Source organism: Meriones unguiculatus, chromosome 10 (assembly GCF_030254825.1).
Source record: "Meriones unguiculatus strain TT.TT164.6M chromosome 10, Bangor_MerUng_6.1, whole genome shotgun sequence".
Lineage (NCBI taxonomy): Eukaryota > Metazoa > Chordata > Mammalia > Rodentia > Muridae > Meriones > Meriones unguiculatus.
In genome coordinates this window covers 42,347,385-42,419,473 of record NC_083358.1, presented here as the reverse complement: position 1 = coordinate 42,419,473, position 72,089 = coordinate 42,347,385, and the positions used below count along the sequence as shown (strand labels likewise).

Below are 72,089 nucleotides of genomic sequence, written 5' to 3'. Positions count from 1 at the left end.
TCTGCTCTCTTGCTTCCTTCCTCTCTCCCCCAACCCCAGACCAGGATGTCCCACCCAATTCTCCCCATTGCATTGCAGTGGCTGGTTATTTTATTGACAATACAGAGAACAAATGGTGGCATGTTTACGAAAACTTGAGACATTGTGATTCTAAGCATCACAATGAAATGTGTAGATTGAAACCGGATAGTAGGGTAGAGAAATCAGCATTCAAATGAACAAGGGTATATTCCATAAGACTATCATACCAACAGTTGACCATGGGGCCATTGACATCAGGGGCTAGGAAGGCTGAAATGCCAGCCAAAGGCTGGGCAATGGGGCAGTCCTCAGAAGCATCTGGTTAGTCGATCTACCTGAAGAGGCAGGGAGCAATCATGTCAGCTTCCAACAAGTCCAGATTTCAGCTTGCAGTCCATCGCTGATTCCCAAATAGATTCTATCAACCAGGTGAAAATCTGCTGAGACAAATTCAGGCTAGAGACAGAAGTTAAAATTTGTCTAGTAATTAGGGAAAGTGAGGAATCCCAAGATCAAGGGAAAAACTCATGTGGGGTCTGTTTGAGCTACACCAGATCCATGTCTTATGTCTTTTTGGTTTCCTGAAACTCATATGAATTTTTGTTGACAAAAGGAAGTATATTAGTATCACTATTGTATTGAGATCCATACTTTAGAAAAAGCAGTCAACAGGTGTCTACAAGACAGAAGAAGTAGACTCATGCTATTAAGACCTACTAAAAGCTATGGCTTTTGGGTCAGATATTCACATTAGACAGATGTTTTTAGCATGACGAGATGCACCTTTAAGTCTATCTCTAGAAGACAAACAAAAAGGAAATTAAAAGCTCATTTGTGACTGGATAATAAGCAGTCAGTGCTCCATCAACTTGTCAAAACTCTACTGATCAATGTTATAACTCTGAACTTCTGAAATCTTATAACAACATAAGCACACCAATAGCAGAGAGGGGGAGAAATCTGAAATGTCTCTCATTTTCAATATGCCTTAAATTATTTTCTTATATCATTATGACTTACATTCATATAACTTAAAATACCTACTTAGACTCTCCAATCTTTTACCAACTTTGAAACATTTCCCTAGACCCTCAATTTTTTAGATCCTCATAATTTAAACTTTCATACCCTCAGACATTACATAAACTTTACATCTTTCTATTCAGTTATTCACCGTAAGACACAGGCAATTAACATGAAGCCGGTGAGCAAGGCAAACCTGTTTACTTTTCTAAATAAAAGATCTAGTACCTAGTACTTTTAACTAGCTAATGAATTGACCAATGAACTAACAGTGGATCTAATTGTCTGCTCTTTAACTGCAAAGCTACCATTAGCTTAGCTTAGCCGTCAATGTGATCAGAGACCTGGAAAGGATAAATTATGAGCTAAATAAATGTACCAATCAAAATGACAGAGATGACTAGTCAGTCGACCACCTAGGCAGTTGTCCCTGGTTCCTGTGGTCTCATGGCATCATGAGCAGAGGCAGTCTGGCCATCAGGCACAGAAGATGAGAGACTTGTTTCTGTGGAAAAAAGAACATGAGAGAATGGCATTACCTTGCCTTCAGCAATGTGAAACAATGACTCTCCCAGTGTCCACAGCTTTGTCCACAGTTTAGGCTGGGCCCTAGTGGTGTGCCCGTTGCAGCAGTCTTTCCCAGTGGATACAACAATCCAGAGTCGAAGTCATCTGTCGTTGTGCCCAATCTTTGAGACCTTGGGGAGCTACTACCAGGATTTTGGGACTGTCTGTCATAATAAGCTTATGCATGCTAAAATGCCATATTCCACAGACCTCTGACAAGCTTGAGGGCCAACATATGAGTTACTCTTTGTCTATCTTCAGTCATCTGCTCTAAACTGTATCCTGTAAAAGAGAATGCTATAATTTCTAATTCTGGCATATTCCTTAGATAAGTGTTTTAGGACCATATATATTTCAAGTAGATCTACATAGGCAAACTTTGTAGTTACCCATCGTAGGCTTACCCTTGAAAACATAAACAAGAGACTAGGTAAAGCTCAATCTTGTAACCAACTGGAGACATTAGCATAACTTTAAATATCTTTCTGAAATAAAGTCAAAGCAAAATTTTCAATCAGATACAGTTCATAGAGGGGCCAGCAAATCTTGCTGTTCCTACCACATTGCATTAAAACTGAACAGCAAAAAGCTTAAATGACAAAAGTTGCACTTTGTACTTAACAGAGAACTGAACACAGCTGGCAGCCCTCAACAAAGATGGCAGTAAAACCATAGTTCCACTCTCTTTATCCCTGAACCAACATGGCGGTTAGCAATATGTTGCTACTGGCTGTGCCAGTAATCTAAAACATAGCCATTAGGTGTCACTGATGATGTTGCTGCCTTCCACGGTATAGCAAGCACTGTGGAACATTTACAGTTTCCCATAACCAAAAATTCTAACATTGTAATCAAATAAGTTTTAGAACCAGCTGCATAACAGAACAGCATAGAGCAATTTTAAACTGTACCTGAACTATTCTGGCCATACCAAACCTATCAGCCAGAAAGAAATAGCATTAATCCATTCATTCAGAAACTGGCAGTCAGGTATATATATTGGTATAATGTTCTTTTAAAATGTATACACCTTACCCTTGTTCATTCAAATGCTGATTTCTCCACACACACACCCCCGCCCCACTCTCTGGTTTCAATCCGGATATTGCATTGTGATATTCATTCTAAGCATCCTGTCTCAACTCTTGTGTAAACAGGCCAAAATAAAGCAACTAGACACAATGTTGAGCTGGGAGGAGCCAGAGGACAGGAAAGAGGGGAGGAGCTAGAGGGCAGGAAATGAGTGGGGAGAGAAAGGGTGAGAGGAGAGCTAGGAGCAGAGCTGGAGGAGAGATCTTGGAACTACGTGGAGATGGACTGGACATAATATTTCACAAAAAGCAAGTATAATGTGGTAAATCTAAATGTTAGGAAACTATGAGGGCTTGGAGGTTTAGGAGGGAGTAAATATTGCCCAGCATTGTGTTCTAGGTTAACTAAATAAATCATGGTCTCTGTGTGGTGATTTGGTTATACAGCTGTTTAGAATTAACAGCAAGTGTTACCAGAAGATAAATCAATAGCAAATTTTAATAGTCACCTACAACATATATATTTTATATAATAGTTAACAATAACTTGAATACAACCCTGGGGCTAACATGGAGCTGCAGTCTTCTTCCCCCTTTAAAGAGCATAAACAAACATTTTGCATTGAAGAAACACCAGCCTTTTAAATGAAGAACAACATATTTTACAGTCCTTTCTCAAATCATATTTGCAGGTATGAGAAACCAAAGCAAATACAGTTCAGATGCCCTCTGGTTTTCTATACATACTGTGGCCTTCCATAACATTTTGTATACCTTCAGGTTCCGGTTTAACCTGACATTTTACTTTAGACAAGCTATTCTTTTCATTCTTTTTTTTTCTTTCTGTTCCAGTCTCGCTTTCTCTTGTTTTTCAGACAACATAAAAACTTCCATCAAAATCCTTCTCATAATTTCTTTTATTTTTTATTTTATTTTATTTTATTTATTTATTATTTATACAGTATTCTGCCTGCCTGTATGCCTGCAGGCCAGAAGAGAGCACCAAATCTCATTATAGATGGTTATGAGCTACCATGTGGTTGCTGGGAGTTGAACTCAGGACCTTTGGATGTATAGCCAATACTCTTAACCTCTGAGCCATCTCTCCAGCCCTCATCATTTCTTTTATACTAAGTCATTCTATGAGTTTTTACCATCCTGACATGATACACTGTAAAAACTGCAATTTTCTTAATTGGCTCAAACAGTATGGCTTGGTTTCATTTGGTTAAATTAATAAAATAAATACCAAGATATTTTGTCTTCCCCCAAAGGATTGAGAAACTGTTCCAAGTGTTATTAATTAAAAAGAAGCAAGAGGCAACCAATATTCTCTGCAAGAGATTTATTAGGAGGGTAAGGAGGGAGTGGGAAGCAGGGCATGATGGGGAGAGAGAGAGGGACAGGAAAGGGGGGTGCCCTGAAAGAGAGAGAGAGAGAGAGAAAGAAAGAGTGCAAGAGAGAAAATAAGAGAGGGACCACGTGTCGGTATCGGCCCTTTTAAGGGGCAAGGTAACCATGCCTTCCAGGTGTGGCCACTATGATGACATCATAGGTTGCTGGGTAACACAGGAGCAGGTTGTGTTCCAAAATACTAACACCAAGTTCTTTGTTAGACTGCCCACGGTCATTATTTTAGAATGCCTGATAAACTTTAAAATGTTTTATAGCCTTAAACACATTTTTAGTAGAAATCTGTTTTTGCAATATCAAAATAAAGTACCCTTTTTAGGAGTGAAGTCACAAAGCATAACCATAATTTTAAAAGTTAAAACCAAATTTCACCAGTGCAAACAATCCAATCTCTAAAATCAATACCAATTTAAAATGAGTCTTGTCTTCTTAGTCTAAAAGGAAATAGGATGATAAAAATGCATCACAACTAAGAGGTTGTGTAATGTTTTCTTTTTCTTTGCTCTGCCACATACCACGTGACAATTTCAAGATGGCAGAGTCACATCACATTTAAATAGCCACATGGTTGCTATTTAAAAATATCTGTGCTTCTATAGATCTTACAAACATGTGTTCTAAACAAGAGTTTGAATTTAACCTTTAAACATATTCAATAGCTGTTAATCTATAACCAAGACATATAGAGCATATTAACCATTTAAGATCAGTCAGACGTACGTACACTTAGACAGACAAAACTTCTTTTACCCGATCCAGCCATACTTTCAAGTACTTTGTCCCATCAGCCTGGGCAAGCTCTCGCTGCCCACCCTGCACTTGAGAGTTCTCCATCTGTCCCAACCCAAGGCATGCTCCCAACCAGTGACCAGAGGTGCCCCAGCTTATAGCGCCAGGAGCATGGGGCAGGCAAAGTCACCATGGTGCAGAGCTGTTTGGTTACCTGCCTACTGAGACCATCATAAACAAACAAACAAACTCATAAAAGAACAACACAAGAAACAATGTACTGTACAATGAGCGCAAGAAAGAACAGAATGGATGGTCCAGGACTGCCACCATGATAAAGGTGCCCTCAGTGGCAGCCTCTAGCTGCTGGGAGTTGTCCAGGACAATTTCATTCTTGGCCCCACCCTCGCATTCCCACCCCTCCCATGCATGTCAATGGAGCACGCTCCCTCTGATTGTAGTGGGGACATGGGGGGGAATGTTGTGCATGTGGAGGGGTAAGGAGGAATGGGGAGGGGTTAGAGGAAGTCTGTCCCATTGCATCCATCACAGTCCTATACAAATAAGGATTCACAAACACAAGGAAAAAAAAAAAACAGAAAGACAAACACGAACAAAGTAGCTGTGTAGCCATTCCACGATTGGAAACAGAAGTGGATCCAAAAGTTCAGACTCTCAGACTCATAGACTCCAGCCATGGCTTTCCTGCCACGGAAACCAAAAGCAGAGAGGAGCATAGACAGTGGGATTCCATGTCCACCAAAAATCTCTCCAACTGGCAAGTAAGAACCCAAAACCAGTAAGTTGGCGGCACTTTCTGTCTCTGTGGGGGCTACCCACTTTCTAGGTTTATCAAACAGACTTGGGACCCAGTGTCCCTCACAGTGCTATTGGGGAGTCCTGCCCTGGCCAGGATCTGGGACGTCTCCCAGATTCCCCTTGGTCTGCCAGCTGGTCAACTGGTGCTCTATCCACATGACCGCTTCCTGGCCACCTACTGTGTACCACCTTGAGATCTCAAAAATACACAGAATGACAGAACAGAGACACAGAACTTGGCCAAGACAAAAGTACTTACCCAGGGTTCTGGTCCTCAGGCTCTGGGGTCCTGGGAGGTCCTGGGGGTCCCTGCAAGCCCCAAGTATGTTGTGCCAGATTCACAAGACCCCAAAAGCCCACCAGAAGTCACGTCCATTGCAAAACACATGAGGATCTTTTGATTACAAGCTATAGCTCGGGCTCACACCCTCACTGCCATAGTGGTTGAGAGCAGAGAACCTCGTGCTCAGGTTAGGTAGTTGATTTAAAGATTCCAGTCCTTCCCAGGGTGCCCAAAGCAGGGGAATTCCTGCCTGGCAAGTGTCTATTGGTTGAAAATGTTATACCCAGTTCTTGAGCCCCCAAAAGATCTACAGGAATCAACTCTGTTGCAAAACACACAAGGGTCTTTTTATTACAAGCCCGAGCCGGGTGGCCGCCCTTTACAAAGACATAGGAAACAGTGACCCCCAGCTCCGGGAGATCAAGGTTTTTAAAGGAACAAAAATGCAAGAGGGGTAGTACAAGCCTTGGCATTAGAGGATTGGGTAAGAGGAACAAAACACAAGTGGGGTGGTCTCTAGGAGAGCTGACCTTTAAAATGATTGCTCTGTTTTTAGGCGCCAAGACTGCAAACGGTCAGGCCTGGCTACCTGGGGGATGTCTGACCTCTGGTACTGCCCTCTTATGTTCAGGTTTTCTTAGGGCCTCTGTGACTCCAGTCACACCCTGAGGTTTATATGGTGGACTGCTGTAGGCCCTCTGCTCTGAAAGGAATGCGGTCTGGTGATTCTGCCCAGCCGCAGGAATTAACTGATTGGCTATAGGAAGGACCCAAATGGTCTGGCTACCCTTGTTTGGCTGTCCTAGTGGAGAGGGGACAATTTTCTAGCAACTGTATCTCTAGTGGGCAGGAAAAGAATGCAGTAAGGCTGGTTCCTCCCACAGGTGGCTAGATATGTCTCCACCTATCTGGCCTTTGTTTAGGCTTGTACTTTAAACTTTAAACCAATACTACCACCAAAAAAAAAAAACAAAAACTAATTCTTAATTCTTTGGTCTCTCAGCATTTCATACAAAAGCAGAATTTAGCAGCTAGCCTGTTTAACCTTGTGACCTTGTAGGAATAGCTGGAGCAGTGGGACATTTAGCAACAATCAGCAGTTTTGAAGAATAGCCCAGCCACACCAGGAAGTCATCTGCTGAGGCACACCACCATTGAGACATGTCTAGACCTATGTAGGCCTTACCGCCTAGTATAACCACAGCCATTTTGTTTCTAAGTCTCCATTTTGATCACAAGGTGAAGTTAAGTTCAGGTTCTCAGGCTATTGTCTAATTTCTCTTTCCTTGAACTGCTGGTTATAGATGTGCCCTGCCCCCCCACTGCCCAGTGTATTAGCAGAGGGAATCAGACCCGAGACCTCTGGCATGCTGGGTGAATCTCTGTGAACAGAGCAAATCCCTCAGTGCTGTCACAGCGTTAAATCTTTAATACACCCAATGACTGAAAATATGAAGTAAGCATCCAATGATGTTTTATGAGGAACATTATTTATTTATTTATTTATTTTCGAGACAGCATTTCTCTGGGTATCTCTTGCTGTCCTAGACTTGTTTTGACCAGTCTGGCCTCAGATGCACATGGATCTACGTGCTTCTGCCTCCTTGAGTGCTGGGACTAAAGGTGTGTGCCACCACGCTCAGTTGAGAAACAATTATTTTAACACATGGACATTAAAGTTCCAGAATTTTAACTCATTTGCATATAATATGAACTTAAGTTTTTAAGCCTCCCATAAGTAGGCTTATTATTCTTTTTTTACTTTTAATTTTTATGTCATGTGCATTGATGCTTTGCAAAATAGTAGGTATAGTAGTTTAAGAGTTTGAATTCTTTGTTAAAGGAATGAAACTAAAAAATAGGAACTTAAAAAAAGTTTTCTTTTCATAATGAAACAAGGAACTAGAAATACAGTTATAAAGCATGCAAAGAACCCTGGGTGCCAGGGTACCCATGAGTCAAACCCAAACCAAAAGGGCAGGCCACATGTGCATATAGTAAACAATGCTAAAAGCATCTGGGTAGAAAGTACAAAAACAAGATTTCTATGACCTGTCGGGATATGGACAAATACTGTTACTGGCTGCCAGTGCAGGGACTTTCTCCAGGACTCAAAGGAAGGAGGCCTGTGCTCTTTTAAAGGGCTCATCACACGAAGGGACATCCCATTAATGTCTGGTCTCTTTGCAATCTTTCACCTTAGTGTGTGGCCGCTGTAATGATTCCTGCTCTGTTGGTACAAGGAGACACCACAGGTCAGATAGCTCCTTCAGAAGGAAATAAGGTGTAAAGGAGCCCTAAGCCTTTGTCTCCCCTTGATCCCAGGCTTCTGACTCTGATGACTCAGAAGATGAAAAGTTCTCTGCTAATCGTCCCTCTGAATCCCTGTGAGCTGGTGGCCTTCACTATCCCTGCAATTTGATTAGCTCAAAAGTGAGAGGATATTGAGGCATACCTAACTGTTAGGGTCCAGGAACAGTCACGCAAACCACCACTCAGACACCAATCTCAGACATGGATGGTTTATTGAACGCACACCCAAAGCTGATCCATCAGGGTGGGAGCTGAGATTGTGACCCTGAATGCTTTCCAGAGTCAGTTTATAAAGGCAAAATCACAATTGGCTCATACGTGGGGCTGGAAAGTGTTACAGGGTGGTTGACACTGGCTCAAGTTATTTTTTTGCTCACTAGACAAAGCAGTTCTCTGTGACCTCTAATTTGGTTGGCTCTTAGTGGGCCAGTGGTTAGGGCCAGTTGTTTATAATTGGGGCCTCTCCAGGAATAACAAGGTTGTAGAGTATTCCTAGAATAACAAACCCATTGAACATAAACACAGTTTGTGGTCAGCCTGACCTTATATAGAGAGATTTTTCTACATCAGCAGCTATACCTGGTGATCCTGAAACAAAAATGGCCATAGCTATGTGTTGTTGAACATTAGTATTTATTATTGATTTATCTTTTAGTTAAACAGTGGTTATTCCTAAACCAGCTGTATACCCAAATCACCACACAGAGACTAGGATTTATTTAATTAACCTAGAGCACAATGCTGGGCAATAGTTACTTCATCCTAAACCTCCAAGCCCGCATAGTTTCCTCCCATTCAGATTTCCCACATTATAATTGCTTTTAGTCATGTCTTAGGTCTGGTTTGTTTCTCCTGGTGATTCCAAGTCCTCTCCTGCTGATCTTGGCTCTCTCACCCCTCCCACTTGCTTCCTTCTCCTCCCCCTCTGGACCAGGATGTCCCACCCTATTCTCTCCATTGCTCAGCACTGGCTGGTTGTTAATTGACAATCTAGAGAACAAATAGTGGCATGTTTACACAAATTTGAGACAGGTGATAAGAATGCTTAGATTAAGCATTGCAATGCAATGTCTGGATTGAAACCAGATAGTGGGGTAGAGAAATCAGTATTAGAATGAACAAGGGTAAATTGTATACATTCCACAAGAACATACCAACAGCTATGCTAATGAAGAAGGGAGGTACAGTGGGTCTTACCATTCTGCCCCATTCCTGTAAGTCAAATCATTGACTCAGATTCTCTTTTGGTTAGGGGGTCATACTGCATCTGAAGGACCATGAGTCGAACAGCTGAAGCGCATTGCCTAAGGAAGTTAAGGCTTTGAAAATGCAAGGTCCACAAGAGAATTAGTAGGAGTAGGCCTAAGGCATCAATTACAGCTCTCAGCAAAGTGAGCCAAGGTGACTAGTTGAACAGGTTTTCATACCAATTCATTGATTGTGGTCTTTATTGTTATCTAGTGAGAAGATTTTTTTTTTTTTACATCTACCAAAGTGTTTCCTATAACCCTGGAATGACTGGCATAAAAACAACATTGTTGCCCCAAAGCCATGCATCAACCTCCTTTCTTGAAGAATAATGCTCATCAGTAAGATGACCTCAACTAGGGAGTCTACTTAGTTTTCTAAAAATGCAGTGGCAGAATGTAATTTGGCCAGGTGTCTGTCAACTTGTTCAATTAAGTATTTGAAATTTTGTTGCCCTGTCACTAAGGCCACCATGCTAATAGTGACTCACCCAGCTTTCTCCAACCCTACTAACACAGGCACTAGGATTGGAGCCACTTGTCTCTTCCTTGGAGTTGATTGAAGGCCCATATTTATCTGGCCTGCTACCCCTTCATAGAGACTTGGGGAACTACATGCACAAGAACACATAATTCCAGTTTTTGTTTATTAGTGAAATGGCTAATAGAAACACAAGGGGTAGCCCCATTTTGAGACTTGATTAAGATGTTAACATTCTGGGGTCACATTGCTCCTGGTGTGTATGGATTTGAAGGGGCTTCACCTAACTCTGGTTGTAGTTTACAGAAGTCTGTAATTAAGTTTGGAGGCTGGTAGAGCTCTGTGATGACCCCACCAGTTCTAGTGTCAGATAGCCTCTGTATCCAGGTTCTTGGCTTGTATACCACTGGCTTGTGTACCATTGTTCTTCATCGGGGCATGGTCAGGCAAGCAAGACAAATCATGGTGGTACATGCCTATAATCCTAACACTCAGGGAGGCAGAGGCAGGTGGATCTCTGTGGGTTCAAGGCCAGGCTGCTCTACAAAGTGAGTCCAGGACAGCCAAGGCTACATAGAGAAACCCTGTCTCCAGAGAGAAATGAAAGAAAGAAAGAAGGAAAATGAGAAAGAAAGAAAGAAGGAAGGAAGGAAGGAAGGAAGGAAGGAAGGAAGGAAGAAAAAAAGAAAGGAAGGAAGGAAGAAAGAAAGGAAGGAAGGAAGGAAGGAAGGAAGAAAGAAAGAAAGAAAGAAAGAAAGAAAGAAAGAAAGAAAGAAAGAAAGAAAGAAAGAAAAGGGGTGAGGCCCAAAGTGCAAGCAAACCAATTTCTTTAGGGGCAGCTAGATTATCTCCCTCCATGCCCAGGGCATAGGGAGACTGAATTACATGGGTATTGGGATTTGAACAAGCTCCTGTGTATGGGGAGGCAAACAATGGGTATCCATATGCTCTAAGACAGGTCCCGTTTCCTTGTAAGTCTCCTAAAGTTAAAAGTGAATCCCCTGGCGAGAGGCTGAATCTTCAAGTGGAACTAGCTTTAGGCTCTGGAAAGGTTTGGGTCTGCAGTAACCCCCGTAGGAGGGTGGTTTGGGATGTCGACGGAGCCAGCACTCCTTAGTCACGTTAGTTTTGGTGCCATTAACAAACTTGAAAGTTGCCCGCATGGCATCTGTTAAAAGGATTCCCATGCAACAGTGGAGGGTCAGGCATCCCCCAAAGAGCTCTACTTGGCTATCAAGCAGCAGGACTTTTAAGTCAGGGAGGAAGGTGGGAACGAGATGGGTAGCTGGTTGGATTTCTAGGTCCTTTGCCAAGGGACCTGTTGGGAGGAGGGCTTCAGGCTTAGCTAATCTCTGGATAGTTAATAGTTCCAGGGTCCAGACTGGTAAGGTATGCCCTGAATCCCCACGTGTGGCTTGCATCCCAACTGGCATAAGGTAGGATGGGGTCCCAAGACTTAAGGGTGATGGTCATTGGATTACAAATCCGGGAAGTTTTACAGTCTGGGGTACAGGTAAGTTCAGTTTTGATATGGGGATCCCGATCCATTTTCCATCTCCAGTGATGATGATGGTAATCATTAGGGGACTGTGTCCATGTGCACCCTGCTTCTGCTGGGCATGCACAGTCTTAGTCCTTAGGGGGCTTCCTCATCTACATTATTGGCTCGACACCTGGTACCCCCATTTTGAGACTTGATTAAGATGTTAACATTCTGGGGTCACATTGCTCCTGGTGTGTATGGATTTGAAGGGGCTTCACCTAACTCTGGTTGTAGTTTACAGAAGTCTGTAATTAAGTTTGGAGGCTGGTAGAGCTCTGTGATGACCCCACCAGTTCTAGTGTCAGATAGCCTCTGTATCCAGGTTCTTGGCTTGTATACCACTGGCTTGTGTACCAGTGTTCTTCATCGGGGCATGGTCAGGCAAGCAAGACAAATCATGGTAAGCCATCTGCAACCAGTGTTATCGTTAGCGGGTCCTGATGACCCATTGTAGGTCTGGATCTTTGTTTTGAAGAGGAGGCAAATTTCAGATGTGATGAATCCAGGCCTGGATCCTATCCATTTTCATGGCCATTGGAGTGGTCAGGATCACAATGTATGGTTCCTTCCAACATAGGCCCAGGGATTTTCTTTGGTGTCTTTTGATCAGGACCAAATAACCAGGCTGGAATTGATGAGAGTCAATAGATGTCCAACATAAGATAGATGTCCAACATAAGTGTGGAGGACAGTCTGGATCCTCTGGGGTGCCTGGATGGACTCAAGGATAGTATGATTAGAAATGTCAGCTAACAAGTCTGCTTTTACATTCAGGTGTATTGGAGGAGGCCTCCCAAACATTATTTTATAGCAGGTAATTCCATCTATGTAGGGGGTATGCCTAACCCTCAAGAGGGTGAAGGGAAGGAGAGTTACCCAGTCATCGCCGGTTTCCAGGGTTAATTTAGTTAAGGTTTCTTTTAGGGTCTGATTCATCCTTTCTATGTGATCTGAACTCTAGGTGTTATAAGCACAGTGAAGCTTCCAATTTACCCCCATGCTTTAGCTACAGCCTGACTGACCTGAGAGGTGAAGGCTGGGCTCTAGTCTGATCCTAAAGCTGTTGGAGTTCCAAACCAAGGAATTATTTCTTCTATAAGTTTTTTGTTGTTGTTGTTACTTACTGTTTGAGCTGTTTCCTTCTTATTTGGGAATGCCTCAGTTCATCCTGCAAAGGCATCTATAAATACTAGAAAATATTTATAATCGCATTTTCCTGCTATTACCTTTGTAAAGTCTGTCTCCCAGTGGACTCTTGGTGAAGTTCCTCTTTCTCTTTTGGCACGCACCATTTTGGGAGCCAGACTTGTTAGTTGGCAAGAATATGGCATCTAGTAATAATGTTCTGGTCTGGAACGTAAAACTTGGGAGATATCATTTTCTTCATTTTGTTTATCCCAGATGGGTGCTAGCATGAAGTTGCCCAATCAAGTTTTGTTCAACATTTTTGGTAGAATATTTCTTCCATCTGTTGTATGTCACCATCTATCTTTAGTGTGAGCTTAGACCAGAGTTGGTAGGTATGATCATCATCTCCAGAATAAGTTGGCTATTCAGGTTGGACTGGGTCTGGGAGGGTTACTGGTAAATGTGGTAAATGTTTGGCTGCCTCTCAACCATCATGTCTGCTTTATGATTGCTGATGGCCTCTGGAGTTTATCCCTTTTGGTTCCCTGAGCAGTGTATGATGGCCAGTTTCTTGGGTGGCCATAGCGATACCAAGAGAAAGATTTCTTGTTTGTTCTTAATAGTCTTTCCTTCTGCTGTTAACAGTCCCCTTTCACCATGTTGCCCCATGGACATGTGCAGTGACAAATGCATATGGTCCAACTGTATAAATACTGACCACTTTGTCCTTGCCCAGCTGAGAGCTTTTGTGAGAGCTCTTAGCTCTGCCTTTGGGGCAGTGTCCCCCGCAGAAAGGGAGATGCCCATAACGCTTGTTTTAAGTCAAGCACTGCCACTCCTACATACCTCGTGCCAATTTCCACAAAGCTGCCCAGGTGGATGTATGCCAAGGTCAGCAGTGGGCCAGGGATGGTCAGCCAGGTCTGGCTGGACCCCATGTACATGTTGCAGGATCTGCAAACAGTCATGGATTGGTAGATTTTTCAAATTAGGGTTCAATAGCAGGATGGCAGCGTTTAGAGATGAACTAGAGGCAACGGACACTCTGGGATAGTTCAATGGCATTGATTGATGGCGTGTATACCAAGCATTTGAAGTCCATTGATCAGGTGGGCTTTTGATACCCCCTCCTATGGCATGGGGCATGGTGATGGTCAGGGGTGGCCCCAAAGTCAACTTGTTGTCATGTGGTGGCCACTATGGTTCTCAAAAGTTCAGCCAACCTGCCACTTATGGACTCCACGTTCTTAGAAAACAGGCTACTGGCCATCACCAGAGGCCTCAAATTTTGTGTCAGTATCTCTTTGGTGATTCCTTGATTTTTATCCACAAACAAATGGAAGGGTTTTGTCATATCAGGTTGGGTCAGGGCTGGGGTGGATAATAATGCCAACTTTAAGTCACTGAAGGCTTTTTTAGCCTCCTCAGCCTATCTAAAGGTTCCCTCCTGTCCCCTGGTGACTTCATAGAGTGGCTTATTTCAGCAAAACTGTGGATCCAAAGTCTGCAGAAGCCAGCTGGTCTCAGGAACTCCCATATTTGGCATCTGGTCTTAGGTGATGGCATATCTAAGATGGTCTCTTTATGGGCCTGAGATAGGCCTCGTTGGCCTGTCTTGAGTTGAAAAACCAAGTAAGTCACCTCAGGTAAACAGACCTGACCCTTTTTGGCTGAATCTCTACACCCCAGTTCTTGCAAGGTGTTGGTTGCCTTCATACAAGAGTTAGCATCAGTGGCAGCCAGGAGTAAATCATCCACATACTGGAGGAGTGTAACATGTGGCCCAGTTTGTCTGTACTCATGTAGATCCCGATGGAGGGCCTCATCAAATGTGCTGGGTGAATTCCTGAATCCTTGTGGCAGTCTTGTCCAAGTCAGCTGTCCACTGAACCCATTCTCCAGATCTTGCCATTTGAAGGCAAAGAGTGGTTGAATGTTTTTGTCTAGGGCAATGCAAAATAAATAAATAAATAAATAAATAAATAAATAAATAAATAAATAAATAAATAAAGCAAGCATCCTTCAGGTCCAGGACTGTTTAAATATGTCTGTAAGGTGGTGAGGAACTTAGGTGTGTATGGGTTTGGGACTGTCAGGTGGATATCCTCCACCACTTTGTTCTCTTCCCTATATCTTGCACCTCTGGGCTTCTTAACCAGGAGCAAAGGTGAGTTCCAGGGAGAGTGACATGTCCCTAAATGGTTGAAGTTGGCTATTTACAGCAGGGAAAGCCTTCCCTGACAGACTCCCTTTGTTTACTTTGCACTTTGTAAACTTTGAATACTTCGCAGGAAAGAGTCCGGCCCTTGCTGAGGAGCTCCAGCAGCCAGGCTGGGCTGCTTCAAGTTTTGCCCCTGGGCTCCTCCTATATCTTTCCCGGGGTACCTTCTCTTCAGCTCTTCAGCTCCCCTGGGTGCCACCCCCTGTGGTCCCTGAGAGAGGTGCAGGGCTCTTCAGGCTGTGCTGCTGGCTTCCCTAGACCTCCCCCACACCTTTCTGTCCAACTTGCAGTTCCAGCCTCTGTCACACAGCCACCTCCAGCCCCTCAGTGGGGCCAATCCCAGATTTATGCTAATTTACTTGAAAGGCTGAACAAAATCCACCAATCCCTAAGCTTCCCCCAAACTCAGGACTTGAAAATCCTATACAAAGGCTGTGTTTGCCCAGTCTGCTATCTTCTCCTGGGAGCAGAGCAGCACTTCTGGATTCATCCTTCCTGTCCTGGACTCATCCCTCCTGTCCTGGATTCATCCCTCCAATAATCTCTTTTAAGAGATTTCTACCTGATGTGCCTTTCTCATCAAAAGAAGCTCAGAAGAGAAGAAGCAAAGAAGGTGTGGAGTTTAGGCTCCCAAGCTCCTCAGAGACTGGGGGAAACCCTACCCTAGGAGCTGCAATTGCTGGAGAAGGAGCAGGGCTCAGACTCCTAAGCTTCTCATCTCATCAGCGGCTGGGAAAACCCTCGTCTCAGAGCTGTGTGGTTCCGGGGCTCCCGTGTCTCAGGATCCCCTTCCTTTGGGATGCTCCCCACCCCAGAGCCGGGACACCTTCCCACCGGATCAGGAAGGCCAGCGGTTGAGGGGTCTGAGACCTGGAGAGCGTCTGGCAGCAGAGGGCATCGTGGCACCTTGGGCCAGGGTGGTCTGGCTCATCGTCTTGTCTGCAGCAGAATGATGGAGCCTGTTTTTGCATCCACTCTGTCACTCTGTGTCTTTTCAATGGGGAATTGAGTCCATTGATGTTGAGAGATCTTAGTGAGCAATGATGCTTGTTGATTCCTGTAATGTTGATGTTGGTGATGGCAGTGTGTGTGTGTCTGTATGTGTGTGTGAGAGAGTGATTTCATTCTTTTAGTTTTGCCTGTGTGAAATTATTTTCTGTTTTCTCTTGGGTGTGGTTTGTTTTTTCCTCATGTTGGAGTTTTCCTTCTAGTATCCTCTGTAAGGTTGGATTTGTGGAAAGATTTGTTTAAGTTTGGTTTTGTCATGGAATATCATGTTTTCTTCATCTATGGTGACTGAAAGCTTTGTTGGATATAGTAGTCTGGGCTGGCATCTGTGGTCTCTTAGGGTCTGCATGACATCTGCCCAGGCCCTTATGATTTTTAAAGTTTCTGTTGAGAAGTCTGGTGTAATTCTTTCATGTCTGCCTTCATATGTTACTTGGCCATTATCCCTTGTGGCTTTTAATATTCTTTCTTTATTCTGTACATTTGTTTTGATTGTTATGTAGTAGGAACATTTTCTTTTCTTTTCTTTTCTTTCTTTCTTTCTTTCTTTCTTTTTTTTTTTTTTGTCTATTTGGTGTTCTGTCAGCTTTTTGTATGTTTATAGGTATCTTCTTTCTTTAGGTTAGGGACATTTTCTTCTATGATTTATTGAAGATATTTTCTGGGCCTTTGAGCTAGGAATCTCCTCCTCCTCCTCCTCCTCCTCCTCCTCCTCCTCCTCCTCCTCCTCCTCCTCTTCCTCTTCCTCGACTTCTTCTTCCAAGACAGGGTTTCTCTGTGTAGCCCTGGCTACCCTGGACTCACTTTGTAGACCAGGCTGGCTTCAAACTCACAAAAATCTTTTTGCCTCTGCCTCCCTGAGCACTAGGTTTAAAGGTGTGCGCCACCATGGCTGGCCATTCATATTATTCTTAGGTTTGGTTTTTTTATAGTGTCCCAAATTTCCTGGACATTTTGTTAGAAACTTTTTATATTTAGCATTTTCTTTGAATGATGTTATCAATGTCTTTTATAATATCTTCTATGCCTGAGTTCTCTCTTCCATCTCTTGTATTCTGTTGGTTATGCTGGTGTTTGTAGTTCCTGTTCTCTTTCCTAAGTTTTCTGTCTCTAGGATTGCCTCAGTTTGTGTTTTCTTTATTGCTTCTATTTCCATTTTCAGGTCTTGAGCAGTTTTATTCACTTTCTTTTCTTGTTTGCTTATATTTTCTTGTATTTCTTTAAGGGATTTTTCATTTCTTTCACCTGTTTGATTGTGTTTTCCTGTATTTCTTTGAGGGATTTATTAATTTCCTCTTTAAAGATCTCTATCATCGTAAGATTAGATTTAAGGTCATTTTCTTGCTCTTCAGCTGTGTTAGGATATCCAGGGCTTGTTTTAGTAAAATAACTGGGTTCCGGTGGTGCTGTATTGTCTTGAGTTTGATTGAGTGTATTTTTATGCTGGCCTTTAGCCACCTGGTTGTCCTGGTGTTGGCAGTCCTAGTGGTCCCTGATGGCAGTAAGTCTCTGGGACTGCGGGTAGAGCTGGTAGGTCCTGATGGCTGCAGGCCTCTGGGTATCCCTGTTAGCAGCTGGCCTCCGGTATTCTCTAATGGATGCTGCCTCTGTAGTCCCTGATGGCTGTCGGTCTCTGGGATTTCGGGTAGAGCTGGGGCCTGGGAAATGGAGTGCGCATGAAGGGCGTGGAGTTGACCTCATTGCTCGATGTGCTGCTTTCAATAAAGAATCTGGAGTCCTGGTCATCTGCAGCTGAAGAAACAGCTGAGATTAACAAGACCCAAGCCCCCCAAAGCAGTGGTTCTAACATGCCTAATGCTGTGACACTTTAAAACAGTTCCTCATGTTGTGGTGACCTCCAGCTATCTTTTTCATTGCTACTTTATAACTTCAATTTTGCTATTGTTATGCATCATAATGTATAAATATCTGATATGCAACCCCTGAAAGGGTTGTGACCCACAGGTTGAGAACTACTGTCATAAACCAACATCTTTGCTTTGCCGATTCAATTGGAAGAATCAGCTGTGAAGAAGAGACCTGCATCACTGAAGCAAAATTTCCTGGGGCATGTTTCCTCAGGGTGAATACACAGAGGCCATGCTCCAGAGAGGGTAAGGTTGCACCTCATGGGGTCTTCCAAACTTGGCAATGTGCAAGTTTTCCAGGAGGTACTGGTTTTGAAGACATGTAGGGGCCGTGAAGCACAGCTGAGGCTCGGCACTGTGCGGAAACAGGAGAGGCCATTGCTGCAGGCGCAGCCCAGGCACAGTGGAGGCCCCAGTATTTTGGAGATCCTTGTACTGTGGATCCACTACTGAGGACAGCAGCAACCATGAGGTAGAGCCCTGAGTCTGGGAGACAGTGTTAAGTGCTGTGGAGGGCAGAAGCTGAGAAACTGAGCTGCCTTTGAGGCAGAAAAGTGTGCATCTTAGACCTCTGATGGTTTTACACGGCTGGACTCCCATTTAGTTTTCTTTTTATTGTGACTGTGCCCTGCCTCTCCCCCCTTGGAGTAAGAAATAATAATTATAATTATTATTTTTGGTTTCACAGGAGCCACAGTTGATATTATTTTGGACACTTTACAGAGGCTTTGAACTCTGAAAAAGACTTAAAATAGGTTTTGGTTTTGCTTTTGACATAGGATCTTACTATGTAGCTTTGACTGTCCCAGAACTCACTTTGCAGACTAGGCTGGCCTTGAACTCATAGAGATCATCTGCCTCTGAGTGCTGGGAGTAAAGTTTTGGCATTACACCCAGCTGAGATGTCCGATGTTTTGAAGAGTCAGAATGTTTAGTATGTTTGCATTTTTAAAGACTGTGGGACTTTTAATGTTGTTTTATATTGTGAAATTAATATTAACCTGAGATCTTGGTGTTGAACAAAGTAAGAGTAGTAGTATGTATATGTGTATCAAGTTGACAGGGGTCAATTGTTCTGATTGTATCATCATCATCATCATGTGTGACACAAGGTAAGATTATCAGAGAACCTCGTTTGAGCAAGTTTGTAGGGAACTGTTTTGACTGGTAATCTGTGTAAGAGAGCCTAGTCCCCTGTGGACAGTGAAACCCATAGTGCCATTTTCCTGAAATAAGAAAGCAGGCTGAAAAACCCCAAGGAGCAAGCCTCTAAGTTGCCTTCTGTAAAAGTAACTTCATTCACCTGATGTAACTAACTGTCATCTCCGAGGCTTCCTGCCTCTGCCTGCTAACCTAGGCCTAGTCCTGGTTAGGCCTAGAATTTTTCCACCTCTGAGACTTCCTGAATAAGCTCACCCTTTCTAGCTCTTTCTGATCTAGAGCTAGGGTGTTTCAACTCAGCTCTTCCGGCTCAAGCTCCTCTGCAAACTGATTCAAATTGGCTTCTTTCACTTTCTCACCGGATTGCTCTGCTTGGCCTCAAACTAACTCTTATAATCTGTTCTAATCTTCTGACGCCTTGTCATTCTGTGGCTCAGTCTTCACCTGTGTCTAGCTTGTTCTCTCTGCAACCTGTCTCTGTAAAACTGTCTCAGTAAAACTGCCTCTGAATTCATGAACTCAACTCCCCTCCACTGTTTCCAAACCCACTGACTTGATCTAACTGCCTGCACAGCACTGACTAAAACCCAGAGATCTGCATCCCTATGTCTCCTGAGTGCCAGGAATAAAGGCATGACCACCATGCCTGGACCTAAGCTTTTCTTTACCTGTGACTTGCTCTATACCAGGCTGGCCTTGAACTCAGAGACCTGCTTGCCTCTGTCTCCTGGGATTAAAGGTGTGCCTCTATTCCAGCTGGGACACACAGACCTAGGTCTTGACATCGATCTCTTGACAGAGCAGCTATGTTCTGAATTAAAATTCTTCAACAGCATTTCTCCACAGCTTCTGCATCACTCCTCACATACGGGTTCATGCCTTGGCTTCTGTCAATAATGGACTGTTATCTAGAAATTTAAGACAAATTAAATCCTTTTCTCCCCAAGCTGCTTTCAGTCACAGCAATAAAAATCTAACTACAACAAGGCCTCTCATTTTTATCCCAGAAACACACGATTGGGTCTCTCAACAAAACTTTTAGTGACAAGGAGAATAAACACATTCGCCTCAGTACCCAGTGAACATTAGCATTTTCCCCACAGCAAACCTCCTCTTCACGGTGAGAGCCACACTGGTGCTGATTGGTTTAGGCCTATCAGGGGATTTGAGACTCAGGAACTTCTCTGTAGAGAGAATGAACTAGGGAGATAAAGCCCCCGGTGAGAGACACCATCTGTATTGGCTGCTCTCGCTGGTGTTCTCGAGGAGGAGATGTAAAGCAGTGCTCATGACGGCTCTCCTGTCAGGCCACAGGGCCCTCCCCACTTCCCAAACAGTTGCTGTGGAAGTGCACATTGCAGTTCAGCAGGGCCCTCTGTGTGGTGGATGCTTACGTAACCCTAACTTGGCCATCAGTCCGAGGCACACAGTTAAGTCTGTGCTGAATAAGGAATCCTGGCCCAGGCCGTGCACCTCTGACCACTGGCCTACCCTTTGCCTCTCAAGCAGTTTGGGGTCACTGAGACAGCAGTGGCCAGACTGCTGGGTACTACAGGTACCCTGTCTACCTAGTAGCACTACGGCAAAAGCACCGGGACATAGAACTTCATGTCCCGATAAAATGAAATACTGTGTTTTTCAGACTAGAAAGGGTATTATGAACCGAGACTGTCCTGGGTGAGGGGCAGTCCTGAGGACGGAAACCACTGTGTGGAGTAGAGTTGAAGTTCTGCATGGTCAATTTTCTTCCCTCTTATGATCTCTCCACAAAGCCAGAGAAGGCTACAAGTGGGACCCACGAGCAACACTGCCAGCATAGGGTATTTTTTTGTTCGAAAGAAAAAGGGATCTCAACAGCATGGAATTCTGCACTATGTATTATGGAAGTCTAGGTCCACGAGCCCTAGAAGAAGTGCCTGGTGGCTGGGTAGTAGTGTCTTGGATCATCACTGATGAGCCTAGCACAGCGGCTTGGCTAAGGGTTCATCGAGATTGGTAGTGCTCTCCTGTGGTAAGTATTGTGAACAAGCAAGATGTGGCTTTCTGTTATTACTGAGAGTAAGTGCTAGAAACATTTGTTTTCAACAACACAAATTTCCAGCTGTATGTGGTTAAGGTAAAATGCTTATATAGTATTTACGTTTAAAAATTGCATTTATTTACTCGTGTACGTGTACCTGTGTGGACCATGGCACAAAAATGGCATTCATGGGGCAACTTGTTGGAGTCAATTCTCTCTCCACCTGTGGGCAAGGTGGTCAGGCGTGGTGGTGAGTCCCCTTATCCCCTGAGCCATTTCCTCAGGCCCTGATCATTTTATTTAATGCCCTGAAAGTCAGACACTGTAGCTCAAGGCTTTTAATGTGTTGACCGATAATTAGCAAGTAATGGTACAATAATCAGTATTGAAAGTTGGTGGCTGCCTTTCCTTGCCTCTCTGTTTGCCTCATCATAGAGTGTAGTTAGTAAGTCTTGGTGGCTTTCTGGAACTCCTGCAGCAGCAGCACTACCTTGTTACAGGCTCAGACATACAGAACTTTTGGTCTCCTGATGTCTTGCCAGATCACAGCCTCTCTCCTTCTCAGGACACTCCAGTCTTCAGAAACCTCTGTAGTCTTTGCTTCTCCAGGCCACTCTAACTCTTGTGTCACATTCTGCTCTTGAGTTCTTTGTTCATTGTGCCACCAACATAGTCCTCTCTATCTGTGACAACACCACAGTAGTTAACAGAGCTCTTTAGAAAAGGCTTTATTGAGCCAGGTGTAGCAGCACTGCCCATAATCCCAGCACTCAGGGAGACAGAGGCAAGTGAATCTGTGGGTCTGAAGCCAACCTGGTCTACAAAGTGAGTCCAGGACAACCAAGCTACACAGAGAAACCCTATCTTGAAAAACAAACAAACAAACATAAACACAACAAAAAATCTTTATTAGATCCCCATGTTGCAAAATACGCATGTTTACTAAACTGATTTGGAGAGAGTAGAGTTTATGTACCAGCACATCTCTGTCGTTGGAGGTAATGACTAGGAGGCTGGTACACTCTTTACACTGTGGACAGATTCTGCTGCATTTTAGGTTCAGGTATAAGCAGGTTCATATTCAGGTACCGTTTGTGACTTTTCCTGGGAAGACATAAAACAAACATCTATTCACCCTAGGTAGGGTACCAACAATGGACCAAACTCCAACTTAAAGAACAAATTATATTGCTGGGATAATTTCAGAAGCCAGAGTAATGAGTGACTTACATGACTATTGACAACTCAAAGTCAAACGTGCCACTGGGAAGTCCACACCAGCATGAAGGATAACTCAAAAAAGCTACAGCCCCAGATTCCTCTTCAGCTAGCCCATCAGATGAGAGTGTCCTCCAGACATCTCAACTGCTCAGTCTCCTTGCCTTAGTGTTTGTATTGCTTACTTATTTCACCTTGGAGAGAAAGGGACTTTCCGAGTCCTGTAAGTTTCAGGGACTTCCTGAATGCTAGTGAGCCTTCCTCCAGAATGGAAGTGTTTCAATTCAGAAATTTTGATACAAAATACTCCAACGTTCCTATAGTTCTTACATTCTTTCAAACCACCTCTTCCAGAACATTCCCTGAGGTTTAGAAGGGTGACTGGTTATTTCCTTTGTCTATGAATGCCACAATAGTCACTTAGTCTCAGAGTTCAAGTGGTTAGGAGGCTTTCTGGTACATGATTGTAAAGAAGAAGTTTCCTTTCATGATGCATTATAGTTGTTAGCAGCAGTGACCTGTGGACATAAGCACAAATACATAGGTTTGGTAAGGTCACATCCACTCAACAAAACATTTTGCCATTGGTGTCCACTGAGGCCTATGACTACCTACCCACGTGTTTTTCTCTCTGGCTTACAGTAGCAGACATGTATTCCTTCCTGTGGAGAAGTTCTAAAGTCCAATCAGAAAGTTGTTGGCTATATCCACAGTAGTCATGCCATCATGGCATTACTTCTTTGTGCCCTGCAACCAAAGCATGTATCACCTTCAGCAATTGGGTTTTACTATATAGGTTTAGTGTACAAGCTATGGCAGTGGCAATAGTTTTTACTGTTTTGGGGGCCTCTGAGACCTTCCTGACCATAGTTCAGGTACTGTACATTTTATGAATCCACTTTTTTTTTTTTTTACTCTCACAAAGTGTCTTCATTTAAATATCTTAAATTTATCTTAATTGTACTTCTAGGTCCTTTTAAAAATCTGTAAGATATTCAGGGTGTCTTAGGATTTTTATTGATGTAAAGAGATACCAAGACCAGGGCAACTTACTGAAAGAAAAACATTTAATTGGGGCTGGCTTACAGTTCAGAGGGTTGCTTCATTTTCATAGCAAGAAACATGGTGACACACAGGCAAACATGGTGCTGGAAATGTAGCTGAGAGTTTTGCATTCAGATCAGCAGGCAGTAGGAAGAGTGAGACACTAGATTTGGCTTGAGCATCTTAGACTTCAAAGCTCACCCCCAATGACACACTTCCTCCAACAATTCCATACCTACTTCACCAAGGCCATACCCCCTAATACTGCCACTCACTAATGGCATATGGGCATTTTCATTTAAACCATCAAAAAGGGTAAGACATTTAAGGAAATATGGCTGTTCTGTGGCCAAATCTAGCCACAAATTCAGAGATCTGCCTACCTCTGTCTCCTGAGTTCTGGGACTGAAGGTATGTGCCACCATCATCTAGCAGAAAAAAAATTTCTTTTTGGCTAAAAAAAATGTTGCTGCCCAATAACACATTCTAAATTTGGTGCAATTTCTTGCATAATTGCTTATATTTACAAATAACTGAGTACCAATCATAAATGTTCAACAACAACAAAAAATGGCATGTAGGAAACTTAATTTATTTAGTGTGTGTGTTTGCCAATGTGTGTTACATGCATGCCCATACTATGATGTGGGTGTGGAGCTCAAATAACAATTTTTAAGAGTAGTTCTCGCCTCACACCACATGACTCATGAGGATTGACCTCAAGTGGTCAGTCTTAGGAGCAACTGCCTTAACCCCATTGGACACCACTGGCCTGGAATTTTTACTAATGAAAGAGAAAAGCAACACAAATTTGGTAAGTACTCTACAACTGAGTATATACCAAGCTAAATAAATGCTATCACTTCAAATGTATTCTCTTTATTTTTTGATTTTGATTTATTTAGTGTATAGGTATATAACATGCAAGTACCACAATATACATATAGAGGTCAAAGGCAACTTATATGAATTGCTTCTCCCCTGTCACATGGGTCCAGGGGATTAACTCATGCCATTAGTCTTGGCAGCAAACACCTTTACCTGATAAGCAAACTCAATAGCTTTGATTCTTCACTTGAATACATGATTTGATGCTTGTTAATATATAAGAGGCTGAATGCCTATTCTAAAATCTTTATACTTATAGACTATCTAATATGAATTATGATACAGTTAGGTATAGATGAAACATTTTTCTATATCGTAAACATGTGCTTTATCACTTTTGCTGTTTTTATGCTGACAGATGAGTAACAGATTAGATACATTTGTTTGAATCTAGACCGGACACCTTACAGCTGTTCCCATATGCAGCTGTACTTTTCTCTACCCTCATAGTTGGTACATTGTACCAGACTAAAACCACGGTCTCCAAGCTATTGAAAACTAACAGTCAGTTATACAACCTGTGTAGTGCATAAATATTAACTAAAGGGGCCTCTCTTCCCTACCTCATACAAGTTCTAAAGTTACACATCCACTTCCTGGCATGCAAACCCCTACCCACCGCTACCAGCACTGTGGAATCAGAGGCTTCTCATCAACCACTTGACACAGGATTCTGACTCACAGCCCTGTGCTATGACGTCCCTCTAGCTTTCAAGCCCTAAACTGCAGTGAACTTGTAGTACCATCACCCAAACAGGGTAAGATGAAAAGCATGTAATCCTGTAGGAACTGGGTAAATTATCTGCTGTACATTTACTCTCTGCTCTGTATATACTCTGTGTATATTCTCAATACAATATAGATTGAGGCATGGATTCTTTTTCAGTATTTTCTGGTTTTTAAATAGTGAATCCCCCATCTGTGTGAGTTTTAAAAGACTCTGACAATGTTTCATGTTAGAAAACCTTCCTGTAGTCATTAACCCCCTTGGTATATCTTGAAATCAACTGAGGCTTCACTAATTATGCAATCTTTCTTACAATCCTTAAATTCATATGTTATTTCACATGTATGAGTTGCTTATGCAGAAAAAAGCCACTTAGGTAGAAATTCTTCCTATATTTGTACTGTCCTGGTATGTTACACTTATATGTGTTCCCTAGAGTTGAATTAAGACATGGCTTGTGGAAAGACATTTTTAAACTTTTTTTTTTTACATTCATCAGTTGTAGTGCAAGTTTTACTTAGTTATGTTATGTAAACAGGTTTTTGTTTTAATCCCAAGTGTAGGATGTGGAGCTGCTTTTAGTTTGTCCATAGCTGATAAATGCCTTGTGTGACTCAGAGAGGAGTATGGTCTTTGCCAGCTGCAATTAGTTTAATTCTAAGGACTCTGAGAGGATATAAATACCAAAGCCCAGAGAGAGAGAGAGAGAGAAGGGAGCTTTGAGGGACACTCCAAGGAAAAGAGAAGGAGGAGGCTTCAAGGAGAGGGTCAGAGAAGGAAGAAGGCTGCTTCTGGTTTGTCTTGCTGCTGCGTTTGCTGCGTTTGCTGCTTTGCTGGTTAGCTGGACTGATGAATATCCTGATTATAAAGATTGGAATTGCCCTAAGGAACTAAGTCTAAAGAGTCCCCTTTCCATTTTAACCTTCTCTCCTACATAGGTTTAGGGGTTGGAAGGGAGGTAAAGGCATAAGAAGTGCAGGTAAAATATGTGTGCAACAATCAGTCTCATCAACATGAATTCTCTGATTTCAAGTGAAGACTGACATTATACATCAAAGTTTTATGCTTTACTTTTCTCATGAGTCCTTCATGGAGAGAGAGGCTGGAGACAGAGAAGAAATGTTTCATGCATTCCTTATGTTTCCAGAGCTAACTTACCTGAGTTCAATGAGTACAACTAAGGCTGATTTAAACTAGAAACTTCCCTTGTGTTACTTATACTCTTATGGTTTCTCACTTGAATGAAATCTGATTTTGAAGGAGGAATTCCATGGAGAAGCTTTTCTGAATTGTCTACATCAAGAAGGATCCTCACCTGTATGAGTTGCCTGATATCGAGAGTTTGGACTTGCTGTAGAAAGCTTTCCAGCATCTGTACACTGATAGGGCTTCTCATCTGTGTGGGTTCTCGGATGTAAAGTGAGGTTAGACTTGTAAAAGAAAACTTTGCTGCACTCTATATCCATAAGGCCTCTCACCAGTATGGGTTCTCTGGTGTTGAGTAAGGTGTGACTTGTAGAAGAAAACTTTGCTGCACTCTATTACCATAGGCTTCTCACAGTATGAGTTCTCTGATGTAAAGTTAGGAGCCACTTACAGAAGAAGGATTTCTTACATTCTTTACATTCATGGGGCTTCTCTCCTGTATGGGTTCCCTGGTGTTGAGTGAGATGGCACTTGTGGTAGAAAGCTTTTTGTCATTCTTCACATTTGTAGGGCTTCTCTCCTGTATGAGTTCTCTGGTATCAAAAGAGGTGTGACTTGTGGCAGAAACTTTTTCTGCGTTCTTTGCATTCATAGGTCATCTTTAGTTTGTATTCTCTGGTGATTAGTGAGTGCTGACTTATCATAATAAACTTCACAACAGTCTCTACATTCATTCTCTTTCCTCTATGTGTGATTCCTTTTGTTCTGTAGCCTTTGGTAATATGTTTCCACACCTGAATAGTGTTTTTCCCTTGCCGGATTTTCTGTTGAACCTATAGTTGTAACTTAAGAAAGAATTTGTTATGTTCATTGTACACATTGTTATAGTGTGACTTCCTAATGTTTTTGAAGTGTGATTTTTTCACATGAAAAAAAACTCATGAACAGTATATTTATAGAAATTCTCATATGTGTACTTTATACTTTACTATTTGATGATTTTTCATCCAGTGAGTTTTGTCCTTAAATGAACCATGTATTGAGCAATAGGTGCTAAGGATTTGAAAAATTCCCTGAGATAACTAGAGGTCTCTTGAATCTGAAGTTCCTTTATTGAATATTACCTTTGTATATAAAGATATTCCTGATCAATATATTGAATATGCCGTGATGAACTTTTACTCTTGTTACAGGGTCCAAGCTGTTTAGAATATAGAAGTTTCTCAGTTACATTTTTGGGTTTGTCTCCAACCTGCACGGTATGAGACTCAGTATGGGGAAGCAGTGCATGTAGGCATGAAATAAATTCAAAGAAAACTTCCCTGAACAGTTAATGTTCATATTATACTCTTCATGTTTATATTATAAGTAGTCTGTATCCACATTAAAATTTTTACTTACCGCTGGGTTGTGGTGGTGGTGGTACACACCTTTAATCCCAGGATTTGGGAGGCAGAGGCAGGTGGATCTTTGTGAGTTTGAGGTTAGCCTGGTTCACAGAGTGAGTTCCAGGACAACCAGGGTTTCACAGAGAAACCTTGTCTCAAAAAACAAAACAAAACAAAACAAAACAAAACAAAACAAAATTTACTTACTTCAACCATCTCTTCATTTGATATATTGCTGTTGGTGCTTTTCCCTTCACATCAATGTCTCTCTTCATTTTCCTGGATCATCTCAGCTGGGGACACATGTTTTGAATATCTAAAATAAAATAAAAAAATCACTAATTTCATTATTTATTAATTTAAATATATAGTGCCTTAGTTTCCTCATGTAAATTTTATAGCAATATTGCCTAGGACAACTTATTCATTTGTTTGTTTGTGTGTGTGTTTGAGACTGGATGTCTCTATGTAGTACTGGCTGTCCTGGAACTCACTACATAGACCAGACTGGCTTTGAACTCATGGAGATCCACCTGGTTCTGTCTCCCAAGTGTTGGGGCTAAAGATGTGACCTGCTATGTCCCATGTTAACTTATTCTTAAATAAACTAATATGACTCTGGCTGAGGAGATGGCTCAGTGGCTTAAGTGCTGGCCACACAAACATGAGAGCTGGAGTTTAGATCCCCACAATCCAGGTGGGATAAAACACCTGTAATTCCAAGATCAGAAAGTTGAGAGAAGAGCACCCAAGCAGGAGCTGGCAAATAAGATGAGCAGCTGTTCCAGATGAAGCCAGAGGTTATTTTCTAAACCATTAGCAACAGAGAGAGCCATTCGAGGTACAATAATGTCAACTTTGGTAAGCAATGCATCAGATATTTCTTTTTTATCTTCATACAAATATAATTTCTACTATCAGAGCTTTCTAAAAAGTACTTAGTTATGAGAAAAATCCATATTATTGCATTTGGACTGATCCATTAGATTAGTCCAACCAAAATAATAACACTCATTTATGCAACTAAGTATTTGTATTGGAGGGGGGGTTGTGAGTTTCAAGACAGAGTTTCTCTGTGTAGCTCTGGCTGTCCTGGAACTTGCTCTGTAGACCAGGTTATAAATACTTAATAGTGATCATGATGAGACTTATGATACTAATTTGGAATTGTAGGTTAAAGAGACTACTGATCATAGCTAAAAGAAAATGAAGAAAGAGAATATTGGAGGCTTAAGAATAAGATGGCAAACTAGAAGATTAGCCATGCTACAATGTCAATGATAAGAGTCAAGAGCAAAGACGTGAAGAGATGGATCATCAGTTAAGAGCACTGGTTGATCTTCCAGAGGTCCTGAGTTCAGTTCCCAGTACTGCTCAGTGAATCTTTGCAACTGATTTATAGAACTAAGAGCACTCTCCCTGAGGATTGTGATGAATCTCTGCTTCTATTGGATCCTGTAAGAGTTGCAGCTACAAGGCCTTCTTTATTATCTATCCCAGGAATATTTACTAGAATACAAAACTGTCTAAAAGATGGCCTGTATGATTAATAAAACCATTAATATTACCACAGGATACTAGCAGAAATCAATCAAGAGATGGGTGAATTTAGGACTGCAGGTTTACAAAATATTCTGCCCTCTGCTGGTGTATTAAATGCTGGAGAGTTAAAATCTAATGCCATTTTCACCTGTACCTCAAATATGGACATCTAAAATATATTTATATAATAGTTAACATGGCTTATGACATACTTGTTGCTTCTGTTTACAGTGTAAAACCACCTTGGAAGCCATCAATCATTCATTTATACACCTTCTTTCTAGGACACACACATACAATAAAAACTTATTATGTTGCTCTTAGAGCCTGTGCTGTTGGTATTCTGTTCAGGAAGTTGTCTCCTCTGCCAACGAGTTCAAGGCTCTTCCCCACTTTTTCATCTAACAGGTTTAGTGTGTCTGGTTCTATGTTGAGGTCTTCGATCCACTTGGACTTTAGTTTGGTGCAGGGTGATAAGTATGGATCTATTTGCATTTTTCTACTTGTAGACCAGCAGACCAGTTAGACCAGCACCATTTGTTGAAGATGCGGTCTTTTTTCTATTGTATGGTTTTGGCTACTTTGTAAAAGAATAACCAAGTATCCATAGGTGTATGGGTTATTTCTGGGTCTTCTATTAGATTCCATTGATCCACCATTCTGTTTCTATGCCAGTACCATGCAGTTTTTATTACTATTGCTCTGTAGTACAGCTTGAAATCAGGGATGGAGCTACCTCCAGATGATCTGCTGTTGTGCAGGATTGTTTTAGCAATTCTGTTTTTTTTTTTTGTTTTTCCATATGAAATTGAGCATTGTTCTTTCAAGGTCTGTAAAGAATTGTGTTGGTATTTTGATGAAAATTGCATTGAATCTGTAGATTGCTTTTGGTAGAATGACCATTTTCACTGTTAATCCAGCTGATCCATGAGCACGGGAGATTTTCTGAATCAGTAAGTGGGACTTCATGAAACTGAAAAGCTTCTGTAAAGCACAGGACACTGTCGTCAGAACAACAGCCTACAGATTGGGAAAGGATCTTCACCAACCCTATATCTGGCAGAGGGCTAATATCCAGAATATATAAAGAACTCAAGAAGTTAAACAGCAACAAATCAAGTAATCCAATTAAAAAAAATGGGGTACAGAGCTAAACAGAGAATTCTCAATAGAAGAATATTGAATGGTAGAGAAACACTTAAAGAAATGCTCAATATCCTTAAGTCATCAGGGAAATGCAAATCAAAACAACCCTGAGATTTCACCTTACACCCATCAGAATGGCTAAGATAAAAAACTCAAGTGACAACACATGCTGGAGAGGATGTGGAGAAAGCAGACCCCTCCTCCATTTCTGGTGGGAATGTAAACTTGTACAACCACTTTGGAAAATCAATTTGGCGCTTTCTCAGACAATTAGTAATAGTGCTTCCTCAAGATCTAGCTATAGCACTCCTAGGCATATATCCAAAATATGCTCAAGTACACAACAAAGACATTTGCTCAACCATGTTCATAGCAGCTTTATTTGCAACAGCCAGAATCTGGAAACAACCCAGATGTCCCTCAGTTGAGAAATGGATACAGAAATTGTGGTACATTTACACAATGGAATACTATTCATCAATTAAAAACCAGGAAATCATGAAATTTGCAGGCAAATGGTGGGAACTAGAAAAAATCATCCTGAGTGAGATATCCCAGAAGAAAGACACACATGGTATATACTCATTTATAAGTGGATATTAGACATATAATATAGGATAATTATACTAAAATCTGTACACCTAAAGAAGCTAAGCAAGAAGGACGACCCTGGGTAAGATGATCAGTCCTCACTCAGAAAGGCAAACAGGACAGACATCGGAAGAGGGAGAAAACAGGCAACAAGACAGGATCCTACCACAGAGGGCCTTTGAAAGACTCTACCCAGCAAGGTATCAAAGCAGATGCTGAGACTCATAGCCAAACTTTGGTCAGAGTGCAGGGAATCTTATGAAACAAGGTGGAGATAGAAAGACCTGGAGGGGACAGGAACTCCACAAGGAGAGCAACAGAGCCCAAATATCTGGTCACAGTGGTCTTTTCTAAGACTGATACTCCAACCAAGAACCATGCATGGAGATAATCTAGAACCCATGGCAGCTCATTGTCCAAGTGGGTTCCCTAGTAAGGAGAACAGGGGCTGTCCCTGACATGAACTTAGTGGCTGGCTCTTTGATCACCTCCCCCTGAGGGGGGAGCAGCCTTACCAAGCCACAGAGGAAGACAATGCAGCCAGTCCTGATGAGACCTGATAGGGTAGGGTCCAATGGAAGGGGAGGAGGACCTGCGGTATAAGGGTATAAGTGGACTTGGAGAGGGGCATGGGAGGAGATGAGGGAGGGATGGTGGGATTGGGAGGGGGTGAGGGAAGAGGCTACAGTTGGGATACAAAGTGAATAAATTGTAATTTATTTAAAATTTAATTAATTAAAATATACTTAATGGGTCAATCTAAAAATGGAATGTAAGAACTTAAAATTAAGTTTTGCTAAAGTAATCAAGTAAAGCATACATTGACTTTTACTTTAAATACTGTTTACAGAGAGTGTTAATCTGTTAATCCTAAAAACTTGTTTGCAACTTACTATAGGATACACACTGTGCTAAGTATTTTACATGTATTATGTCATTTTGATTTTGTTTCATTTGTTTGCAGTAAATAAAAGCACAATTTATAGTGAAAAAATACAAATTTGATATGTATAAAAAACCTGATTATGGCTCTGCTTGTACTAACAGGCACTTTAAGGACTTTGCAATTTATGGAATAGTAATTGGTTTACTGGAATCCTTAATAATCTTCAGGGTTAAGCTATTGTGGAATGAAACATCAAATACATAACTGGCAAATTCAAAAAATAAAAAGGGCTATACACACCCACTTAAATCCCCATGTACCACGCTAAATTCAGCCATGCTTACTTTAAATCTTTTCACTTTAAAGGACAATGCTTCTTTTACTACACAAAGCGTTTGACCTTAAAGAATACACAGCCTAAAGTATGTGTTAAATGGAAATCTCTAAATACTAGTAAATGGAAAGAGACTGATGTATTCCTAATACCAGGGAGAGGTTATACTTGTGTGTTTCCAGGAAATGAATGAAGTCCCGGATGGCTCCTGCTCAAGAGACAACATCCCAGACACCACAGAGTCAATGAGGTATCTGAAGACAGGTGATAAGTATCAGGAGGAGATGCCCCAAGAGGAAGAATATGGCAATGATGTGGGGAGCCAACAAATATTATGAGTGAAGATATTATCAGCTCATCAACACAGAATTCTAATGTCTTTTGTTGGGGGGAGCTGATAAAAGGAACACCTGTTGTAGGAAACAGTATGATATTGTTTTGCCATGCTAAGAATTGTTTTTTATCTTTTAGGACAAATTGTCTAGACAAAAATGTTGCACAAATATTTAGTCACATGAATGGAAGATATTTTGGTTGGATTGATTTAATTAATTGGTCTGAACACAATCATACAGATTTTTAGCATAATTAAGTATTCTTTAGAAAGCTCTGATAGTGGAAATTACAGTTGTATGAAGATTGAACTAAGGAATATCTTATGTATTGCTTACTAAAGTTGATATTATTGTACCTCGAATAGTGCTATTTGTTGCCAATGGTTTAGGAAATAGCCTCTGGTTTCATTTGATACAAAGCAGTAAACAAGAGCAATCTTCTTGTATCAGCTGAGACTTGTCTATTCCTAGGCTCTTAAAAATAAATTTATTGAGGGGGCTATGGCTGTGATATAACGTAAATAACCTGTGATTAATATAAAGAAATAAAAATTATAAAAATAAAAAATAAATTTATATAGCATAGGAGTTACTCATATGCACTATATTCAAATAACAGGGCATGGAGTAGAATTTACCTGTGCTGGTGTTCATAGAGCTTCCCCTCATATTTCTGTCACTGGTATTGTTAAAAACCACAATTGTTTATACTCTAAATGTTATGCTCTGATCATCCCCCCTTTCCATAATTGCGCTTCTAATTATATCCTTTCCTCTGACAAACAATTTCATTTATAATGGACTTTTGTTTTCAAAAATGCTACTTACACTGCCCTTCCCACATATTATAAAGACTTATGTGGGATAGGCTGTATTACAACCCTGTCACTCAGGAAATCTTTGCAATCAATCAACAGAATTGAGAGCTCTCCCAGAAAACTGTGACGATTCTTTGCATCTAGTAGATACTGTAATGATCGCCACCAAAGCAGCCTTTTAATTACCAATCCCAGGAGTGGATTACTGAAATACAAAGAGAGATTTCAAAAGAATTTTAGCAGAAATTAAGATGGACAAAAACAAGCTTTACAAAACAGAGCTACTATATAGATTATTTGTTGTCAACAATTTCCTGGCATGTATCAGATTTCTCTCATATTATCTATGATCAAATTGATGATCTGCATAAAAGATGAACAAAATTTCTCACGTGACCTTTGAATGGCATCATGGTTAAGCTGGCTTTCCCTCTTCCTTGGTCCTCTGTTGGCTGTTCTTATAATTATGTTATACTTGGATATAATAGTTAGGCAAGCCATGCAGGCAATGCATTCAACGGTTCTGCCTCTGTGGGTCACTGGGTCCATGGATGACCATGGGAACCAATCCCACCATTACTGGCCTTTCATGACGGCTGACCTTTATGACTGGAAAACCCAAAATGCTAAATTTTCTGAAAATCTGAGAGACCTAATTGCTCTTTTTTGAAACTGTGCTTTTTACTCACCAGCCCACTTGGGATGACTGCCAACAGCGTTTGCAGATTGTTTTCACCAAAGAAGAAAGGGAACGTATCTTCTTGGAGGCCCGGAAAAATATTCCAGGAAATACTGGCATTCCGACCCAGAATCCAGCTGATATTTACCCTGGATTTCCTCTCACCCGACCCACCTGGGATTACAATATAGCTGAAGGTAAGGGGCACCTCCTTGTCTACTAGCAGGCTCTGTTGGCAGGTCTCAAGGCAGCCACTAGATGGCTCACCAATTTGGCTAAGGTTTATGATGTTAGGCAGGGAACGAATGAAAGCCCACCAGCCTTCCTAGAAAGCATAATGGAGTCTTATAGACATTATACTCCTTATGATCCCGAACATTTCTGATAAGAAGTCATCTGTCACCCTGGCTTCATTAATCAGTCAGCACCAAATATTAAGAAAAAGTTACAAAAACAGGAAAGATTAGGAGAAAAGTTATTAAGGGACTTGGTAGAGATTGCAGAGAAAGTATATAACAATAGGGAAAGTTCAGAGGAAAAGCAAATTAGGGCAGAGAAAAGACAGTATAGGGATTTGGCCAGAGTGCTCCTGGCTGCCACTGCCTTGGATCCAGGAGAGAGAAAACAACTCCAGCAAGCATCCAGAAAAAAAGGAGCCAGAGGGATGCAGCAGACTACAATTAGGTAAGAACCAATGTGCCTATTATAAAGAAGAGGGACACTGGATAAAGGATTGTCCCAAGAAAAAGCCATGAACTAAGGTTATGTTTGTGGAAGAGGAAAAAGACTGAGGGAGTTGGGGTTCAGATCCCCTCCTCAAACTGAGGGTAACTCTTAAGGTGGAGGGAAAACCCTTGGACATTCTAGTAGATACTGGAGCCCAACATTCAGTGCTCTTAAAGGCTGGAGGGCCAATATCTTCAAAGAAATCATGGGTTCAGGGGCCATTGACATTAAACAATATCCATGGACCACCCAAAGATCTGTAGACTTAAGAATGGGATGGGTAACCCATTCATTTACAATCATTCCAGAATGCCCTTATCCACTTGTGGAGAGGGATCTATTAACCAAAATGAAGGCCCAAATACATTTTTGGGCCAGAAGGAACCCAACTACTACAAGATAAAGGAAAGCCTATCCAAGTCCTAATGATCAACCTGAGAACAAATTGTATAAGCAACCCCTTTCTCGTAAGAAAAATTTGGATCTTTGATTGGAGGAACTTCCTCAGGCTTGGGCTGGAACATAAGGAATGGGACTGGCCAAACACTGGCCACCAGTGATTGTGGAACTCAAGCCAGGGGCAGATCCCACCCAGGTACACCAATACCCAATGTCCATGGAGACAAAAATAGGAATAACTCCTCACATCCAAAAATTACTCAAACTTTGGATTCTCAGGCCTCGCCAGTCTGCCTGGAATGCTCCCCTGTTGCCTGTTAAGAAGCCTAACTCAAATGACTATCAGCCAGTCCAGGACTTGAGGGAAGTCAACCGGTGGGTGATGAATATTCACCCCACTGTACCTAACCCATACACTTTGCTGAGTTCCCTACCACCCGAAAGAGACTGGTATACTGTCCTAGACTTGAAGGATGCCTTCTTCAGCCAAAAACCAAGAATACTTTACTTTTGAATGGCATGACCCAAAGGTAGGCATCAACGGACAGCTGACTTGGACACGCCTACCACAAGGATTTAAGAACTCACCCACCATCTTCAAAAAGGCCCTTCATGAGGACGTGGGTGAGTACTGGCCTAACAACCTGGATGTTACCCTTCTCCAGTATGTAGATGATTTCTTGGTGGCAGCCAAGAACCAGGCAAGTTGCCTGAAAGGGACCCGGAGGCCCCTAGAAGTCCTGGGAGACTTAGAGTATTGAGCCTCAGCCAAAAGGCACAACTCTGCAGAGCTGAAGTGACCTACTTTGGCTACATCTTGAAAGGAAGGCAATACTGGCTCTTCAAGGCCAGAAGAGAGACTGTTCTCAGCATTCCAGTCCCAAACAGTTGTTGCCAGGTAAGAGAGTTCCTAGCGTAGGCGGGATTTTGCAGATTCTGGATCCCAGGCTTTGCAGAGGTAGCTAGGTTCCTTTATGAAGTCATAAAAGAGACTGATTACTTTAATTAGACCTCAGAATAGCAACAGGATTTTGACAAGGTGAAGTAGGCCCTGCTATCAGCACCAGCCTTAGGATTACCAGACATTACTAAGCCCTTTCACCTGTTCATGGATGAATGAAAAGGGATTGCCAAGGGAGTTCTGACTCAAACACTGGGGCCTTGGAAACATCCAGTAGCACACCTATCTAAAAAGTTGGATCAGGTAGTGTCTGGATGGCCACCTTGCCTGCTCATTATCACAGCCACAGTACTGCTGGTCAAAGATGCTGATAAGTTGATATTGGGCCAATATTTGATTGTGAGCCCCCCCCCCATGCCATTGAGGGAGTTCTTAAGCAACCACCCTATTGATGGTTAAGCAACACTCTCATGACCCATTATCAGATTATGTTGATTAATCCTGGCTGAGTTGTTTTCCAGCCTCCAGCCTCCTGCCTCCTTGAACCCAGCAACCCTCCTGCCAGATTCAGAACTGGAGCAGCCACTACACTGCTGTGAAGAAATTTTGGCCCAGGTGCACAACACCCGACCTGACTTTAAGGATGTGCCTTTGCCTAATGCTCAGCAGACTTGGTTCACTGATGAGGGCAGCTTCATTCATTAGGGTTAGAGGAGAGCAGGGGCAGCAGTGACTACTGAGACTGAGGTAATTTGGGCTCAATCCCTTCCCCTGAGAACTTCCACTCAAAAGGCTGAATTAATCACCTTAACGCAAGCCCTTACTATGGGCAAAGGACTAGACATCAATATGTACACAGACAGTCGTTATGCCTTTGCCACTGCCCATGTGCATGGAGCCATATACCAAGAAACGGGGCTCCTGAAGGCTGAAGGAAGAACCACTAAAAATAAAGAGGAAATGTTATGGCTCCTTACAGCTTCATGGCTTCCCAAGAGGCTGGCCATTATCCACTGCCCTGGACACCAAATGTGGTGTCCAGAACCACCAATGTGGCCAGAGGCAACAACTGAGCTGATAAGACAGCCAAGAATTCTGTACTGCAAGAGATAGCAGCTGCCATCTTAGCAACCATTTTGCCAGAGCCACCCAGCCCAAACTTGTTGGAGGAACCTCATTACACTGAAGAGGAAATAAAATGGGCCAGGAATCAGCCCAAGAGCTAATGTTTGGACAGTTGGTGGCAATCAGCTAATCTTGCCCAATTCCTTAGCTAGAATTATTCTCAGGAAAATTCATAGTCATTCATATGGGATCAAAAAGAATGGTGGGTGCTGTGAGACAATCTAGAGTGACTTTTAAGGATATGCATAAAACTATTGATGACATTGTGGCTAATTGCAAAGCTTGTCAGCTGACCAATGCCACCAGCAATCCACAACACCCAGTATCAAACCTTCAAGGTAAGAGACCAGGAGCTTACTGGGAAGTTGATTTCACATAGATTATGCTTGGAAGGTATGGTTACAAATACCTATTAGTATTCATGGACACCTTCTCAGGATGGACAGAGGCCTTCCCCACCAAGGACAAGACCACTCAGATGGTAGCTAAGAAATTATTGGAAGATATTATGGTTTTTTTCACATGATAGGGTCAGATGATGGACTGGCTTTGGTGTCAAAGATAAGTCAGAATATGGCCAAGTATATTGGAGCAGATTGGAAATTATATTGTGCTTACAGACCCCAAAGTTCAGGACAGGGAGAGAGAATGAATAGGACATTAAAAGAGAACTTAACTAGGGAGGAGGACCTCCCCTATCAGTGAACTTGAAGAGGGGCATGGGAAGAAATGAGGGAGGGAGGGTAGGTTGGGAGGGAATGAAGGAGGGGACTACAGCTTGAATACAAAGTGAATAAACTGTAATTAATATAAAAAAGAAAAATTTAAAAAAGAGACCTTAACTAAATTGACCTTGGAGACTGGAAATGACTGGGTGAAGCTCCTCCCCTTTGCCCTGTATAGAGTCAGAAACTCTTCCTATCAATTAGGACTCACTCTTTTTGAAATCATGTATGGAAGCCAGCCCCTATTATACCTAATCTTAAATCTGATGCCATTGCTGAAATAGATGAGGATGACTTGATCCTTCATGTCAGGGACAACCAGTGGGCTCATAAACATGTTTGATCTAAAGTGGTTGTTCTCTCTGAGGCAATCCCGGTCCCAGGACCCCACAACCCAACCCCAGTCTTCCAGCCTGGAGACTGGGTCTATGTGAAACAATTCCATCAAGGCACACTAGAACCCAGATGGACAGGACCATACATTATTCTGCTCACCACTCCAACTGCCATTAAGGTTGACAGGATCATTGCTTGGATTCATTATTCGCATGCCAGGCCTGCCAACCCATTCTCAACCCAAGAAGACTACCTGACTCCTGTGCCCTGGAATGGAAAATAAAAAAAAAAAAAGAATCTTTACCGTTCAAGCTAAATTTTTTGATGGGTACATCATGGTTCAGACAACCCTCTGCATGTCAGATTATCAAGAACCTCGTCATCATCTTAGGACTACTAACCACATGTACTGCTGCCTGGAACCCACACACCCCAGTAAACAATACCTGGGTCCTATGGGATGACTATAGCAACATCTTAGCCACAGCATCTCAGACAATTCCCCTGAACACATGGTTCCCCGAGCTGAGCTTTGATCTGGTCCTCACCATGCCATCAGGGTCCTGCATGAGAAGCATGGCTGAGGGCCACAAAATACACTTTTATATGTGTCCCTCCCCTTTTGATTCTCCATGGTGGCAGGAACACTGTGGGACCAGGGCTGACCTTTATTGTGCAGAATGGGGGTGCGAGAAATTTGCACTATCTGGAAACCTATCCCAACCAGACTTATGCAGTTGACTAGAGACCCCAAATATGATAAATGTTCATGGGCAGTCAATAGTGGTATACCCCACTATGCTAAATCCAAACCCTGTAATTAGCTTAAGCTTGCCTTTACTGACAAGGGTAAAAGCTATACCCCATGGCTGCAAGGGAAAAAAATTTGGGCTGTGCCTTTGGAAGACTGGGACACTTGGGGGGATATTGTGCCTTTAATTGCTTCTTTCTGAAGGGTCCCCCAGGGCTATTGACCCTAACACCATCCTACACCTCTCCCCATTGGCTTGACCACTACTAAGGCACCCCAAGTGGCAGGGACCCCCAAACTCTCACCTGCCCTTTCTCTAAAGCCTAACCAAGACAAGGGGCCTTTCCAGGAACCCCAGTCCGAACCCCTTTGGGAATTGATGTTTAACATATATAGCTCTGAATGGGACTCACCTGGACCTCACTGAGTCCTGTTGGCTATGTTATGACTCACAACCCCCTTCTATGAGGCAATGGCAGTCATTAGTAACTATACTCTTGCCACAGATATGACCAGTTGTAGATGGCATCAACCCCCGCAAGTCAGACTCACTCTCCAGCTAGTTTCCAGAAGCAGGACTTGTGTGGGAACAATTCCAGACACTCATAAGAGCCTCTGTAGCAGACCTTAACTATTGGGGTAGGAATGGACCCCCCACTTAATAGCTGGTGAGCCTGTTCCTCTGGCTTGACCCCATACATACGGTAAGTTGCTCCCAGCTTCTTACTGTATGCTAGTACAGCGAGTTCCCCAGCTGATTTATCATGGTAATGAAGAGTTCTTCCTACCCTTTGATCTACCAAACCAAAAATATATAAGAAATAAAAAGAATCCATAACAACTGTCACCTTAGTGGGACTACTGGGACTGGAAGCAGCATGAGCAGGAACAGGTATCATCTCATTGGTCCTTCAGGACAAACATTATGGACAGCTAAGGGAATCCATAGACTTGGACATTCAAAGATTGGAGGGTTCTATTTCTGATCTAGAACAAAATATTGATTCCTTAGCAGAGGTTGTCCTCCAGAATAGAAGGAGGCTCAACTTGATGCTCTTACAACAAGGAGGGCTATACACAGCACTCAAGGAAGAATGTTTTTTCTACCCCAATAGGTTCTTGGATTGTGAGAGAGTCACTGGCCAAAGTTAGAGAAGGGCTGGGCAAGAGATGCTGGGCAAGAGAAGCCAGATCAGGATGGTTTGAATCATGGCTTAATGTGTCCCCTTGGTTAACAACCCTGATATATACTCTCTTAGGCCATTTTATTATCCTATTACTACTGGTCACTTTTGGGCCTTGTCTGCTAAACAAGTTATTGGCCTACATTAAGTAGAGGCGAGGGACAATTCAGCTGATGGTATTACAGTCACAGTATCAAAGACTGGCCATTGATGAAAATAATACCAACCTATAAACTCTTCTTTCCCACCGATAATAATTCTGTTCCTAGTCTGTGTTTAGTTCAATAGGTTTCACCTATGTAAGGTGATGGATTTGCTGTCAGCCACCCAGATTATTTCCTGCCCCTCCAGTTGGATCGACTAACCATTTCAGCCTTACTAGCCCCTGATGTCAATAGCCTTATGGTCAGCACTGAAACAATTACAGAAAAATAGACCTTTGCCCATAATCCCACCTGGCAGGCTGAAATGATATATTGATAGGGGCCCTCCTCCCCCTTTTAAACATAAAATGATTTGGACATATTTTGAGGATTAGAGACAGTATCCTCTTGAAAAGGGGAGAATGAGAGGTCCAAAATTTGAAATTTGAACCTTGGGGCAATATGACTGTGGTCTTGGGTACAAGGTTAGACAAAGGAGTGGGCAAGTTGAGGCAGATCTGCCCTGCTGCAGAAAGTAACCAGGCTTGCTCTTGAGAGATGCTGTTGCCTGGCAACCCACCCAGGTGTCCCCTAGTTCCCCACCCAGATAGCCCCTAGCTTGTGACCAAAGTCACATAGCCCTGCTTCTAAGAAAAACCACAAGATGTGCTAATCTCTCCTCCTTCCTCCCAACAGCCAAATCAGCATGTAAGAGGACATTCCAGGCATTGCTCAAGATATATCCTCTAGATTGCTGGGCCAGGACCGATCATGGTCTTGACACCTAAAGTAGACCAATTATTTCAAAAGTCAACCTCCCTTACCCAATCATGTGACACCAAGGCTTGAAAAATCCACACATGCAGTTTTGCCCTTTAAAAACCTGTTCCCCCAGCCCTCAGGGCCATATTCCTCTCCTGCTTCAGCAGAGATCTTACGACCTGGGCTAGAGTTTATACTGAATAAACCCTCGTGTGTTTTGCAATGGACTTGACTCCTGGTGGTCTTTGAGGTCTCACAATCTAGGTACAACACTATTTAATGCTGAACATACCTTCCCAGGCACCCTTCCTCCTTGTACCCAGTCTAGAGTAGGAAGGGCTATGCAAACAATTCAATCCATGCAACCCCATCAAAAGAGTGAAGTGGATGCTGGGTCAGCTATTGTGAAACAAGATCAGTTTTCTACACTCTCTCCTTAAGAACTACTCTGTGGTGGCTGTCTCGTGTCACCTTTCTTACTACCTTTATGTATGGTTTACATATAACACTGTTGCACCTCACAAGAAAGAAGTGGCAAGTTTCACTGGAGAAATCCAGAGGCCCAGCCTCAGGGGGAATTGGAAACCTAGGGCCCTGATGATGCTGGTAGAGGCCTCTTGCTGCCAGGTGGGTAGTCTGCAGGCTCAGTCCCTGTTATCCCTTCTCTGACCTCAGTCCTGTAGCAAATGAGATTAAAAATTACATAGAGAAAAGAAGAGTTGTTGGTATAATGTTCTTTTGGAATGTATACAATTTACCCTTGTTCATTCAAATCCTGATTTCTCTACACCACTATCTGGTTTCAATCTGGACATTACATCATGATGCTTATAAGCATTACCTGTCACAAGTTTGTGTAAACATGCCACCATTTGAATAGAAGACCCCAAAATAAATCCACACACTTATGGACACCTGATCTTTAACAAAGATGCCAAAATCATACAATGGAAAAAAAGCATCTTTAACAGATGGTGCTGGTCTACCTGGATATCTACATGTAGAAAAATACAAATAGATCCATACCCTGCACAAAAGTAAAATCCAAGTGGATTAAAGACCTCAATATAAAACTAGACACACTAAATCTGTTAGAAGAAAAAGTGGAGAAGAGCCTTGAGCTCATTGGCACAGGAGACAACTTCCTGAACAGAACACCAACAGCACAGGGTCCAAGATCAACAGTCAATAAATGGAACCTCATGAAATGGAAAAGTTTCTGTAAAGCAAATGATATTGTCAGAACAAAACGACAGCCTATGGATTGGGAAAGGATCTTTACCAACTCTGTATCTGACATATATTCAGAATATATAAAGAACTCAAGAAGTTAAACAGCAACAAATCAGTTAATCCAATTAAAAAATGGGGTACAGAGCTAAACAGAGAATTCTCAATAGAGGAATATCAAATGGCAGAGAAGCACTTAAAGAAATGTTCTTTGTATTGTCCATAAAACAACCAGCCACAATGCTGAGCAATGAAGAGAATAGGATGGGACATCCTGGTCTGGAGGGGAGAAGAAGGAAGTGAGTGGGAGGAGGAGAGATGATGGATTGGCAGGAGAGAACTTCAAACCAAAAGAAGAGATGAACCAGACCTAAGATATGACTAAAAGCAAGTATGATGGGTGAAATTTGAATAGTAGGAAATTATGTGGCCTTGGAGGTTTAGGATGGAGTAACTATTGCCCAGCAATGTGCTCTAGGGTAATGAAAGAAATCTTAGTCTCTGTGTGGTGATTTGGGTATACAGCTGGTTTAGGAATAACTGCTGTTTAACTAAAAGATAAATCAATAATAAATATTAATAATCCACAACAAAGGGTGAATTTATGAAGGAGCCAGGTTTTCCCTGGGAAGAATAGCCATGCCTTTGCTAGGCTTGCACATGCAGCGTAAACAAAACTTTGCCTAAACTCCTTCTCTTTGCCCAACCTTCTCTAACAACCCATACCATTTACATGCTGCTCCAAGTTCCAGGCAGACATTGGGGTGCACTTTCCCCTCCCTTTCTCCATCACTGTGCTTTACTTAAAAATCAGTGTGGTACCAAGAACACAAGTGATGGATTTTGAAGGAAAATTTCCAACAAATAAGGCAAATTTCTGTTCTACAAATTTTTAGAGAACATGTAGGAAAACAGAGGATTTCTTGAAGAATGAAAATCAGCTCCAAACTTCTCTAGGCACAGGACACTTCCAAGTTGGATTTATTTCAGATATGCAAGAACAGTTCAACATATATACAATATGTAGTGAAATTCTAGTAGAATCATTATATCTAGGGTAAATATTAGAATCAAATAGTTGTTTTTCACTGTATCTAGGGTAATCATCAGAATGAGTAGTTGTTTTCTAGAAGTACTTTGATCTTGAAGAAATCATTGTAGAAAACAGTGATTTTTCTGTTATTTATTAGAGTTATTTTTCTGAAAGAGCTTTACAGTCTTTGTATGACTTTTGCTACAAGCTGGTCCTGGCACACCTGGAATATCTTACATTATTGCTTACTACAAACAGTGCACAATAAGGACTAAGGTCACAGAGATGTGATGTTTTCCTTCAGTAAACATAGATTAGATTAAGGGCTTTGGTAGAAGAAACTTGTTTTATCCCCCAAACAACTTCTGTGTAATAATCAATAAATATGCTTCTGTGTAGCTGTTTAAGTTTCAGCTTAGCAATATGTTTCTCCTGCTGCCTCAGGACCAAATGACATTCTGGAGTGACCCTCTTTCTTTGATTGTCCCATGTACATCTCAAGACAGAAAACAATAAATGTAATAAATCCCACAAAGGGACTTAAAGAAAAAATACAGGAATAATGGGCATGCCTTTCATCCCAGCACCAGGGAGGCAGAGGCAGGTGGGTATCTTCGAGTTGGAGGCAAGCCTGGTCTACATAGTGAGTTCCAGCACAGCTAGAGCTGTGTAATAGAGAAATATTGACTCAGTAAAGCAAAAATCAAATCACAGTATCATTTCAATAGATGTAGAAAAAGCCAATGACAAAATCAATCATGTCTTTGTGATAAAAGCCCTATAGAGAACAGGACTAGAGGAATCTTATGTCAGCATAATAAAATCTCTGTAAGAGAAACCCAAGAGACAACATCATCCTAGTTGGAGAAAAGCTTGAAGCAATCCCACTGAAACATCAATTAAGAAAATGCCTCCATAAGATTGGGCTGTAAACCTGTAGGACATTTTATTCATTAGTGGTAGATGTGGGAAGCTCATTGTGGATGGGGCCACCCCTGTGCTGGTGGTCCTGGGTTCTATAAAAAAGCAAACAGTAATAATGAGTAAGCCACCAACCAGTACTTCTCCATGGCCTCTGCGTCAGCTCCTGCCTCCAGGTTCCTGCCCTGCGTGAGTTACTGTCCTGACTTCCCTTGATCAGTGATGAGGAAGTGTAAATGAAATAAACTTTTTCCTCCCCAAGTTGCTTTTGGTCATGGTGTTTTATTACAGAAATATTAATCCCAATTAAGATATTCTCTATTTGCAGATGACATAATATTATACATAAGAGATTCCAAGAATTCTACCAGAAAACTTCTAGAAATGATCAATTTCAGCAACATAACAGGATATAGAATGAACTTGCAAAAATGAATTCATCAACATATAGAGATTATAAACACACTTCTATTTATAATACCCTCAAAAGGAAGGAAGGAAGGAAGGAAGGAAGGAAGGAAGGAAGGAAGGAAGGAAGAAAGGAAGGAAGGAAGGAAAAGAAGACATCTAAGAATAAAAAACAGGGGTGTGAAAAAAACTTTACAAAGAAAAATGTAAATCCTCAAAGAAAGAGATAGACACTAGAAAATGAAAAGATATCCCACTATCATGGATTGGTAGAATTAATATTGTAAAAATGACCATTATATCAAAAGCTATTTATACACTCATTGCAATCCCAATCAAAATCTGCATCTCATTTTCACAAAGAGGTTTGTTGAATATTAATATTTATTATTGATTTATCTTTTAGTTAAACAGTGGTTATTCCTAAACCAGCTGTATATCTAAATCACCACACAGAGACTGGAATTTATTTAATTAACCCAGAGCACAATGCTGGGCAATAGTTACTCCATCCTAAACCTTCAAGCCCGCATAGTTTCCTACTATTCAGATTTCCCACATTATAATTGCTTTTAGTCATTAGGTCTGGTTTGTGTCTCCTTGTGGTTCCAAGTCCTTTCCTGCTGAGCTCTCCTCCCCGACTCCTCCCACTCCTTTCTTTCTTCTCCCCTCCGGACCAGGATGTTCTACCTTATTCTCCATTGCTCAATATTGGCTGGTTGTTTCATTGAAATTACAGAGAACAATTGGTGGCATGTTTACACAAACTTGAGACAAGTGATGCTGCATCACAATGGAATGTCTGGATTGAAACCAGATAGTGGGGTAGAGAAATTAACATTTGAATGAATAATGGCAACATATACATTCCACAAGAACATTATACCAACATTTCCCTCTTTAAGTCCAACAAAAGGCTCCTTTTCTTTCAATACAATAATAATTATAAAACAGCCATGAAAACTATTAGGTAAGATTTACATGTGCTATGTCTAGTCTATGTGCATTTGGCAACTTAGGAGAAAGTATTTGATTATCCTATCTTGACAAGTTTGGAGTTCTATACCTAAATTAACTTTTATCCTTATTGGCATTAGCTTTGTGAAGGGGCTGGTTCTGCAGAATCAGAATCATAATACTACCATGACACAGGGCAAAAGTAGGATATCTGAGACTAGTCTCAGGGAGTGTCCGGTATTTATGGTGTAGTAGAGGCCAGAGGCCTTGGACCAGATCAATGGCTGATTGCAATAAACTTTTGAATGTAAAGCTATTTAGGCAAAAGGGAATACTCTGTTACATATTGCATATTCCAGTGCTACTCTGACAAATGAATATGTAATGGAAAGGTAGAAAAAGATGGAGGAGTGGAGCCAGAGACATGACAGCTGTGACTCGTGTGAGAAGGCTACAACTGATAAAGAAGCAGCTCATTACCCATTAGGGTCATCAGGATTCTGGGCAACAGCCTGGAGCTTCCACAAACCCAGACTTCTGAACAAGCTGCGTGGCCACATGATCACCCTGGCTCTGAACAGCAACAGGATGTTTGAGATGAAGAATAGACTATTTACTGGATTGGACCTCCATTGAAGACCTCCATGAAAGACCTCCATGGTCTGTGCTTCTCCCAGAGGCCATACTGGTCAGTGGCTCATGCTTAGGCAGAAGACCATGTTGATATCTGAGGGCATAGAAACTTGGTGAAGGTGGTGCATGCTGATGCTGGAGAACAAGTGGATGTTTGTGGTCCATGCTGTTGTCAGAAACCATGTGGAAGGCTAGGATTCATGCTCTTGATGACTGTAAGAGACAATGGAAGCTACTCTTGTCTTGGTATCAATAACTACATTGCACAGTTGACAAAGAGGAACATAAAAGGCTTCTGTGACGACCCCTATCTCCACTCCCCCTTCCCCCCAAAGAAGGTGACTGCCTGCAAAGGAAGCCACCAAGGAAAACTCCTTTTAAAAAATGTTATGATGGGAATGCTGGGGTGTGGCTCTCCACAGCTGGTGGCTTCTGTTGGGGATGCAGGTGGAGAAGGACTTAGCCTCAGGACTTAGCTTCCTTGTGAGGCTGGCCACTGGGAATTTGACCATGTTCCAGTGAATATATGGACAGCACAAAATGGACTTTTTTTTTTTTTTTTTTTAGGAGAGAGGTCACAGGAGAGGAGGATGAACCTGGGAGGACTGGGAAATAAGCATGTTTAAAGAGCATGATGTAAGATTACCAAATAATCAATAAAAACATGATAACAATTATCCTAAAATTCATATGGAACCACAAAAGACCATAAATAGTCAAAACAATTCCTATAAAAAAATAACAACGATGGAGGAGTTACCATTCCAGAGCTTAAGATATGTTACGGAGGCACAGTAATAAAAACAATATGGTTCTGGCACCAAAACAGACAGGTAGACCAATGGAGCAAAATCAAAGACCCAAACATGAGTACACATAACTTTATATTCAGCAACAATTTTTAAAACCTAAGCCAGAGAACAGACAGCATCATTAACAGATGATGTTTGGAAAACTGGATGTCCATGCATAGAAGAATGAAGTTAGCCCTGAATCTATCACCTTGCACCAAAACAAACTGAAACACTGAAACTGCTAGAAGAAAACCCAGGCAGCACCCATCATGATACATGTGAAAGGACGTCCTGAATAGAACCTAATTTGACCAGGATTTGAGGCTCATAAAACTTAAAAGCTGCTGTACAGCTAAAGATATAAATTAAGTGAAGAGGAATTCCAAAGAGTGGGGGAGAATCTTTGCCTCCTATACATATCACAGAGGATTATCATTCAGAATCTATAAAGAATGGAGAGAGAGAGAGAGAGAGAAAGAGAGGTTCAAGAAAACAATCCAAGAAGTGGAAGTTATGTCTTTATTGCTGAAGAGAGCATGAACCTAGGCAAATACATGTGGCTAGTGAGGCCATGGAGTTTAAAAGAAAATCTATTACAACCACTTTACTAAACCAGTATAATTCCTAATTACATCCTAAATATTTATCCTTACATCTGCTTATAAGTATAGCTCTCAGCTCTCACCAAAGAAGCATCTTTTTGCTTCAGAAGACCATTACAAAAATCTAAAACTAGTTAAAATTTAGATAACTGGCCATGAATTCCCAAGAAAAATCAATATACTTACAACACAACTCCTGTGCCCAAGGCTCAAGGAATTTCAAGGAAGAGGTGGTAGAAAGCCTGTAAAAGCCAGACAACCAGGATGTCTTCTGGGTAATTTTGCCTTCTAGTTGTGACAGGGCAGCTACTCCCATGAAATCTCAACAACATGATTGCCTAAATAGGACCTAAAGAAGGGCTAGAGAGATGGCTCATCAGTTAAGAGCACTGTTTCCCTTCTAGCGGATGCAGGTTCAATTCCCAGCACCTACCTGGCAGCTCACAACTGTCCATAACTCTAGTTCTAGAGGATCTAACACCTCCACACAGACATAGATATAAACACCAATGTACATGAAATAAAAACTACAAAAAAAATTAAAAAGACCTAAACAATTCCAACACTTGATATACCAAAATAGACAGATCTCACTCCATACCAAGAGAACTCATACAGGTAAGAAGCACAGACTTACCCTTCACCACAGGACTTACGCAGATTAGAAACCCTATGAATGTATAGAATGTGGGAAAAGTTTTTACAAGTCACAACTCACTGTACATAAGATAATCCATACAGATGAGACGTTCTATGAATGTAAAGAATGTGGGAGAGTTTTCTACTAAAAGTCAAATGCTAGTAAACATCAGAGAACTAAATCACAAAGGGAGAAACACAATGACTGTAAAGAAACATCATAGTTTATGCAAGTCATAGAGAACACATACAGACAAGAAGCCATATGAATGCACACAATGAAAAAGTTTTTAAGTATAAGTCACAATTTACATCAGAGACTTCATGCAGGGAAGAAGCCTTTCAAATATAAAGAATGCAAAGATGTTTTGCTATGTCATACCTCATTCATCATGACAGAGTTCATAAATGAGAAAGCCCAAGAATGTAAGGAATATATCAAACCTTAAGCATAACCAATTAATACTCACTTGACACCAGAGTGCCTGAAGATGAAGACACTTGTTGGTATAATGCTCTTGTGGAATGTATGTAATTTACTTGTTCATTCAAATGCTCATTTCTCTACCCCACTATCTGGTTTCAGTCAGACATTGCATTATGATACTTATTCTAAGAATCACCCATCTCAAGTTTGTGTAAACATGCTATCATTTGTTCTCTGTATTTTCACTAAAACAACCAGCCAATGCTGAGCAATGGGGAGAATAGGGTAGGACATCCTGGTCTGAGGGGAGGAGAAGGAAGGAGTAGGAGGCGAGATCTCAGAGAGGACCTGGAAACATCAGGAGAAATGAACCACACCTAAGCTATGACTAAAAGCAATTATAATGTGAGAAATCTGAATGGGAGGAAACTATGCAGGCTTGGAGGTTTAGTATGGAGTAACTATTGCCCAGATGTGCTCTAGGTTAATTAAATAAATCCTAGTCTCTGTGTGGTGATTTGGGTATACAGCTGGTTTAAGAGTAGCCGCTGTTTAACTAAAAGATAAACCAATATCAAATACTAACAATCAACAAACATCAATGAATGTAAAGGAATTATAAAACTTTTCTATCATAAGTCAAACCTTACTTATCAGTGAATATATGTACCTATTAGATAGGTCACTGTACATATAAGACTATGGGAAGGTTTGCATGAGATGTTCTTTCTTTTTAAAGATTTATTTATTTATTATTGTTTATACAGTGTTCTGCCTGCGGGGCACCAGAAGAGGGCACTAGATCTCACTATAGATGGTAATGAGCCGCCATGTGCTTGCTGGGAATTGAACTTAGGACCTTTGGAAGGACAACCAGTGAGTGTTCTTAACCTCTGAGTCATCTCTCCAGCCTTGAAATGTTCTTTCTAAAGAAGAAAAGTCACACATAAGAAAAACTCCAAGGAAAGTTTATTAAACATCAGTTGACATCTGAGTGCATAAGAAAGTAATCTGTAGATGCATAGAACAAAGCTAAAATTTAAGCAAAGCACCACCATTTCATATTTGAAAAATTCATAATTGTAAGGAACCCTATGAAAGAAATAAGAAAACTTTGAAATAAAAACTTCATACAAGCAAAAACAAATGCATAACAACTAATTCAGCCAGATATAGTAGCATGTGTTTTCAAACCCAGACTATGTGTGCTACATGTTCATTAAGACTCGGAGGTTGGCATGTACTGGACAATGAGGCATCTGGCTTCTGCAGGATCAGACCACACCTCCAGGTTTTGTGGAACCAGCAAGCAATCCTGTGGCCTTAGAGGTCATGAAGGGTCTGAGCTTCAGCTGTGGGGTCCTGCTGTCTGAGGTGTTAAAGGTTGCTGCAGGAGCTGGAGTCTACACTGCTGTGGTTCCACAGGTTACTTTGAGTCTGTGGTTCTAACTGCAAAGAAACACTGATAGTAGAGCCCACTGATAGTAGATATGCATCGTTAGGTCTAGTTTAGTATCCTGCCTCCAGAAGGTTCATAGAATTCAGGGATGACCAAGGATTTTCCTCCAGCTGATCATCCTGGTGCTTATTCTACACCCTCATCCTTGTTCCTGTTGGCACATAGCCAAGACAAGATCACCCAGCAATTCATTTGATAATTGACATCAAGTTTTACCAGTTCGTATATCTTCATTCAAATATAAGAAGAGCCACAGGAACCAGAATATCCCAATAGGCTCTGAAAAAGAGAAAGAAGAAAAACAAAAATCCAACAAAACACAACACAACACTACAATAAATGCATAAACACGATAAAACATATATATACATACATATATATGTACATATATATATGAAACACCATGAATGATCCAATACTAACTGATAGACTCCAAGATTACAGAAATAGAAATGTCTGAGAATTTAAAATCTTGCTATTCAAAAGAAGTGATTCTATAAAGGGTCAGATATGTGCACAATTAAGGGACTCTATGCAAGACTTTGACAAGACAGTCTCCAAATTGAATCTAACAATTAGTAAGTTGAAGGCAAAAATCCCAAATATAAATGTAAAATGTATCAAAGAAATAAAAACATCAAAAAAAACCAATCAAATAGAAATACTTGAAGTTAAGGAGATTACCAATCAACTAAATCACACAACAAACACCATCATTAGCAGACAACACACTCCAGAAGAATAAATTTCAGGAATAGAGACAAAGTTGAGAGAATAATACTGAGGTACAGATGAAAAAAGGTTAATGAACATTAATAATATTTTCTTGAAATATGGAATGCGTTCAAGAAGCCAAACCTGAGAATTCATGTATTAGAAAGGAGTAGAGGCAAAATCAACTGGAATAAACATATTACCTAGTGAAATTATAGCAAAAAAACTTCTCAAATTTACATAATGAAGTAAGCTTCCAAATACAGCGGGTACACAAAACTTCAAATGCACACACAAAGAGAAAAGAAACTCTAAAAGACATATTATAGCCAATACATCAAAACTATAAAGAACATAAAATGCAGCATGAAAAAAATGCCAACTCATATTCAAAGGGAGAAATATCAGAATTACCCCCCCAGACTTTTCATCAGGAACCATGAAAGCCAGACGAGAATGGAATGAAATTTTAAGCCTTGAAAATAAACAACTGTGAACCTTGCAAACCTGTCTAATCAACACTGATGGAAAAATAAAAGTAATTTAAAGACAAACATGAATTACATACATTTATGGCATTCAGTCAGCACTGCAGAAAGTTTTTAGTGGAATTTTCTGCTGTGTGGGGAATAAAAGATAGCTTAACTATAAACAAACAAACTCTACCTGGGGTAGAAACAACCATGTCCAACATAGCAACTCATCAAGCCTTGAAAACTAGCATGGAAACAAGGAAATAAGTACCAATAATCCATAAATACAGAACATGACCTAACAGGTTGTGGTGGTTCAAAAGAGAATGGCCTCATAGACTCATATATTTAAATATTTGGTTCCCAGTTAGTTGAACTGTTTGGGAAAGATTAGGAAATGTAGCTCTGTTGGAGTAGCTATGAACTTGTTAGAAGAAAGTGTCACTGGGGGATGGGCTTCAAAGGCCCACAGCAGGCTAAGGTTGTCTTTCTCTGCCTGCAATCAGATGTGAACTCTCAGCTACTGCTCCAGCCTGCCTACCTGCCATCAGGCTCCCTGCCATGATGTCCATGGAATAACCTTCTGAAACTGTATGCAACCTCCCAACCTTAAAGGCTTTATTTTATAGGTTTCTTTGGTCATTACAGCAATAATAATAGCAAACCCCTTTGTACAATAACCTTAAATGTAAATGGCCTCAACACATCACAAAAAGATACAGACTAACAGACAAGATTAAAAACCAACCAACTATATACCATCTTCAAGAAACACACTTAGCCAGCAAAGATATTAAGAAAATACCAAAGGATGTAAAACAAACTACCAAATAATGGAAAATATAACATGCTGGTGTAACTATCCTTCTATCAGACAAGTAAACTTCAGGCTAAAAAACAATAATTAGAAGAGATAAAAATAGACACTGCATATTTAAAAATAAGTCATCAGATATATTACTTGTAAACCTTTATTACCACATATTAAAGACCCTGTTTTCATAAAAACAAACAGTAAAAGACATAAAAGACCAGAGTCCTTTCACAATAATGATGGATGGTGAACTTCAATATTAGACTCTCAAATTTAGACAGGTCTTCCAAACTAAAGGTAAGTGAAGACATTCCAGAGCTAAAATATACTATGGATAAACTGGACTTAACTGATATATAAATAATATTCCAGAAAATAGATAGGGTATATTTATATTCTCAGCAGGAACTGACTGCAAAATCAATCACAACATAGATCAATAAAACATCAACATATATAAAAAATTATGATAATTCCTGTCTCCTATCAAGACTATAACATAACAAAACTAGAAATCAAAGACAGAAACTACAGAAACCACAAAAACACCAGGAACTTGTACAACACATTTTTAAATAAGTAATTTCAACTAAGAAATCAGAGAGGAAATTTAAGAAGTCTTAGAGACAAAAGAAAAAGAACCACACCCCATAAGAACCTCTAGGATGTAGTCAAGATAGTACTAAGAGGAGAGTTTATGGTGATAAGTGTTTATGTTAAAAAACGAGAGATATCAAATAACCTAATGATACACTTCAAGCCTCTTGAAATACAACAAGCAGCTAACCCCAAACTCAGTACAGAAAGAAGTAATAAAGATGAGGGAAGAATTCAGAGTAAAAGACACAAAAATCAAACAGTTTGTTCTTTGAAAGTTAAAAATATAGACAAATATAGCTAATCTGACAGAAAGAAAGAAGGAAATGTAAATTAATAAATTACAGATCAAAGAGATGTCGTTACAACTTACTCCAATAATTCAGAGCTTCATTACAAATTACTATTGAAATTTATAACCTGTAAAGCTGGATAACATACAAAAAGAAATAGAAGACTTTCTAAAAGTATACCACCTACTAATATCAATCGCTGAAGATATAAATAACTTAAGCAGGCCCATTACAAGCAATGCGATTAAAGCTTTCATTAAAAGCCTCCCTTTGAACAAAGGCCCAGGAATAGATGGATTTACTGCTGAATTCCATCAAACTTAATAAAAAGAAAGGTGTCACACCAGTTCTTCTAAACTCGTTTCACAAAAGATTACTACCAAATTCATTCTATGAAGCCAATACTATCTTGATAACAAAACAAAGTAAAAACACTGTTAAAAAGTTTCTTTTGTGAACAGAAAAGCAAATACTCTTAACAAAACTTTCAAACTGAATCCAGCACTATTTTAAAAATATTATGCATTATGACCAAGTGGGGCTTCATTCCAGAAAGGCCAGGATATTTCAATATGCATTAATCAATCAATAACTATGATACACTATGTAAACAAACTGAAGGACAGAAACCACATTGTTTTAATTGATGCTGAAAAGTCATTAACAGGTTCAGCATGACTTCATGATAAAAGTTCTAGAGACTTGATACAATGAAGGGTTAAGAGAAGTCAAACTTGTTTCCCTCGACCATCCATCTGTGTGATCTTCACACAAGCAAAAGGAAGTGAACTTGGCAAAACCTTCTGCCCATCTCTGTCTCCAGGTGAAGGTCAGGGTGAAAACATGTTTTCACTGAGCACTCAATAACAAAGCAGCCTGACAAAGCAGGCTCTCCACAGATAAAGACAGCCTGATGCTGGCATAAAATAGGAAGACTAATGGGATAGAATAGAGGACCTAAGGCTGGGTAGGGGTGGTGCACACCTCTAATCCTAGCACTTGGGAGGCAGAGGCAGTTGGAATTTGAGTTCAAGGCTAGCATGCTCTACAAGAGTGAGTTCCAGGACAGTCAGGGCTATAGAGCAGAACCCATTTCAAAAAAACAAAACAAACAAACTTAAAAGTTTGGCTAGATTGCTTTTATAAAAGTTAATTCTCTTTTAAAACTGTACATGCCTGGAATTGTGGTGCACACCTTTAATCCTGGCACACAGAAGGCAGAGGCAGCATTAAAAAGATATGTGTGGGGATCCAAGATGGTGGTGCTGGGGTGGACACTATGTCTGAGGAGCAGGACAGCAGGATTAAAGGAAAAAAAGGAATATACAGTCAGATGGGTGAAGGAAATCAACAAAACGCTCAAGATCTGAAGATAGAATTGGAAAAATTAAAGAAAACACAAATGGAGTAAATTGTGGAGAGAAAGAACTTAGGGAAGAAAACAGAAACTACAGAGGTAAACATAACCAATAGACTACAAGAGATGGAAGAAAGAATCTCAGGTGTGGAAGATACAATGGAAGAGCTCGATGTATCCATCAAAGAAAATGTTAAATCCAAAAAATTCCTGACACAGACTGTCCAAGAAATCCAAGACAACATGAAAAGACAAAACTTAAGAATAAGAGGAATAGAGGAAAAAGAAGATTCCCTCCTCCAAAACCCAGAAAATATTTTCAACAAAATCATAGAAGAAAATTTCCCCAACTTAAAGGAGAGGCCTATAAGAATACTAGAGGTCTACAGAACACCCAATAAATTAGACCAGAAAAGAAAATCCTCCCGCCACATAATAATCAAAACAGTAAGTATACAGAACAAAGAAAAAATACTAAAATCTGCCAAGTAACATATAATGGCAAACCCATCAGAATCACACCTGACTTTTCAACAGAAACTATGAAACCCAGAAGGGCCTGGACGGATATCATGCAGATCCTAAGAGAACACAGATATCAGCCCAGGCTACTATACTCAGCAAAACTCTCAGTCCTCATAGATGGAGAAAACAAGATATTCAAAAACAAATTTCAACAATGCCTACACACAAATTCAGCATGACAGAAGATACTAGAAGGAAAAATACAACCCAAGAAAACTAACTACTTTCAAGAAAACATAGGAAACAATTAACCTCACCACAGCAAAACAAAAAGTAGCCAAGCACACAAACACACTACCACAGCCAACATCAAAATCAAAGGATCTCTAACAGCCACTGGTCGTTAATCTCTCTCAACATCAATGGACTCAGTTCTCCAATAAAAAGACACAGACTAACAGAATGGATGCGTAAACAAGACCCAACAATCTGTTGCATACAAGAAACACACCTAAGTCACAAAGATACACATTATCTGAGAGTAAAGGCTGGAAGATGGTTTTCCAAGCAAATGGATCCAAGAAGCAAGCAGGAGTAGCCATTCTAATAGCTAATAAAATAGACTTTCAACCAAAATTAATAAAAAGAGATAGGGGAGACACTTTATACTCAACAAGGGAAAATTCCACCAGGAAGACATCACAATCCTGAACATCTCTGCCCCAAATACAAGGGCACCCACATTTGTAAAAAGCATTAATAAAACTTAAACCACACATAGATCCCCACACATTAATAGTGGGAGACTTCAACACCCCACTCTCAACAAAGGACAGGTCAACAAAACAGAAATTAAACAAAGAAACAATAAGTCTGACAGAGGTCATGAATCAAATGGACCTCACAGACATCTAGAGAACCTTACACCCAAACACAAAAGAATTTACCTTCTTCTCAGCACCTCATGGAACCTTCTCCAAAATAGACCATATAGTTGGTCATAAAGCAAGACTCAACAGATACAAGAAGATTGAAATAATCCCTTGTATCGTATCTGATCACCATGGACTAAAGCGGTCCTCAACAACAACAGAAATAGCAAAAACCCTACATACACATGGAAACTGAACAACTTGCTACTAATTGACAACTTGATCAGGGAAGAAAGAAAGAAAGAAATTAAAGTCTTCTTAGTATTCAATGAAAATGAAGGTACAACATACCCAAAATTATGGGACACAATGAAGGCAATGCTAAGAGGAAAGTTCATAGCACTAAGTGCCTTCAAGAAGAAATTTGAAATATCTCATTCAAGCAACTCAATGGCTCACCTAAAAAAGAAGCAGACATACCAAAGAGGAGTAGACAGCTGGAAATAATCAAACTCAGGGCTGAAATCAATTAATTAGAAACAAAGAAAACAATTCAAATAATCAATGAAACCAAGAGCTGGTTCTTTGAGAAAATCAACAAGATAGACAAACCCTTAGCCAAACTAACTAAAAGGCAGAAAGACACTATCCAAATCAACAAAATCAGAAATGAAAAGGGGGACATAACTACAGACACTGAGGAAATCCAAGCAATCATTAGTCCTACTTCAAAAGCCTATATACCACAAAATTTGAAAATCTGAATGAAATGGATGATTTTCTTGATCAATTCCACTTACCAAAGCTGAATAAAGACCAGGTAAATCAATTAAATAGTCCTATATCCCCTAAGGAAATAGAAGCAGTCATCAAAAGTCTCCTGGCAAAAAAAAGCCCAGGGCCAGATGGTTTCAGCACAGCATTCTACCAGACCTTCAAAGAAGAGCTAACACCAATACTTTTCAAGCTATTCCACAAAATAGAAACAGAATGAACACTACCATACTCATTCTATGAAGCCACAGTCACCTTGGTACCTAACCCTCACAAAGACCTAAAAAAGAAAGGGAATTTCAGGTCAGTCTCCCTTATGAACATTGATGCAAAAATACTCAGCAAAATACTTGCAAACTGAATACAAGGACATATCAAAGATATCATTCACTATGAGCAAGTAGGCTTCATCCCAGGCATGCAGGGATGGTTCAATATACAAAAATCCATCAAACTAATCCACCATATTAACAAACTGAAAGAAAAAAACCACATGATCATCTCAGATGCTGAAAAAGGCATTTGACAAAATCCAACATCCATTCATGTTTAAAGTTTTGGAGAGATCAGGGATGCAAGGCACATACCTAAACATAGTAAAGGCAATATACAGCAAGCCAAGATCAAACTAAATGGAGAGAAACTTAAATCAATCCCACTGAAATCAGGGACAAGGCAAGGCTGCCCACTCTTTCCATATCTCTTCAACATAGTTCTTGAAGTCCTTGCTAGATTAATAAGACAATTAAAGGAGATCAATAGGGTACAAATTGGAAAGGAAGAAGTCAAAGTATCACTATTTGCAGATGACATGATAGTATACCTGAGTGACCCCAAATATTCTACCAGGGAACTCCTACAGCTGATAAACACCTTCAGCAAAGTAGCTGGATACAAAATTAATTAAAAAAAATCACTAGCCCTCCTGTATACAAAAAACAAAAGGGCTGAGAAAGAAATTAAGGAAACAACACCATTCACAATAGCCACAAAGGACATAAAGTACCTTGGTGTGAACCTAACCAAGCAAGTCAAAGACTTGTATGAAAAAAATTTCCAGTCTCTGAAGAAAGAATTAGAAGAAGATATCAGAAGATGGAAAGATCTCCCATGCTCATGGCTTGGCAGGATTAACATAGTAAAAATGGCCATCTTACCAAAAGCAATCTACAGATTCAATGCAATTCCCATCAAAATACCAACATAGTTCTTTACAGACCTTGAAATAAAAAAATCTCAACTTCATATGGAACAACAAGAAGCCCAGAATTGCTAAAACAATCCTCTACAATAAAAGATCTTCTGGAGGTATCTCCATCCCTGATATTAAGTTGTACTATAGAGCAACAATACTAAAAAATGCATGGTACTGGCATAGAAACAGACTGGTAGATCAATGGAATCGAATAGAAGACCCAGAAATAAACCCACACACTTATGGACACCTGATTTTTTACAAAGATGCCAAAACCATTCAATGGAAAAAAGGTAGCATCTTCAACTAATGGTGCTGATCTAACTGGATGTCTACATATAGGAAAATGCAAATAGATCCATACTTACCACACTGCACAAAACTGAAGTCCAAGTGGATCAAAGACCTCAATATAAAACTACACACTAAACCTGTTAGAAGAAAAAGTGGGGAAGAGCCTTGAACTGAATGGCATAGGAGACAACTTCCTGAACAGAACACCAACAGCACAGGCTCTAAGAGCAACAATCAATAAATGGGACCTCATGAAACTGAAAAGCTTCTGTAAAGGTAAAGGACACTGTCAAAAATAAAAAGAATGAAAAGACTGCTTACAGATTGGGAAAGGATCTTCACCAACTCTATATCTGACAGAGGGCTAATGTCCAGAATATATAAAGAACTAAAGAAGTTAAACAGCAAAAAATCAAGTAATCCAATTAAAAAATGGGGTACAGAGCTAAACAGAGAATTCTCAGTAGAGGAATATCGAATGGCAGAGAAACATTTAAAGAAATGCTCAACGTCATTAGTCATCAGGGAAATGCAAATCAAAACGACCCTGAGATTTCACTTTACACCCATCAGAATGGCTAAGATCAAAAACTCAAGTGACAACACTTGCTGGAGAGGTTGTGGAGAAAGGGGAACCCTCCTCCATTTCTGGTGGGATGGAAAACTTGTACAACCACTTTGGAATCAATCTGGCACTTTCTTTGACAATTAGAAATAGCACTTCCTCAAGATCCAGCTATACCACTCCTAGGCATATATCCAAAAGATGTTCAAGTATACAACAAGGACATTTGCTCAACCATGTTTGTAGCAGCTTTATTTGTAATAGCCAGAGCCTGGAAACAACCCAGATGCCCCTCAGTTGAGTAAAGGATACAGAAATAGTGGTACATCTACACAATGGAATATTACTCAGCAATAAAAAACAAGGAAATCATGAAATTTGCAGGCAAATGGTGGGATCTGGAAAAGACCATCCTGAGTGAGGTATCCCAGAAGCAGAAAGACACACAGGGTATATGTTCACTCATAAGTGGATATTAGATATATAATATAGGATAAACATACTAAAATCTGTACACCTAAAGAAACTAATCAAGAAGGAGGACTCTGGCTAAGATGCTCAATCCCCATTCATAAAGGCAGAGAGGATGGACATCAGGGTAAAAACAGGGAACAGGCCAGGAGCCTGCCACAGAGGGCCCCTGAAAGGCTGTACCCTGCAGGGTATCAGAGCAAATGCTGAGACTTATGGCCTACCTTTGGGCAGAGTGTAGGGAATCTTATGAAAGAAGGGAGAGATAGTAAGACCTGGAGAGGACAGGAGCTCCACAAGGAGAGCAACAGAACCAAAAAATCTGGGCACAGGGGTCTTTTCTGGGACTGATCCTCCAACCAAGGACTATTTATGGAGATAACCTAGAACCCCTGCACAGATGTTGCCCATAGCAGTTCAGTGTCCAAGTGGGTTCCATAGTAATGGGAACAAGGACTTTCTCTGACATGAACTGATTGACCTGCTCTTTGATCACCTGCCCCTGAGGAGGGGAGCAGCCTTACTAGGCCACAGAGGAAGACAATGCAGCCACTCCTGATGAGATCTGATAGGCTAGAGTCAGAGGGAAGGAGAGGAGGACCTCCCCTATCAGTGGACTTGCAGAGGGACATGCAAGAGGTGGGAGGGAGGGTAGGACTGAGAGGGGAGGAGTGAGGGAGCTACAGGGGGATACAAAGTGAATAAACTGTATTTAATAAAAATAAAAAGTAAAAAAGTAAAAAAAAAAACATTTTAAAAAAAGAAAGATATGTGTGCTCTTTTGTTTATTTTTGAGACAGGGTTTTTCTGTGTATCCCTGGCTGTGCTGGAACTCACTGTCTGTTCTATTCCATTGGTCTTCCTATCTTAACCAACGACAAAACATTCAGTTGCACTGTAACTAAATTTCGTAAGTGGATGCAAGTTTAGTCATTGCCCAGGGATAGTGAGGCCCAAGTCCGACGTGGTCAGGGAGACACTGTAAGCTCTCCTCATAGTGAGCAAAGTGCAGCAGATCTTGAAGGGTGCTCGAAATAAAATACCAGAGGAGACACATCGGCGATAAATACAAGAAATGTGAATAAGATAGTGACTTTCTGTCATTGCCAGCACCCATTCTGATAAGATAGCATGGGTAGGAACAATGGCCATTCAGGAAGCTGAATACTGGTGTAATGGAACTGGCTTTCTGACAAACTATAGGCAAAACCAAATTACCACTGTGTGTGTATGTGTGTGTGTGAGTGTGGGTGTGCGTGTGTATTTTCTTGATTTTAAATGCTTACCATCACCACCACCACCACCAATAATAATGGTATCTCTGAATAAACACTCAAAAACCAGTGACTAAAGTATGGGAGAGGAGCAGGCATAAGGGGTCACAAAGGAATCCAGATATAATAATAAATATATAAATATTCTTCATCTGATAATGTTTTTTTAGTTACATAAATTCATTTTAAAGGCTGCATCCCATAAACTGAGTATTTCCTATGACAAAGCAATGATACCTATAATGCAATCTAGTTACTGGATCTCTCTCTTCCCCCTTCCCTTCCTCCATTCTTCTCTGTCTCCCACCACCATTTTCATCCTAAGGAGTGGAATAAGAGTGCTATAAACATTTCATGAAGACATGCATTTACCTATTTCAAATCCTTTGGAAAAGATTCCAGCGTATTATTCCTCTTCCACTCATTCATAACCAGTACTGGGTAAACAGGTCTAGGCTTTCTGTGCTGTGTGAAAGTCATAGGTAACCAAAGGATGCCTGTGGGGGTTTGAATGAGAACGCTGTATGTTTGATTGCTTTCTCCCTAGCCTGACTGAAGAAGGTGTAGGCTTCGAGGTTTCAAGAAGCCCTTGCCATTTCTTGTTGGTTCTCTCTAGGCTTGTAGTTGTGGATCAGATGTGAGCCCTCAGCTACTGCTTGAGCACTGTGCCTGCCTGCCCCCATGGCTGCCACCATGATGATCATGGCCTCAAACCCTCTGAAACTGTAAGCAACGCTCCAATTAAACCTTTTCTTTTATAAGTTTCCTTAGTAATAGTGTTTTTTTTTTGTTTGTTTTGTTTTGTTTTTTTTTGACACTCCCTTGAGTGTCATTTCTCCATGGGAAAGGCATGGGACAGACACAGTTGTCCCCTGGATCCAATTAAGGCTAATTCTCACATTTTGAAAATGACTTGTAGGTTATTTGATGTGGCCAAAATTCAACTTGACAACGATTAACAAACCCACTCACTTGTAGAAGACTGCTAGTGAGAGGAGTGTGTATATAGGGAGGCCTGCAGGAGAGCAAGGCAGGGTGGGACCCAGAAAAGAAGGGAGGCCAGGTCATTGGAAGATGAGAGGTACAGCATGGCAGATGGCTAAGTAGGGAAGTAGTGGGGAAGAGGTGAAGGAGATCAGCCATGGGAGTGCAGGTTAGGCAAGGTCAGAGGAGCCCAAAAGTGCTGACATAATCCAAGAGATCAATGTGCATTTGGGGTGTTAGCTATCCCACATTTTGTAGTGTTTGAATGTTTGGCAGTCTGGCCACCAGCTCTGCCATCATCTACATGAACTAAGTCCAACTTTTTTTGCACTCTGGACATACCTGGCCCCTGGAGCTGTCAGCTCATCTCTGTGCAGGTCCCCTGTAGCCATACCTTACCTCTCCCGCTGCCGAATCTGCTGAGGCCCAGGATCTTGCTCAACTCCTGGTCAGCTGAAAAGAGCGGTGAATACTCCAACCCGCAGAGGACCTTTACCTCTGTTTACCAGAGTCTTCATGGAAACCGGCAGCCAAGGCCAGTTCCCCCTGTGATGTCATGGCTACAGAATTCAGAGTTCCAAACCTGAGAACCACTGCAGAGCACATGGCACTCCCTTGAATACCATTTTCCCATGGGAGAGGCATGAGACACGGGTGTCCCCTGAAGGATGTGGTTGTGTATAAATCTTCTCCAAACAGTTTAGGTCTCAGGTAGCTAGAGCTCAAGCAGAGCTCCTCCCTCTGCCAAACCCATGCTCTTGGGCCCTGGTGACACTGTGGCGAGAAGATGATCAAAAGAAACCTCAGATGGAAGTTTTCCAAGACTTCCTCTGATTATCACCAATTTGGTTGTCTCCTCATGTTGTTCATATCACTGTATTTTTTTAAATATATATTCTTTTAAGTGCATGCCTCCTACTGTGGCAGGTGATTGTCTGAGGGAGAGGAGACCTCTTCATCCAGTTGTTTGAAATCGTAAATCTCTGAGGCTTGTCAGTGTCTCTTAAGTAGGTATGGATGCTTCAGTGACAGCTGTCAGCTTCAAAGATGTCTTTCAAACTGCACCCGCCCCAGTTGTCAAGCAGGTGGCCTTAGCTGCTGCAGCGTAGGGCAAGACTGGAAATCCCCATGGTTTCCTCAGGAGGAAGGAGGCTACTGGGCCTGAGGTGGTCCATGTGTAAAGGCACTTGCCACCAAGCCTACTGACCTGAGTTCTGTCCGGTCTAAAGGGAACTCCAGTCTCCCAAACCCTGAAAGGCAGTCCAAATGCCCAGAAATGAGCTCAGCCTGGACTATGGGGAGATTTCTGGTGGTTAGGAAACCAGTTCCCATCTACCAAAAGGAGTCATATCCCTTCTGGCCAAAGGGGTTTTGTTTGCCCTAAGCTTGTGAAGATCTTGTGCTCGCTGTCACAAATGCTGTGAGATCCTACGTGCAACTTCTCTGTTGTGTCCAGAAAATACTGTTGGTCTTAAAACCTGAGTTAAAATGTTCCCGTTCAGGAAGTCCTTTCCTGAGGATGGAGACATGACTTAGTGGTTAAGAGCAATCGCTGCTCTCACGAGATGAGTTCCAATTCACCCATCTTCAGGGTTTGCTAAAGCATGAAAAATATTGGTTATTATTTTTTCTGAAATATTTGTAAAATTCAGCTTCATTAACCAATACGGTCTTTTGCTCTTCTGTGAAGGAAAACAATTCTCCCCACTCATTACTAGGGTGTTCAGATTTTCTATTTTTTTTTTTTATGATTTCTTTCTATGTTGTACATGGAGGAATATTGCTCCATCTTTTTTCTAGATAATCGAATGCTTGCCAGTAATAATCATTAGCCGTAGTTTCATATGATTCTTTGTATTTCTGATGTTACATCTTCATTTTTTATTTCTATTACATTCTTTTTGCTTTTCTCATAGTTTGTCGAGCAAAATTTTTATTGGTTTTGTTTACCCTTTTAAAAAAAGCTCAGTTTGGTAAGATTTTGTACTGCTTTTCCTAGTCCTTATTTTATTAAAGAATGTTAGTGTTTAATCAACCTCTCTGTGTGGCTTCAAGCCACCAGGCTACAGGCACTTCCTCAGGCCTTTTGCTGAAGAATTTGACCTTCCTGCTGACAGGACCCTTCCTTCTTCAGAACTTTGTGGTGTCAGGATCAAACCACATCCATGGTGGGAGCAGCTCCAGTCTTGGTTTTTGCAGCATTTACTGGTGTCCGCTCATTGACCATGTCCACAATCTATCCAGGTGAAACAACTTAGCAGAAGCTCTGGTCCCTCTTTCTGTGGTATGCCTCGGGCCATTTTCCCAGACTCCGCAGGGTGATGACCGCAGGAGCTGATCCTGTGCGTGCCACCAGCGTTCTCCTGGCCTCATGGTGCTGTGTCAACAGATGTGCTCAAGAGTTTCTGTATCTTCCTCTCTTTGTTGGCATCTCAGCCATCAAAGGAAAGAGGGAGGCATCATGAAGTCTTGTGAGGCAGCAGGAGCACTAGTCATATTTTTATAATTTAATTTTCCCTTTATTCTGAAATCATCCAGGCTATTTCCTCTTTTGCGCATTTTGTTGAGGCATGGTGTTGTTTCCTTGTAATGTCTCTTCTTTTTCATGACAACATTTACTAATATACTCTTTTTAAGATTGATCTTACTTCATGCTCTAAGTTTTCACATGTTATTTCCAGTTTTGTTTCTCCCAAGAAACAAAACGTTTTATTTCAACGTTTTCAGCTCATTTTTTTCATCAGGCTATTGTTCATTCTAAAGTATATTTTTAAATTACAATGTACTTGGTAACTTTTTGAAAATCAACTTACTAGTTTCAAACACTGAATAGAAAAGATACTTTTAAATTTAAGTTGTCTTAAACTGTCTCAGACTTGTTTTCTGGTCCAGCATGTGATTGTTCCTGGAGAGATTTCCAGTAAGCAGAAGGTGACCTGTGTTGCTATTGAGTTCAGTGCTATCGTCTTTTAACTCCACGAGCTCAAAATGATTAATTCCAATGCTTCTGTATGATTTCCTGCCTGAGCTGCCTAGTGCTGGAAGTGGCACGTTGAAATCCCCTGTTGTTATTTCCTGTGCTGTCTGTCCCTCATACCCTTGGGGATTGGTTGTGTCTTCCTCAATGGTGAGTGCACATATAGTTGTGAGTGTCTGTGCTGTCTACAGTTTGTCAGTTTTTCCACATACTTTCCAATTTCCTTTTGCGGCGCTTATGAATATTTTGTAATGACCCTTGGGGAAGCAGCACAGTTTCTAAACTCAATAACCTCAAGGGAACAAAATTGATTGGAACTTCGCCATTAATATTTTGGTCCCCAGATTCCTGTATTGTCCAGAGATTATGACATTAGAAACTTTTAATGAGAGGCTCTGAGAATTAAGTTTCTGGAACTAAATAAACAGTACAGTTTCTGACATTGCCATTAATTCACTAATCCAAACATATATAAAAAAAAAGTTTCTTCTGCCCCACAGAACATTACTGTGGTACAGAAATTACTCTATATCTCATCTCTCTGACGCTGCAGACACATTAGCTCCACCAGCCACTTTTCTGAAAGGTAAGCTGTACAAGACACATCAGAAAATTATAGCATCTGGTTGAGTACCGTAAATTACTGGCCAATGAAATTAGAGAATGAAGGAGCAATTCTTCTGGCTGGACAGCCTAGGGTTAGGAAACGAGGAGATGTCACAGCTTCAGGAACAATTTAAAAGGGGCAAGTGGCTAACCAAAAGGCAGCCTCGGGTGAGCTGCAGCTCGGTCCCACCCACATCCCTCGTGCTCCTTGCTCTTCCTGACATCCTGTCTACAGGCTTTCTTTCCCCATCAGATGTAAATGTTTCTTGACTCTCTCTAGAATTTTGCTGGATTTCCTTTGTGTTGGATTTTGGAGTTCCTTTGTGTGTGTGTGTGTGTGTGTGTGTGTGTGTTTCAATGTTCATGTCTTATCCACCTTGCACGTCTATCCAGCCTCCTTCAGTTTCCTTGATATATAGCTGACAGCTCTCCCCTTCCATGTTTCTAGGGGATATGGATTGGGTAGAATGAAGTCATTCAACAGGAAAGATTTAATATTCATGTAAGTGTAAGCATTATAGACATGACTTACTCATCTGTAGGCTGATCTCTTTCAATGTTCAAAACTCTCTCTGCATGTTACAAAATTTTTGCTTTTAAAAATAAGCTTTATTTTAAAAACGTGTAAGTAGAAAAATCACACACCAAAATTAACCAGGCCTGAAATCCATACATCTCAATGAACTTCTGTACATTCAAAATAACCATTCAGAGGCTGTGGAACTTCACACTTTCACTCTGAAATATATATTTTTTGCTTTGCAATAATGCTTGCTCATGTATATTAATTTGCAAAGTAGTTGGCTACACTATGGCATTTTCCCACATGCATCCAGTATACCTTAATCATAATCACCTCCTGATACCTTATTGGCTGAATTTCTCCTGGACCCTTTACTTATCCTTTATTACTCTTGCCCTTTATTTACCCTTTATTTAATCTAGATTCTTTTAAATATATATTTAAATTAATATGTAGTTACATCATTTCTCTTCTTCCCTTTTCTTCCTCCAACCCCTTCCATGTGCCCCCACTCCCTCTCAAATTTGTGCCCTCTTTTTAAAATTGCTGTTACATAAATGCATTCATATGTAAATAAAACACGCTGTGTTTGTTTAGTTACTTGAATGCATATGTTGCTGTCAAGGCTGACCACTTGGTATTAAATAACCAGTTAGGGAACTCACGCCTGAGGATGACTAATTCTCCCTCTCTTGGTAGTCCTTAGCTGCCTGTAGGTTTTATTCTAGGAGTGGGACCCCTGAGATTTCTCCCTTCCAGGACAGCAAGTCTACTGGTGTTGCTGTTGTTCACATTCTGTTTGGACAGTCTCATTGCCGAGGTATCATGGGTGAATCAGCTTCCTTGTCATTTCTAGGAGACACAATCCCACAGCAGCCTTCCTGATTCTCTGGCTCTTACAATCTTTCTATCATCTCTTCTACAAAGAGAAGCTTCTTTGATGACGAGTGAGAGCTAGACTTATCTGTGGGTATGAGGATGAGTATTCAGAAGGCAGTTAGGAATTATACTGCTTTAGTAAAGTGCTGTTAGGATGCTCTGCTCTAAGATTCATGACCTCACCAACTTCAGAAAGTTGGGTAGATATGTGACCATTTTTACAAAATATCCATTTACAGCTGGTGATAGTAAATAAAGTGGAATGTTTTGTGCTTACATATTAGCCTTACACAATTCTTGTTTTAATTGTAATAGCTATTCAATTGATTTATACTGTCATTTTCTCATCTGAAAATGGATAACGTTGCTTTCACCCATAATATGAAGCACTGTCACTTTTTCTTTAATCACACTGGTTTGAAGTTTCATAACAGTACTTGGTAGCGGTAGCAGCAGGTATGAATATCTGTCCTCAATAGGAGCTTAATGGATATTATTTCTATAATTTCATGTCTGAGTGGATATTAGCTGGTAAAGAAGTTTTTTGCTATGGTTAGCAACATCTTTGCATTCAGAAATTTCCCAGAGGTATTTTTAGCACCTATAAAGATGAGCTTACTACGTTCAGATTGCCTTCTTCTACTAACTCATTATATTGTAATAAGTCAGTTACCACTATGGAGATTGTATTACTTATATGAGTTGCCTGCAACCTGGTCATTATGTTTAGTATTCAGCCAATATATTTTCTAACCTAACATCGTTAGTTTAGTATCCAGAGATACTGCTTAACGAAGCAAATGAGCTTTCTTTTTCTGGTTATGTGAGGAAGGTTGTTTTCTTTTAGTATCAGGGTTAATTTTTTTTAAAGTTCTTTTTATTGATCAGGCATAGACATGCTATTATGAAAGGGAGAAATCTCAGGGGGTCCCACCCCTAGAAAAAGAACTAAAGTCAACTGAGAACTGCTGAGAGAGGAAGAATTAGTCATCCTCAGAATGGTCAGCCTTAACAGTGTATGCATTCAAGAAACTAAACAGACACAGCATGTTTTATTCACAGACTTGTGCACATATGTATTTATTGGGAGGAGGTCATGGGCATGCTTTGGTGCTCCTGTAGATGTCAGAGGGCAACTACCTGGAGTTCATTCCATCCTTTTAGCATATGAATCCCAGACACTGAACTCAGGCCCTCAGAGTCAAGGAAAGCACCTTTACCTCCTGATATAGTTCACTGGAGTCTGAATAATTCTTATAAACTAAATTTAGGCAAAATTGCCATACTAGCATCTTGTGTTCTGTGAGAGTGAAATTCAGTTGGTGAAGCAATTTCATCCTTTATACTTGTTTCGTTTTTAAAACACATGTGTGTTTTACATATATATAGCATGTGTGTGGCTAGTGCCCACTGAGGCCAGAAGAAATCATCAGATGTTCTGAAACTGGACTTACTGGTGGTTGAAAGCTGCCATGTGGTTGTGGTTGCTGAGAATCAAACTCAGGCTCCTTCTTAGCTGCAGAGCCGTCTCTCTCTCTCTCTCTCTCTCTCTCTCTCTCTCTCTTATGTTTTTAACGACCTTCTCATCACTCACTGAAGGTGTATTAAAGTATAACTTTAAACTTTTATTTAAACCATTACTATTTCTGCTATCATTGCATTTTAGAGTAATGATGCTGCTCACTTTGGATGCAGGATATACAGACATCAATCAAGCCCTCTGGGAAACCGTGTCCTCGCTGGCTAGATTTCATAATGCTAGAAGTTATTATGCACGTGGCTGCATAAGAAGAAAAGCATCCCGGGTCTGACCCAGCACTGGACCCTGCACACTACAATACTGACCTTCCATGCAAGAGGTGCCCGCTGTTGCAGTAGCAGCCTGGAGCTTCATGCCTGGTACTATAGAAATGGTCAGAAATTCATGATGGGGAGTCTTAGGCCTTATGGTTAAAACTGCTACTGTTATTTTCCCAAATGCCTTCTAAATAATTGTGTTTCTATCCATGGACCTGAACTTCTCTCTCAGTCTTGGCGAGAAAAGCATCTTTTAGCAGTGGGAAGCAGTCAGTGAGGAATCACGACTGGTCAACATGCTGAGAACTCATGACTGTGAGTGCTCAGCCTCAAATGAGGCATCTCTATCAGTCCCTCATGCTTCCAAGGCTCATTGTGGAAAAGGAGGCAGGAAGAATGTAAGGGATAGTGATTGGGGAGGAGTGCTGTGAAATTTTGTCTTCTAGATATGATGTAATGCACAAACTCACAGCAGCTATGAGTATCTGCATAAGACATGCATAAGTTCAAGTGGGTTAAAATTCCAGAAAGAGGGAGGGGGGCTTGAGGCCCCAGCCCTCATAAAGGGCTATCGGCAATGGATTGCTGCTAGGGGAGGGAGGTTTGTCTTCAGGAGTGTGTCTGTTGGTGGGTTGCAGATGCCTCCGTGGATGACCTCACAATCATACATATATGGGCAGCACTAGCTGATCTTACAGGTTATCGCTTTCTCTGTATACACACATACATGCCACAATAACAATTACAGAAAGGGAAGCCGAAAATCTGGGGGGAGGGGCATGGGATGAGTTGGAAAAAGAAAAGAGAATAGAGGAAAATAATACGGTTATATTTTAATATTAAAAATAGTTACCTAGCCAGGCGTGGTGGCCCACACCTTTGATCCCAGTACTTGGGAGGCAGGGGCAGGCGAATCTCTGTGAATTAGAGACCAGTCTTGTCTACAAAGTGAGTCTAGGATAGCCAGGGCTACACAGAACAAAAACAAAACAAAACAGAAAATAGTTACCCATTTTAAGAGAAAAATAAGCAATTATACTCTGTAAAAAAGAGACTGTGGAGTTGGGAGGGGTGCATTTAGTGAATGTGGGGGGAACTGGAGGCTGAAACAGGAGGTGGAAGCGATCATAATTCATTGTGTATGCCTATGAAATCTTCACATTTTTTAAAAAATGAAAGATCAAAAGTACTTGAAAAAAGATCTTAGGTAATAAGAGCTGGCTGAGAAAGAGTAAGGGTAGGTGAGTATTTGAAGTCAGTACTCACCCCGTGGCAGAGAGCCAACCCCTGTCGTTCATGATTCTCTGCTATGGCAGGAGCCTACTATCGCTGTCTTCTGAGAGGCTTCACCCAGCAGCTGACGGAAACAGATGTAGAGACCCACAGCCAAACAACAGGCGGAGCTCAGGGAGTTTTGCGGAAGAGTGAGAGGAAGGATAGAGGGAGCAGGAGGGGTCACGGACACCACAAGAAGACCTACAGAGGAAATTAACCTGGGCCCGTGGGGGCTCACAATTCTGAACCACCAACCAAAGAGCTTGCAGGGGCTGGACATGGACCCCCTAAACATATATCAGATGTGCAACTTGGTCAACATGTGGGTCCTCTAACAATGGGAGTAGGGCCTGTCTCTGACTCCTTGTCTGCCTCTGGATCCCATTTCCCTAACTGAGCTGCCTTGTCAGGCCTCAGTGGGAGATGATGCTCTTAGTCCTGCTGTGATACGAGGTGCCAGGGTGGGTTGGTACTCTTTAGGGGCCTCCCCTTCGATGAGAAGATGGAATGGGGGAGTGGAGAAAGGGGCATGAGGGTAGGATTGGGAGGAGAGGAGGGAGGAGGCTGGGATCAGGCTATAAAGTGATTAAATTTAAAAATAATGTTATATCTGGGAGTACCACATGAGGTGCCCTGCAGGGGAATATGGCTGAATTTAGAAGTGTCAGCCTCTAAAGAGAAGGAAGCATTAAACAAACGCCTCATGTTACCAATGCGTGGAGTTTGAATTAAGGCAGATGCACACTTACAAAGTTTGTTCCCTGTTACTTCAGTTGTCCTGTTTTTTCTCTTTCATAGACACTTAATTTACATGGAACCAGAAAACCACACAGGGATTCCAGAATTTTACCTGTTGGGACTTTCAGAGAATCCAGAGATTCAGTCCGTTCTCTTCGGGCTGTTCTTGTCTTTGTACTTGGAGACCATCTTTGGGAACCTGCTCATCATCTTGGCCACTGTCTCTGATCCTAAGCTGCACACACCCATGTATTTATTCCTCTGTAACCTCTCCTTCTCTGACATCTGTTTCACCTCTACCACTGTCCCAAAGATGCTGCTGGATATCCAGACACAGAGTAAGCTCATCACCTATGCAGGCTGCATCACGCAGATGTACTTTTTCACAGTCTTTGGACTTCTGGACAATTTGATTCTGACTGTGATGGCATATGACCGCTTTGTGGCCATCTGCCACCCCCTGCAGTATACTGTCCTTATGAACCCCAAGCTCTGTTCCCAGCTACTTCTCCTGGCATGGCTCATAAGCATACTTGGAGCCTTGCCTGAGAGTTTAACTGCACTGAGACTGTCTTTCTGTGCTGTTGTGGAAATCCCACACTATTTATGTGAGCTTCCTGAAGTCCTTAAGCTAGCCTGCTCTGACACCTTCCTCAACAATGTCGTGTTATATATTGTAACAGGCATTATGGGCTTTTTTCCTCTTGCTGGAATACTCTTCTCTTATTCTCAAATTGTGACAACTGTCTTGCAAATTTCAACAGCAGGAGGCAAGTATAAAGCATTTTCCACCTGTGGTTCTCATCTCTCAGTCGTCTCTCTGTTCTATGGAACCTGCCTTGGAGTGTACCTCAGTTCTACCTGGACACAGCCTTCTTGGGCAGGGGTGTTTGCTTCCGTTCTGTATACTGTGGTCACTCCCATGATGAACCCCTTCATTTACAGCCTGAGGAACAGGGACATGAAGAGAGCCCTGAATGCTCTACTCTGTAGTCTGTCACTCTCAAATTGAAAGTAGGATTTTTCTGTTTGTGTATGTGTTTAAGTATATATGTGCGTGAGCGCACGTGTATGGATGTGTGTGTGGAGAGCAGAGGACAACTTCAAGATGACCGTCACCTTGTATTTGTGACCCAGAGCTCACTGCTTGAGTTTGGGTAGTTAGCCAGTGAGAGCCAAGGACTCATCTGCCCCTGCCTGCCCTGCAGTGGGGTTATAAATGTGCACCATCTTGATTTTTTACATAGATTCTCTGGGTCAAATCCGCGTGCTCATGTTTACATGATAAGAACTTCTGAAAGCTGAGATATCAGCCCTGTCCTTGTTGACGGTGCTTTTGACATTGTGGACACATTCGATCAGGAACAATAGAACATAATGATCAATAGCTGGGACTCTGAGATTTCCTGAATATATTTATATACTCAAATGCTTGGCTTCCTATATTTATTAGCATTTATTAAATATTATTTTATGAAGTATTTTGAAAATATTGTTTTCAAGTCATGGCCTGGGTTATAATTGTTCTTATTTTCAATCTGAAGAAGCACTGAATTCTTTATTAAATATTTATGTGCTGTCTTATTCACTGTTGCTGAGAACAGACCCCACAATCAAGACAACTCTTATAAAGGAAAGCATTTAATTGTAGGCTTGCTTACAATTTCAGAAGTTACTCTATGATCATCATGGTGGGGAGCATGGCAGCACTCTGGCAGACACAGTTCTAGAGCAGCTGAAAATTCAACATTCTGATCCACAGGGAGAGAGATAGACAGACAGATGGACGGATAAATGGAGGAAGGGAGGGAAGAAAGGAAGGAGGGGGAGAGAGACTGGGCTTAGCATGGGTGTTCAAAACCTCAAAGCAACACACTTCCTCCAAGGCCACACCTCCTAATCCTTCTAATTCTTTCAAATAGTGCTGCTTTCTGATGAATATATGAGTTAATGGGGTGCATTCTAATTCAAACCATCACATTATACTTCCTGGCCACCATTGGCTTATAGCCATATCATAATGCAAAAATGCTCCACTTCAATTTCAAAATTCCCCATAGTCTATTATAGTCTTAACACTTTAAAATTCCAAAGTCTCTTCTGAGACTCATGGTAATCTCTTAAATATAACCCCCTGTAAAATAAAAATCAAAGAACAGATTACATATTTCCAACATACAATAGCACAGAAGATATATTGCCATTTCAAAATGGGAAAAAGGGACCACAGAAAGGAAATACTGGTTAAAGTAAGCCTGAAAACCAACGGGGAAAATTCTACGATCTGCATTTCCATGCCTGATATCAAAGTATTCTTCAGATCTCCAATTCCTTTCAGCTTTGTTGACTGTAACACATTTCTCTCCTGGTCTGGTCCCA

General features: G+C 41.1%; 1 protein-coding gene and 1 long non-coding RNA gene across 3 annotated transcripts; one reads left to right on the top strand and one right to left on the bottom strand.

The window, feature by feature from the left end:
* Positions 1 to 21,757: 21,757 nt before the first annotated feature.
* LOC132656852 (uncharacterized) lies at positions 21,758 to 61,368 on the bottom strand. Of its 2 annotated transcripts, XR_009594621.1 has the most exons (5): positions 61,258 to 61,368; positions 27,495 to 27,603; positions 22,710 to 22,841; positions 22,425 to 22,612; positions 21,758 to 21,980 (listed from the first exon to the last, which is right to left on the bottom strand). It is a non-coding gene; the product is annotated as an uncharacterized LOC132656852 (long non-coding RNA). The 2 variants fall into 2 exon arrangements; XR_009594620.1 differs by lacking the exon at positions 22,710 to 22,841.
* Positions 61,369 to 69,783: 8,415 nt separating this feature from the next.
* On the top strand, positions 69,784 to 70,722 carry LOC110552997 (olfactory receptor 7C1-like). Its single transcript, XM_021644697.1, has one exon. It carries the CDS (start codon positions 69,784 to 69,786, stop codon positions 70,720 to 70,722), a length of 939 nt encoding a protein of 312 aa, XP_021500372.1.
* The last annotated feature ends 1,367 nt before the right edge of the window (positions 70,723 to 72,089 follow it).

Coding starts and splice junctions, on each gene's coding strand:
- LOC110552997 (XM_021644697.1), top strand. CDS start 69,784: ATGGAACCAGAAAACCACACAGGGATTCCAGAATTTTACCTGTTGGGA.